The sequence below is a fragment of the Mobula hypostoma genome, chromosome X1 (genome assembly GCF_963921235.1).
Source record: "Mobula hypostoma chromosome X1, sMobHyp1.1, whole genome shotgun sequence".
Classification (NCBI taxonomy): domain Eukaryota; kingdom Metazoa; phylum Chordata; class Chondrichthyes; order Myliobatiformes; family Myliobatidae; genus Mobula; species Mobula hypostoma.
In genome coordinates this window covers 4,441,487-4,513,018 of record NC_086128.1, presented here as the reverse complement: position 1 = coordinate 4,513,018, position 71,532 = coordinate 4,441,487, and the positions used below count along the sequence as shown (strand labels likewise).

Here is a 71,532-nt window from a genome sequence, read left to right as displayed (position 1 = left end):
ACTCTTCTATAAAGCTCTGGTTAGACCACATTTGGAGTATTGTGCTCAGTTTTGTTCACTTCAATATAGGAAGTACATGGCTTTAGAGAGGGTGCAGAGGAGATTTACCATGATGCTGATCAGATTAGAGGGCATATCTCATGAGGATAATTTGGGCTTTTCTCTTTGGAGAGAAGGAGGACGAGAGGTGACTTGATAGAGGTGTACAAGATGATAACAGGCAAAGGTAGAGTGTGCAACAGAGACTTTTTCCCAGGATAAAAATAGCTAATACAAGGGGCATAACTTTGAGGTGTTCGGAGGAATGTATGGGGGGGGGGCAGTGTCAGAGGTAGGTCTTTTACACAGAGAATAGTGGATGCATAGAACGCCCTGCCAGGGTGGTGGTCGACGCAAATACATTTGGGACATTTCAGAGACTGTTAGATAGAGATATGGAAGAAAGAAAAAATGGAGAACTATGAGGGAGGGAAGGGTTAGATTGATATTAGAATAGACATCGTGCATGTACTGTGCTGCATTGTTCTCATGCTCCATTCACCAATAGCTGCTCAGTAGCCTTGGCAATTGAAGCAATCATATACAGTAGATACTCCTTAAATGTTGTGAAAATTTCTGCCCTCAATATCTTTTCAGATGCTGGGTTCCAAATTTCAAGTATACCCTGGAGGAATATTTTCCTAATATCCCATCCAAACCTCTTACTTTTTTGTCTTAAATCAATGTAGACACCTCAGCTGTGGGGAAGAATAATGCAGTACATTCTAATTCCACCACTCATAATTTGATACACCCCTATCCCGCCCCCCCCCCCACACACACACACAAAACCCTCGCCTCCTTGATCCCAATGGGCCAGCTAAGATGAAGAATCACTTAACTAGGTCGGAGGAGACACTTAAAATCAGGTGTTGGATTATTGGGATAGTGCAGTTGATTTCATCACCCATGGTGGACACAGGTTGTGTGATGCTTTGAGGAGATTTTGAGGGGATAAGAAGATTTGCAGCAGATGGTCAGAAGGGATAAATTCAATGGGTAGTTGAGATCATCAGACAGAGTGACCAGAAAGTGCAGGGAGGGGGAGTGACAGTAGCAAGCAGACGGTCACAGAGAGCAGCATGTTTCGTGTTAGAGTATGTGAGATGAGGAGAGGATGTTAGAGACAGAGTGTGGACCGCCAGTGAGTGGAACACAGGAGGAGATCGACAGGGTGTGAAAGCCGCTGTCAGATATATTCCCTTTGAATGTTTTCTTTAGAATCCGAGCCAGAGTGACAGAAAAAGCCAATGACATGGAGAAAAAGCATTGACATTCTGTAATAGTTTGTTCACCTGTTAAATTTCAGGTCAGGTTCTTAGCATTGCACAAATGCCTCGAATAAATTACGTTAAAGTAAAATCCAGAGTTTACTCACATGAACCTCCGCCGAAAGTTTCACCAGGTCCAGGGGCTTGGTTTTCAACGACAGCCTCTCAGTCGCACACTGTCGGGGGAGGCGGCCACCCTGAGACAGAAGATATCAACGTTACTGATAATCCCACCACACAGAAACACCGGGAGAACAGACTATTTGTAATCACCTGATTGTTAACAATGAACACCCGGGACTGTCAGGACCCGTCTCTGGGAGTGGGTTCAACTCACCATTTCATTCAGTTTGCCCAGAGTCTCTGTGTTGAGAACTTGCAGTAACCGCAGCCTCTCACAGCCCAGGGTCAGGGTCACGGTCAAAAACAGCCACACACTGCAAACTCTCCAAACTCGGCCCAATGCCATCTTCACCCGACACAGAATAAAGCACCGATATGAGACTAGAATCAGCTCCGAAAACCGGTCTTGTTCGCCGACTGGAACTCGGGATATAGAAACGCCGCGGCTTGTGATCCGGGAGCGGACGCCGGTGCTGCCGAGTCCTGTGTCTGGGGATCGTGCTCTGAGCTCTCTCTGCCATACTGCCGGATTTTATATGTTAAAATCCGAAAATGGGTGACATTCGAAAAGTGAAATGACTGCGGGATATTTGGGAATGCGTCGGGAGAGAGCGACCTTCGCTCTGAAGTAAGGAATCTGAAAGCGGGAGAGTCCCGCAGCAACGACGGGAAAATCCGCCACCGGAGAGAACAAGCAGCGCCCAGGCTGTGGATTTTTTGCGTCGTTCAGATCGGGGGGTCAAAAGGGTTGTGGAGGGTGGGTCAGCTTTAGCAGGGAACGAGGGTGGGTTTGCGGACGTGACTGTGTTCGTGCCTCGATGGGGGCTGCATTTTTATCAGGGTTACAGTTACACTGCGCGTTTCAGAGCTGATCTTCGGAGCCACAAACAGATTCTGTTAAATTCGCACCTAGCACTCACCCAGTTCCAATGAAACCACATCGCAGGGTGGTCAGCGCAGAAAGCCAAGGCCACTGCGACTCTCACTGCGCGAGTACTCCAGTCCGTGACCGTGCTCTCTAAGCACAGAGTGTGTTTGTAGTCTGTATTTAAATAAGACATTTCGGTTTCTCGTTTAAATCGAACCACTTGGACACTGAGTCGGATGGCGATCCAGACCCCGATCGCTTTTCTTTCTTGCCGCTGCTCCCAGGAAAGACTCCGTCTCCGTTTGCAACTGGAAGAAAAGCGAAAGTAACCCGAGGCAAGAAAAGGGGGTTTCGTCACTTCCGAAATTGAACGTGTTTGTAAATGATCAAATAAAACTACAGATTGAAGGGTTTGAAACCGCTGTAATTCTCAACCCCACTCTCATTCGTGCTACGGGGACCTCCTCCACTGCCAGAGTGAGGTACAACGTAAACTGGGAAAAGAAAACCTTACCTTCCCTCTCGTTACTATTGCAAGAGGCACCTGCTGTTCAACCGACTCATACAAAATGCTGGAGTAACTCAACAGGACAGGCAGCATCCATGGAAAAGAGTAAACAGCCAGGACTGAAGAAGGGTCTCGGCCCGAAATGCCGACTCTTTTCTATAGATGCTGCCTGGCCTACTGAGTTCCTTCAACATTTTGTATGTTTTGCTTGGATTTCCAGCATCTGTAGATTTTCTCATCTTTGAGGCATCTGCTGTGTACATCTTGGTCCTTGTGGCATTTTCACTTCGGATTCAACCATTTCTCGTTTCAAAATAAATATAAAAAACTAAAACCAAGAGATTAAATCCGTGTAACAACATTGAAATATAAAACTGAGACAACTCACAACAGAATGTATGTACTTGCTTATTCTGGCGAGTGTAAAACTACAGCGTAAGGTATAAAGTGGAGTGAAGTGCTTACAACACGGAAAAAGAGGAAAATCTTTAGAATCTATATTCAATAGGGAAGAGGGTTGCATCACTTTCTGAATCGGAGTGGAAGCGTTTAAATAATAAAAAGAACAGAAATGTATTTTAAAAGAACGCAGATATCAGAAGCATTCTGTACTTAGCGACCACAGTCACGGGGAAGTCTACTCCCGCAGAGCGAATCGCCACAGGTTGGCTGTGACGAAGGTTCTCGGCACTGTCCACCTTGTGTTGTGGTGTCACCGGAGTTGGGTGAGTGCGAGGACGGATTTAACAGGAATTCTCTCTGTGGATCCGAATATAAGCGCTGAACGACACAGTGTTACTATAACCATGATAAAATACAGCCTCCACCCATACACCGACACTGTCACTTCCTCATCCCACCCTCGTCCTCTGCCAAGCCTGACCCTCCCTCCAAAACACCTTGAATCCGTCAAGAAGTCCGGAGCCTGGGCGCTGCTTGTTCTCTCCGGTGGCGGATTTTCCCGTCGTTGCTGCGGGACTCTCCCGCTTTCAGATTCCTTACTTCAGAGCGAAGGTCGCTCTCTCCCGACGCATTCCCAAATATTCCGCAGTCATTTCACTTTTCGAATGTCACCCATTTTCGGATTTTAACATATAAAATCCGGCAGTATGGCAGAGAGAGCTCACAACACGATCCCCAGATACAGGACTCGGCAGCACCGGCGTCCGCTCCCGGATCACAAGCCGCGGCGTTTCTATATCCTGAGTTCCAGTCGGCGAACAAGACCGGTTTTCGGAGCTGATTCTAGTCTCATATCGGTGCTTTATTCTGTATCGGGTGAAGATGGCATTGGGCCGTGTTTGGAGAGTTTGCAGTGTGTGGCTGTTTTTGACTGTGACCCTGACCCTGGGCTGTGAGAGGCTGCGGTTACTGCAAGTTCGCAACACAGAGACTCTGGGCAAACTGAATGAAATGGTGAGTTGAACCTGCTCCCAGAGACGGGTCCTGACAGTCCCGGGCTGTTCGTTGTTAACAATCAGGTGATTACAAATAGTCTGTTCTCCCGGTGTTTCTGTGTGGGGGGATTGTCAGTAACGTTGGTATCTTCTGTCTCAGGGTGGCCGCCTCCCCCGACAGTGTGCGACTGGGGAGCTGACCCAGCCCTTGAACCTGGTGAAACTTTCCGCGGAGGTTCATGTGAGTAAACTCTAGATTTTGCTTTAATATTATTTATTCAAAACATTAATGTAAATATTGTGAAGAATCTGATCTGAACTCTAACCGAAGAATGTGGTAACAGCAGAATATCGTTTCTTTTGTTCTGTGCACATCACCTTCTTAAGAATCACTATCACTGACTCCGAAGAACGCATGCATACCGAATAGATTTCACTTTAGTGATCACCCTCCTCCATCTCTCTCTCTGTAACACACTCACTAGTAGCTCACTCTCTTGTATCTAATTCTCTCCAATCATCTCACTTGTTCTACTGTGTTTCCACTTCTAAACATATTACCGTCCTTGACTCACCCCCCCCCGCCATCTTGTTTCACTCTCTCATTATCTCAACCACGCAATGAATTTATATTTTCTATCGATATCCTGGAAATCCTCCCATCTCTTCAATCATGCAACCTGTGTCCACCACAGCTGACTGCTCTTCTTGATACCTATGCTGCCGTGACAGACTGTGAGGTTTCACCTTTCAGAATAGTTAAATAATTCCACATCATTGCTGGTCCATTTGAATCATGAAGAAGGCGGCTGAGGTGTGGAATATAAAACGTGGTTCTGTAAATGTAAATGTAGATAGCTGTAAACCTTTACCCAATGCTTTGTATATAAAGCGAGCGCTCTAGGTAGAAGGCAGGGATTAATAGGATTGGATGGAATCCAAGGAAAAAAATAATTCCCCCAGTTTGTAGTCGGAATTTGAAACACAATGCCTGTTAGAGTGGTAGGGGCAAAAACTCTCAGAATTTTTGAAGAGTTACTTGGTATTATATGACGTGTCGAGGTAAGTTTAAGCTAGTGACTAAGTTACTACTTGATGGTACCATGGACTGAGAATGTTGAAGATCATATTGATGTAAATCTGGCTTTATGACTTGCCTCCATTCAAGTTTTGAGTGATGGCCATTGCGCATTAATTGTCATATAGTGCGCCCTTTGTCAAAGTGCAGCTCTCCCCTTTATATGTCTCCCTTCCCTTAACCTTCTAGCATCTGCATTCTCTGCTGTGTAGCCTTAATCTTCTTTCACTTGTTCTCGCTTTCGCTATGTACCATTGGGACGACTTATTTTGCATACTGTTGTTTATACTACTGTCTGAATACATTACGGTTCAAGCTTTTTACACAACCCATGTTTCATCAACATTATTTTCTTCCTCTTCATTTGATTGCACATCTACTGAACACCCATCCTTCCCTCACCACCTCTTTCTTGAGGGGATCTGACCAAAATTCCCTGCGCTCTGACTGAATGTCCCTGTATCTTTGAGGCTATTCTCGCAGATCAGTTCCACACTCCGTCAAGGACTTTGACATTCTGTCGTGCAACTGAGGTTTTACTAATAGTAAGTTGATCACTCTCCGTTTAACCTGCAAACCGTGGACTGCAATTCCTATAAGACCATAAGACATAGGAGCATATTAGGCCATTCAGCCAGTCGAGTCTGCATCATGGTTGATCCCGAATCCCACTCAACCGCATACACCTGCCTTCTCGCCGTATCCTTTGATGCCCTGACCAATCAGGAAACTACCAATTTCCACTTTAACTATACCCACGGACTTGGTCTCCTCCTCAGTCTGTGGCAGAGCATTCCACAGAATCAATACTCTCCGGCTAAAGAAATTCCTCTTACCTCTGTTCTAAAAGGTCGCCCCTCACTGTTGAGGCTGTGCCCTCTAGTTCTGGACACCCCCGCCACAGGGATACATTCTCTCCACATCCATCTTATCCATCCTTTCAACATTCAGTAGGTTTCGAAGATCCCCACGCATTCTTGTAAATTCCAGTGAGTACAGGCCCAAAGCTGCCAAACGTTCCTCATATGTTAACCCCTTGATTCCCGGAATTATCCTCGTGAACCTCCTCATGTCTCTTTCCTTTCTGAACACATACTTTCTGAGATATAGGGCCTAAAACTGTTGATAATACTCCAACTGCAGCCTGATTCGTGTCTTGTAAAGCCTCAACATTATCTCCTTGATTATATATTCTATTCCCCTTGAAATAAATGTCAACATTGCATTTGCCTTCTTAACCTGTAAATTAACCTTCTGGGAGTCTTACACGAGGACTCCTAAGTCCCTCTGCACCTCTGATGTTTGAATTTTCTCCCCAGTTAGATAATAGTCTGCACTTTCACAAAACTGCATTACAGTACCTTTCCCAACACTGTATTCCATCTGCCACATTTTTGCCCATTCTTCCAATTTGTCTAAGTCCTGCCGCAATCAGCAGTACCTATCCCTCCACTTATCTTCATATCATCCGCAAACCTTGCCACAAGGACATCAACTCTATTATCTAAATCACTGACAAACATTGTGAAAAGCAGCAGTCCCAAAACTGACCCCTGAGGAACAACACTGGAACAACATCCAGAAAATGCCCCCCTTATTCCCACTCTCTGCCTCCTGCTTGTCAGCCATTCTTGTATCCATGCCTGTATCTTCCTGTAACACTATTGTATTTTATCTTGGTAGGCAGACTCATGCGTGGCATTTTATTAAATGCCTTCTGAAGATCCAAGTAAATTGCATCCACGGCCTCTCCTTTGTCCACCCTGCTGGTTACTTCCTCGAAGAACTTTAACAGATTTGTCAGGCAAAATTTCCCTTTTCAGATGGGAGACTTATTTTATCATTAGTTTCCAAGTACCCTGAAGCCTCATCTTTATTAATAGACTCCAACACCTTCCCAACCACTGACGTTAGGCTGACTGGCCTATAATTTCCTTTCTTTTTTCTTCCTCAACATCTCCCTGAGGGTTTATTGTTTGGGGTTGATGTTAGATAAGCATTCTGTTCTAATTCTCAACTTTACTGGAATCAGAGCCCTTCTAATGTCACCATGTGTGTTTTGCACAGCCGCAGGAAAGGATCTGGATTGTCCATCAGACCCTGCATCACCTCCGCAGGATCTACAGTTTGAACCTGAGCTCAGTCACGTGGGTCCAGAGCTCAGTGGAACACCTCAGGCTTCTCTTGGATCGGCAGCTCAAAGAGCTGGATGTCTGTGTCCGGAAGCCAGGCTCAGAGTCCAAACCAAGGAAGAATGCTGCAATTCTTAAATACTTTCATGTACTGAGAGAGTTTCTGAAACAGAAGGTGAGTTGGCTAAGATTATTCTCTATGATTATTTACAGATCCATACAGCTAATTAATATCTGTTTATTATCTAATATATTGACTTTTTGCTTTTCCTCTTTTAGGGATTCAGTGACTGTGCCTGGAAAATAATCCACGATAGGACCAGGAGACATTTACAACAACTCCTTTTAATTATGGGAAAAGTCAATAAAGATCACCGAAGACTTTCCAGAGATAATATCAAAGAAAGCCAAGACTGATGACTACTTAATTCAAATATTTTATGTGTAAAAGGATCTCCAAAATGGACTAATATTACATTTTGGAAGGAAAATAAAACAATTTCCAGAGCTATTTATGAAAATAGAAGATGATGGAATACACAATCTGTGAGGAGAGGAAACCTAGTTAATATATCGGACCAAATAAAATACTGTCCTAAATGCTCATCAATATGAGCATTTCTTTACGCTAAAGATTACCGTTATTTGTCAAACATACATCGAAACGTACGAAAAACGCTGTCTAAAGGCACTGGGGCAGCCCGGAGGTGTCGCCGTACTTTTGGCTCACCACTTACTACTCGTTTGTCTTCGGAAACAGGAGTACTCAGAGAAAACCCACACGATCATGGGGCCAACATACAAACTCCTTAGAGAGAGCGGTGGGAATGGATCCCCAATCGCTGGTGCTAAATGCTAAGCCTATGCAACATGAACTGTTGTTCACGCCCATTCGCCACTACGTGATATGTAAATTACGTTCAGTAATTTTCTATTCTCCTCCCCCCCTTGTGTGTTATGTTGAATGTTAAGGCAATTTTCATCTGGTGAGTGATGGAGAATAGAGAATGTCTGAATCTATCTTGATATTTATGCACTGATATATTTATTGATGTATTTATTTAATCTCCTGTGTTGAGATTTGAATTTGCTGAATGGTCCTGTTTCTGTTCCCCGTTTGACTGATTGACCGTTACTGCAATGCAAAGTTCCATTTCTGGAGAAGGTGCTCTGTGGTTAGCATCTCACTGTCACTGCCTTTCTGCAGCTTGTTTCGTTGCGGTTGGCAGTAATTAGTTCTATTTCAATTATTTTAGAACTAATCTAATATAGTTCTGATATAAAATGAACTGCGCAGCAATTCATTTTCCATCATAATTTTCCTGAGCTTGCTTTTGTGGCGTCACTGAGCCCTGTTAACTTTTTTTTAAAGTAATAGGGTTCAGTAATACCACAAAAATAAATTTTTGTCATGTGTACTAGCAGGCTAATGATGCTCGACCTCTTTCCTGACCATCAGTCATGATTACAGTACTTCGGTAGTTGATCAACAGCTAGCTGATCAATTCATCTCAGCCTGTATTTATATTTGTCGTGTTAATGTGAAGGTACTTAAATGCAGGAACAGAGCCTCAAAAGGTTGTTAATTTATTGTCTATTTATTGAGAGATATATAATGAATACTATTTCTAAAAGGGTAAATATTTATACTAAAGATGTTGATGTAAATAAAAGTATTATTTTGAACACGTTTGTCGTGTGATACATCATTATGCCTGCTATTCCTCCTTACCTAGCATCATTTCAAAATTCAAAGTTCAAAGTAAATTTATGATCAAAGTACATATACAACCTTGAGATTCATTTTCTTGCGGGCATAGACAGTAAATTCAAGAAACATAATAGAACCAATGAAGGACTGCATCTAACACGATGAACAAACAAGCAATGTGCAAAAGACAACAAACTGTGCGAATGTAATAATAATAATAATAAGAAGAAGAAGAAGAAGAAGAAGAATCAATGAGAGGTTTTCAGTCCCCCATCTGGCCCCATGTGGCGGATTCGGGAAAGTTCTGCGGATATGCAAATCAGAAATAAAATACCACCCGCGGACCAAAGCAGAAACTAATCCAAACAACAGGAATTCTGCAGATGCTGGAAATTCAAGCAACATACATCAAAGTTGCTGGTGAACGCAGCAGGCCAAGCAGCATCTATAGGAAGAGGCGCAGTCGACGTTTCAGGCCCGTCTGTACCCAGACTGGGCCGTGCTATGGTCAGCGTCTGTACCCCATGTTAGGGGCGAATGAAGCCATAAGTATAAAATGTAGCCCCCTTTCATTTTTGAAAGTAGAGGCATCTACGAAATAGAGTGATACGGCCACTGACTGGGGATCGTCAGGGCATGCCTGGAGCTAGCGCAGGGCATGACAGTACGCAAACCGCTGATGGTGCATCGCTGAACAGGCGGGCAGGCACCGGGAAACCTGAAAGAAGATACTGGCAGCATTCAAAGTAGCACAACAAAACCCCAGGCTGCGACTGCCGCAAGTGTTTCTCAGGGGAGCAGTCCACTTACAACTAAGACCACTCAAGCAGTTAAGAGAAGAAAGACACGGATGAAATAGTCATTAGAAGTAAACACATTCACAATGCGTGTATATTTACCGAGTAATGGAACTTGAAACTTATATGACAGCATGCAGGAACAAACTTCATCAACAGTTTATAGCGCAATATCCCTTCATGCAGGTAATTGCACAACGAATAGTAGATCAACATAGAGCGATAGTAAAAAATAACTTCATCCCAATAGACAAGTTAAACCAAATAAAACACGAAGTTACTGAAGAGCTAGAAAGAAACCAACTTAAAGTTCTGATGAAGGGTCCTGGCCCGAATAATCGACTGTTTACTCGTTTCCATAGATGATGCTTAGCCTAATGAGTTCCTCCAGTATTTGGTCTGTGTTGCAACCGAAGGACCACAATAATGCTATGCAATAAAATAATGAAAATACAATGCACCTGTAACTCTCGCTTCGGCTAGCGGCTTAATATAGGGGATGATACCCCCCCACCCCGGGCCGGCCAAACTTAAGAAATATCGTTTGGGTGGATGCTGCGCGATGTGTCCCCTTTTACAAATCAGTACCAGGAAATAACAAACAATACACAATATACGATTAAACGATTAAGCTTTATAATTCTTACTTTGACTATATGGTTAGTAAAGACAACAAAAAAAAAGAGAAGAGCCCATTCTCATGAAACAGTCTAATGCGCAAATGTTGGACCTCACTGATATGGCCGTTCGTCCACCATCGACCTCCTCCGATCATCGCTGACCTTCGGACGCTCGCTCCAAGTCCACTCCGTCCGAGGTCTACCAACTGTCTCCATTCGCGTCTTCTCTCCTCATCTCTCCCCGGCAAAAGACCCACAAATTCCCGGCTCCCAGACACACAAGAAAGAACAACATCCCGCTTATTGGTTAGCATGCCCCGTTATCTCTAGTCATACCCCAAACATCACTGCTACAGAGAAACCATTACCTCAGCAGTGGAACATTAGAGAGAAGCCATTACATCATCAGTGAAACCTTACAGCGTGTTACGCACCGAAACACGGATGAAAATACAATTTGTTTGAACTGCTTCACAACCGGATGGTAACAGCAATAACACAGACGTAGAATCTTCTCAGAATGCTGATGAGGAAGCTGAGCTTACAGACAAAATTATCCTAACATTTAACTTCACTCTAAAAGAATATATGAACATTGACACAATAAAAAGTCCCTACACACCAAAACAAAATACGTCATCAAATTTCTAGATACTTCAACAATATTATATCACTATAATATTTAGGAATACTTGAAACATTTGAAGAACTACACACAATAATATCCTATGCAGCATTAATAGCAGTGAAGAGCAATGATCCAAAATAGAGGCACAAATTAATAGAAACCCAAAACTGAGTAATGAAACGAGAATATCAAAATTATAGAAAAGATGAAGAAACAAAATTAAAATCTTAAGAGCAGAAATAGCACGCCTAATGGAGTACAAAATGAATAACCTGAGCAAAAATTTAAAAGAAAAGCTAAGGAAGCACCAAGGAAATATAAAGTCCATACAAGATACAATCAAACTAAAAAAAACTGTAGAATTTATCGATAAACTAAAACAAATACTCGGTGCGCACAAAGCCAGACTAATTAGATACATGAAATGCGCCAGGTGAAGAAAGTAGATTTATCAGTTCACAAACAATGAAAATGGTATATACAGGATACCGAAACTAAATTCGACACACCAAAATGTCACCGACCCAAGCACGGAATGACCAACAACCACAGAGATAATGAACTTTTGATCTAATATCTGGCCAAACCTATGACGCACGATCAAGAAGCAAGCTGGGTTAGGAAGAGAAATGAACGTACACACACAATTGAAGAAAGGCAAATACTTGAAGTTACAGTGGATATGCTAAAAGTGGTTATTAAAAAATACCCCAAACTGGAAAAGAAATGGCATAATCATTGGTATAAAAAATTACTTACCTTCGTCCATACCCATTAATACATATCAACAATTTTCTTTAAAATCTTGAAAAAGTGCCAGAAGTTTCAATAGAAGGTAAAACATATTTCCTACGCAAAGGAGAAATTACTAATCATCCGTCAAAATTATCGTCCTATTACTTGTTTACAAACTATATATAAAATTGGAACATCATGCATCCCGCAACTACTCACTTAGATAAGTACAATATACTTACAGAAGAGCAGAAAGGATGCCGTAAGGGGATGACAGGATGTAAAGTATAACTGATAATAGATTCTGTAATTCTAAATTAAAACCGACAGAAAAGCAGAAATCTTTCATGTTGTTATATTGACCATCAAAAACATTTGATTCTGTCCCACGCACATGGTTAATGCAAATTCTTAATATATATGAACCTCACCCAATATTGTGAAATTCCTTCAATATCTGATGAATGATTCGCGTAATATAATCACCCGATCTATTGACAACGAAAAAGAACAGCCACTATTATCAAAATAAACAGAGACATTCTCCAGGGCGACTCTCTAAGCCCACTATGGTTTTGTTTAGCTTTAAACCCGCTTTTTAATTTACTGAATCGGACGTATGTTGGGTATCAAATCAGAAACAACGGAAGGTATAAACATGAACTTTGGACTAGATAAGTACAGAAAATTAAACATAAAGAAAGGTGCAACAGAGCTAATAGAATACAAAACAGAGCAGCAAACTGCAATACAACCAATGAATGAATATGAAACAATTAAGTACCTCGGATATCAACAAGCAAAGAAAATAGATCATAAAGGGAAAATCTTCGACAGAGTTTACTCCAAGCCTTAAGAAAATCTGCCAAACAGAGCTCAATAGTAAAAATATAACAAAGGCAATAAACACTTTTGCTATACCCATAATAACATATTCTTTTGTCATAATAGCTTGGTCCAAAACCAATCTGCAAAATTTACAAAGAAAAATAAGAACTGAAATGCTAAATTTCAGAAAACTCTGTATTCTGAAATGTTCTGAAATTCTGAAACACTCAAATGTGCTTAGATTAACCGAATGAGGAAGAGGAGTTACAAACATTTAAAAATTACACAACAATCAGATAAAATTTCTAAGGATATATTTTCATCAACGAAAACAGAATTCAACACTCCGGGCGAGCAAATGCAATTCTGATAAGAAGTACACACCACTAAACTTAAACGAAAGCACAGCCCAGAAAAATGAAGAAACTATCACTATTAAAGAAAATGTTAACAAAAGGACGGGTATGATCCGGATGGAGAACACCTCCTCGATCTGAGTATACAGGATGTTGACAAGGAAGCGCCGTATGATACCTCTTCCCAGAAACAGAAGGGAACCATGTGACAAAACAGAACCAGGTGGTTAGCACTAAAAATGATCGAAAATACATAATAAAAGTACAATAAAAGACCCAACAACTCAAGACGACAACTCAGAAAATGCCAATAGAAACCAGAAATAATCCAAGACATTACAAGATCTTACAGCAGTTTAACTCAATCTGATGATTTATACAGGCACAATCAAGTGGTAAACATAATTCATCAAAATGTTGCTTTAAGATACAAACTTATGAGAGAAACCATGCCTTACTACAAATACACGCCTGATCCAGTTTTAGAGTCAGAGCCTCATAAATTATATTACACTGATCAGAACAATCCATAATAACCGTCCAGATACTGTATAATAATAAAGGATAAACACGCAAGAACAACTTACTTAATAGATATAGTCATTCTAAGCACACATAACATACAAAGATCAATAAGTGAAAATCTCCAGAAATACGTTGAATTAAAAGAGGAAATTGGGAGACTTTGGAACATGAACAGAGAGGACATTGTCTCTATAGTAATATCTACAAATAGTTCCATCCCAAAATCACTACACGATAGCATTAAATAATTAGGCCTTCACAGCAATATTTATGTAAGTCTCCAAAAGCCACAATGCTAAGCACCACTAGAACAGTTGGAAAGTTCCTAGCAGTTGAGAAATGAGTGTGTTTACCTATGCCCATAGCTTGGGTTTTACCAGCCTAAGCTGAGAAGAAAAGTTTAAAAATTAATAATAATAATAACTTGACCCGAATAACCTCTGCAAAGAGTGCCCATGGATTGGGAGCATAGGTCTGAAGTGCACCAGAACTTGAGGCTTTTGAAATACTCATGCGGTGGCGGGGCCGGGGTTACAATTTTTTACATTCGAATTATACAAAGACCACTGACTCCCCCAGGCCACAGAAACGTCAGACAACACAGGGGTCAATTAGGCAGTTTGAAAGAAGCAGAAAAGACCATTGATGTGTGCCTGGACAACAGATGAGGACAAAAACCGTCTTGATATGGTGTGGAACTGTTATGCTTACAGTACGGCGTGAAGTAAAGGTTTAGCGGGATATTGCCTTTATTGGAGGACACTTGCTGAAACGTGAGGTTGGACAAACTTGCATTGTTATCTCCGACACGGCGGAGGATGAGGGGAAACGAGATAGACGTTTGTAAGATATTGAGAGGCATAAATAACTGAGACAGCTGGTATCTTTCTTCCAGGGTCGAAATCTGCACTACCAGTTGGCATGCTTTTTAAGAGGGAGTGTGTTGAAAGGAGATATATGGGAACAATAAAACCCCAGAATTTCCTACTTTCCCTTACCCAGCCTCAGAAATGACCCAGACCCGCCCCAGTTTATTTAATGCCTCAACGGGTCTACATCAGGTGTGATTTCTCTGGCTGTTCACTCTACTGTGGACCATCGGGACAACATGACACATACCTCCGGCTGCGGTTTATCAATTAAAACTCGGATTTCAACGCAATCATCCCATCGAAAACCCGCCATGGCATGGGCGGTGCCAAGCCCAACTGCAAAAGGATGGGTTTGGGGCATGAGGTGGCAACCCTATCCTTCAAAAACACAGTGCTACAGAAACGCCAACAGGATCTCTAAAGACCCCATCTGTGGGAGAGGAAGGAAAAAATGGGCTACACCTGGAGACGACGTGAATGGTCGGTGGCCTATTCCCCGGTAGGAATGATGGGGTTAAATATCATCTATATCGTCCCATCGAAACTCATCATCAGACTTGAGGACATGGGCCTTCCTCATCTGTACCTTCCTCTGTAATTAGATACTCCCCTTCTTCATTGTAAACTTCAATCAGTGAGGATTAGCAACAGTATCTCTCTTCGCCGATCATCAACGAAGTTACAGTCGGAGGCTGCGTGCTTAGCCTCTGCTCAATTGTCTATACACATTCATTGTGTGGCTAAGCATAGCTTCAATACTAACTTCAAATGCATGGCCAACATCTCTGTTGCTGGATGAATAACAGGTAGTGATGAGTCAATCTACTGGAGAAAGTTCATCGCCCGTTTGAGTGGTGTCTCAAGATCAACCACTCGCTCAACGTCAGCAAAAATAAAGAGCTGATTATTGACCAGGAAGGTTGAGGAGGGCAAACCTATACCACTGTACATTGGGGGGTCAACAGTGAAATTTCGTAGGCATTAACATGTCGGATAACTTGCCATAGCCATACGAAACTGTTTTTTACCGGGCGTCTGTAGAGACGCGGCTTGTTAGCCCCTCGTGAACAGCCTCTGGACGCAGCGGCGAGAAAACCACCTTTCTCAAACGCCATATGTCTAGGGTCAATATGACTTGGGTCCCAGCAAAATTGGGAAGTTGCGAGATATGTCAACCATCCGAACCCCGATCTGTGCGAATATTGTGTAAATACTGCTCCTATGCAATTTACCGTCGGCAAGAAACAACAGATGGGACACTGCATATAATTATAAAGAAAGTATATTTACAAATTTCAGCTTATTCGAGCAGTTAGTAGGAAAAAAAGAAAAGAAAAAAAAATAAAAAGGCCCCATTGCAGTTAACCCTTTCCAAATGTGCACAGAAGTTGGAGCTCATCTTGAAGTTGTCTTTAACTCACACGCTGGAATCAGGGTCTGCATGAAAGCACAACCACCTTCCGAATGTGGCTCGAATTCCATCTCGAACAAACGGGCAAACACCAGGAAATCTGCAAATGTTGCAAATTCAAGCAACACACATAAAAATTGCTTGTGAACGCAGCAGGCCAGGCAGCATCTATAAGAAGAGGTACAGTCCACGTTTCGGGCCAAGACCCTTCGTTCGTCAGGACTAACTGAAAGAAGAGCTAGAAAGAGATTTGAAAGTGGGAGGGGGAGATCCGAAATGATAGGAGAAGACAGGAGGGGGAGGGATGGAGCCAAGAGCTGGACAGGTCATTGGCAAAAGGGATTCGGGGCTGGAGAAGGGAGAGGATCATGGGACGGGAGGCCTAGGGAGAAAGAAAGGAAGAGGAGAGCCCAGAGGATGGGCGAGGAGTTATAGTGAGAGGGACACAGGGAGAAAAAAGAGAGAAAAAAATAATAAATAAATAAATAAATAAATAAATAAACAGACAAATAAATAGACAAATAAATAAGGGATGGGGTACGAAGGGGAGGTGGGTCATTAGCGGAAGTTAGAGAAGTCGATGTTCATGCCATCAGGTTGGAGGCTACCCAGACGGAATATAAGGTGTTGTTCCTCCAACTTGAGTGTGGCTTCATCTTTACAGTAGAGGAGGCCGTGGATAGACATGTCAGAATGGGAATGGGGACGGAATATAAGGTGTTGTTCCTCCAACCTGAGTGTGGCTTCATCTTCTTCCAGCCTAAGTGTGGCCCATCCCTTATTTATTTATTTTCTCTCTTGTACTGTTAAAAGCATTCTTCTTCTTGCACCATAATGTGGATCGGCAGAATTCGGATGTGCAGGAATGTAAGAAGCTGTAGGGAGCAGTGGACCAATGCACCACGGGCACCTTCCTCCACCACCATCATCGAAAATATCTACCTGAGGTATTGGTTCAAGAAGGCAGCATGAATCGTACAAGGTTCCCACCATCTAGACCATGACATCTTTCTACACCTACTATCCAGGAAGAGGTACGTAAGCTTGAAGTCCCACGCGACTAGGTTCAAGAACAGTTACATCCCTTCAACTATTTCCTTCTTGAATCAGCCTGCACAACCATAATCATTCCAGATTATTAACACTATAACATTAATCATGTTGCAATAAAATGAACATTTTTTCCTAATTTTATTCGTCCTTGTAAAAACTCTGTATAATTTATGTTTGGTTAAGTTATTATTTTGTGAATACAGCTAATATGGCGTTGTGCGCCTACGATGCAGCGGTAAATATGCTTTTCATTGCGCCGCCGCATACACATACTTAGCATATGACAATAACGAGACTTTGGCCGTGACCCAAGTTGTTTACAAACGCGCCCACTTTCGGAAGTGACGAACAGTCACGTCCCCGGATGCTTTCGGTTTTGGTGAAGATACCGGCGGAGCGGCAGGAAAGCAAAGAGATCGGGATAGGGTTCGTCTTCCGATCCAGAGTGGAAGAGGCTTAATTTCAAATAAAGAAAACAGAGATATTGTCTGCGAAAAGAAACACGTACAATAGAAACTTTCTCTGCTTAGAGAACACAGTCACTGACACGTGTATCCGCGCAGAGAGTCGCCACCGATCGCTGTGACCCGGGCTCTCGGCACTGACCACCCTGCAATGGGGCTTCGCCGGAGTTGGGGGTGAGTGCAAAAGGAGATTTTAACAAAAGCTGTCTTTGGATCCGAAGATCAGCTCTGAAAGGCGCAGGGTTATTATCACCGTGATAAAATGCAGCCCCCACCAACGCACGGCCACTGTCACGTCCGCAAAACCATTCTCGACCCCTGATAAACCTGACCCTCCCTTCACACTCCCTTTGACCCCCCGATCTGAAATCATGAACAGCCTGGACGCTGCTTGTTCTCTCCGGTGGCGGATTTTCCCGTCGTTGCTGCGGGACTCTCCCGCTTTCAGATTCCTTACTTCAGAGCGGAGGTCGCTCTCTCCCGACGCGTTCCCAAATATCCCGCACTCATTTCACTTTTCGAATGTCACCCATTTTCGGATTTTAACATATAAAATCCGGCAGTATGGCAGAGAGAGCTCAGAGCACGATCCCCAGACACAGGACTCGGCAGCACCGGCGTCCGCTCCCGGATCACAAGCCGCGGCGTTTCTATATCCCGAGTTCCAGTCGGCGAACAAGACCGGTTTTCGGAGCTGATTCTAGTCTCAGATCGGTACTTTATTCTGTGTCGGGTGAAGATGGCATTGGGCCGTGTTTGGAGAGTTTGCAGTGTGTGGCTGTTTTTGACCGTGACCCTGACCCTGGGCTGTGAGAGGCTGCGGTTACTACAATTTCTCAACACAGACACTCTGGGCAAACTGGATGAAATGGTGAGTTGAACCTGCTCCCAGAGACGGGTCCTGACAGTCCCGGGTGTTCATTGTTAACAATCAGGTGATTACAAATAGTCTGTTCTCCCGGTGTTTCTGTGTGGGGGGATTGTCAGTAACGTTGATATCTTCTGTCTCAGGGTGGCCGCCTCCCCCAACAGTGTGCGACTGAGAGGCTGTCGTTGAAAACCAAGCCCCTGGACCTGGTGAAACTTTCGGAGCAGGTTCATGTGAGTAAACTCTGGATTTTACTTCTATGTTAATCATTCGAGATATTCTTGCAGAGTAATGTTGAGAATCGTATCTGAACTTTATGCAGAGAACAAAGCTAAGACATAATGTCGATATTTTCTCACCAAGTCGCTCTCTTCGTTTGTCGTTGTTGCTGATTCTAAGGAAACTATTCACAATTAATATATCTCACTTCAGTTATCACACTTCAGTCATGTATTGGGACCTCTGCGGTGAGCCGTAAAGTGTTGGGTTTCTTGCTTTTTCGAGCACCGGTATTTACTCATTGTAGTCTTAACCAGGGTCGTTAAACCCTTGTGCTTTCTGTTTAATCTTGTCAAATTAATTGTGACTGTCACTAGTTTCCATCATTCTATGATATCTTAAAGCGGACATTTAGCACTGATTGTAGGGTTCTATTGGTACTCCTATGTATCGCCTCTTGTTTCGTCTCCACATGGCAGTCTGCCATTCTTCTGCACCTGGGCTCAGTCGTTGCCATCGCTCACCATGACAACTTCATTCCCTTTTCCTCTGGTCCATTCACTGGTAGTTCACTCTCTGTACCTAACACCCACCGATCATCTCACTTGCTCTATTCCCACTGAACTTGTCAACATGTATGAACTTCTATTTTCTACTCTCGCTCCCCATCTCACTCCCTATCTCACGCTCTCTCGTTACCTCAACTCACCATTGAATTTATCTCTTCTGTTAATCTGGAAATCCTTTCATCCGTATATCATTACACAAAATGTGTTCACTGTAGGTGATTGCACCATCTACTCTGCTCTAACGATTTGACACCCGATTGTAACATTTCCCCTGCAATCTAGTTACATTACTCGTTATGTTAACATTCGATTGGGATCAAGGACAAAAAGGCTCGGGGGAATCTGAAAAAGGTATACTAAATTATGAGTGACTTTGCTGGTACAGAGGGCAATAAAATGTCCCTACAAGAAATGTCTCTATAAAGAGATGACATAAATTTAAGGGGGGGGGGGGTGGAAGTATGAAGGTTGGCCTGGATATAAGGAAAATAAAACTATTTAAGCTATCTCCCGTCCATTTTGCAGTTTAAATGTCTGAGTGTGGGGTGGAGGGCGAATGTCTTACAGTATTTAATAAGTGTCTATGTGCGCTCTTCAATTGCCTAGACTACTCAGTCGATATTGATAAATGGAATTTCCTTAGTGTGTGTAATTTGATGAGTGAAATGGGCTGAGAATACGGTAAGGATTGGTTTTGTGACTCTGTGACTCTGTGACTTGCCTCTAGTCAAGTTCTGAAGTGTAGAAGATGCCTATGCTCAATTCACTTTTTAGAGCATGCGATGGCCTTCACGCCAGATACCACAAGATACCTGACACACGGAACCTCTGCCAATGTTACAAGTCTCAACTTTTTAGTTCGCAATTCCCCAAACTATTTCACCTATGTTCCTTTTCCATAGGCCTACATAATTATCATACAAACATTCAAGCTGTTGTCTCTATAAGATACTGTTGAATCTTTTAAACGAACTATTCAGAAGACTCTTACCACTTATCTTCCATGAAAATACATCCATGAGATTGCAGATATCTATAAACTTTCCCCCTCACCGCCTCTGGCTAAGGAGAGCAGCCGAAACTCCTGTAGTTTCCCAAAGTAACTGACATACTGAACATTTATAATAACCATTCTTGATAATCAGCCCCACATTCTGTCCTTCACCCGAGGACTGACTAGCCTGACTTGTAGTTAACTGTTCATCCACTATTTAAACTTTGAATACCAATTGCAGCTCACGTCTCAGAGTGACTTTAGGTTCATAGAAATCAGTAGTCGTCCAGCTGGGTGCAGATTGATTTATGCCGCTTATTGTTTGTACTTTGCCCTATTCTATTCAGACGCATGGCATTCTACTCTAATTCTAAACGTTCGTGAGACCAGGCCCCTTCTAATGTCACCATGTGTGTTTTACACAGGCGCAGGAAAGGATCTGGATTGTCCATCAGACCCTGCATCACCTCCGCAGGATCTACAGTTTGAACCTGAGCTCAGTCACGTGGGTCCAGAGCTCAGTGGAACACTTCAGGCTTCTCTTGGATCGGCAGCTCAAAGAGCTGGATGTCTGTGTCCGGAAACCAGGCTCAGAGTCCAAACCAAGGAAGAATGCCGCAATTCTTAAGTACTTTCGGAAATTGAGAAAGTTTCTGAAAAAGAAGGTGAGTTGATATGAAAACGTGTGATTGCCAACACATTTCTTCAGTTCCTCTATATGTCTTCAATATCTAATGCATTGATCTGTCATTTTCACTTCTTCAGGGATTCAGTGAATGTGCCTGGGAGATAACCCGCGCTGAGACCAGGCCTCATTTGCAACAACTCTTTCTCATTATGACAAAAATTAACAAAAATATGTGAAGATTCTGCAGAGACAACCACATAGGCGACTGAGATTAATGGCTATTAACTTAAAGTGCGCTTTATTTATGGAAAAAGAAAAAAAAGACGAATGCCGGAAATTTGAGCGTAAACAGAAGTTGACGGAAATATTACGCGTGGAGAAGAAAACTGGGTTAATAATTTCGGTCAGCAAAAAAGTTACATCATGAATCCCCATCAACAGCAGAACATTTTCAGTTTTTTCTGACTTTACAATATATTGTGTTGTTACATTGCTGCGATTTTCACTTGGCAAGTAAGGGAGAACAGAAGATGCCTAGATCTTTATTCATATACCAGTGTTGACTTAATTTATTGATATTGATCTTTGTATGACTATCCTGGATTGAGATGTCAATTTGGTGAATGATCCTGAATCCGTTCCCGTTTTAAAGACAGGCAGATCCTTCAGTGTAAAATGTAATTACTGGAGAAGATGGGTGGTGCTTAGCTCCTCACTCTCACCGTCTCTTATCGTTGGCATTATGTTAGCTACAACACTAAAGTGAGATGGATAATCATTCATTTTCCACAATGTCATGTCGAAGACATGATGCGATTTTTGCCCAGCTTCCTTTAGTGTTAGCAATTTCAGTTAGCGAGTTGTAGGGCGCTCCTCCTATCCGAGGCTAAACTGTTTATTGCCATTCGATTTTCTGCAAATTCTCCCTGCATTTGTTGCTCTTGCAATAGGTGTACGATCATTAATTTCTAAGCCTGCATGACGCTCTGGTGGGTGATGGACTTCTAGGACCATTGATCTTGAATTTATCCCGAACGGACAGTAATCAACATGTACTTGTTATCTCAGTACAGGGTAGTCTTAAGATAATTTTATATTAATTTATTTATATTTATTTTGGATTTTAATGTGCAATTGTGGCTCATTAACTTTGTTAATTTATTGCTATTCCGAGATAAGCAATGCAAATATTTTTTCTAAATTAAAAACTTTTTGTAAAGATGTGGATGTTAAGTATTTTCAATATTATACAATGCTGGAGGTATACTATATGTATGATCTTCCTCAAGGAATATAACATTTGAAGTTTCTTGGCCTTCCTTTTTACAATGCCACTCTCGGTAGACAGAGTATATGCATGCCTTTTGAAATGAATTTCCTCATTTTTTAATTCCATGGAATATGCATGGATTTAATCTTTATTTCATCCTCACATTCTCCAATTGAATAAGGAAGTGTTGAAACTGCAGGCCGGATGCAGTGAGACTTGACAATTTAAAAGCAGAAGCCACTTGCAATAGTACCGAGAGGGAAGACAAGGTGCTATTCTAGTTGACATTAGACCTCACTATGGCAGTGGTGGTGGTCGTTAGCACGACCGGGAATGGAGTTGAGAATTTTAGCTGTTTAAGACTCCAGTATCTGCAGTTTTATTTGCTAATTTGCCATCACGGCTACTTTCGGGAGTGACGAATGCGTCACTTGCCCCGTTCACTCTCTCTTCGGGTGAAGTTGCCACGTGGCCGCTTTCCAGAGGAAAACGGAGCTGGTTTCATTCTCGGAGCAATGGTAAGAAAGGAAAGGGATCTAGTTCGGGGTCGGGATTGCTTTCCGACTCGGAGTCGAAGCGGTTTAAATGCAAAGAAAAACAAGGGGATGAGTATCCGCAGAAAGAGAGTCGCCACGGGCCGCTGTGATTCAGGCACTGACCACCCTGTGTTGCGGCTTCAGCTCAGGTGAGCGCGAAGGGCGGATTCAACAACATCGATCTGCGCATGCGAAGGTCGGCGCTGCAAGGCGCAACGCAGATAAAAATCCTTCCCCCACCAGTGAATGGACACAGTTACTTCCCCCCCCCACCCACCTTTTCTCCTGCCAAAACTTGACTCTCCATCCACGATCCCTTGGACCCCCGTTCTGAACCGGAGACGGAGTGTTGATTGCTCTCTCCGGTGGCGGATTTTCCCGTCGCTGCTGCGGGACTCTCCCGCTTTCAGATTCCTTACTTCAGAGTTCTCTCCCGAAACGCTCCCAAATATCCCGTGGTCGTTTAACTTTCCGAATGTCACCAATTTTCGGATTTTAACATATAAAATCCGGCAGCATGGCAGAGGGAGCTCACAACACGATCCCCAGCCACAGGTCTCGGCAGCACCGGCGTCCGCTCCCGGATCACAAGCCGCGGCATTTCCTTGTCCTGAGTACCAGACGACAATCAGGACCCGTTTTCGGAGTTGATTCTGGTCTCAGGTCCTTTAGTACATCATACTTAAAGATATAGGAGCAGAATTAAGCCGATCGGCTATCGAGTTTAGTCCGCCATCCGATCATGGCTGATATTTGATTTTCCCTCTCAAGCACATTCTCATGTCTTCTGCCCACTAACTTTGACGCCCTTGCTAATTAAGCATCTATCAACATACACTTTAAATATAACCCATCATTTGGCCTCTATAGAAGTCTATGGGAATGAATCTCAAAGATTTACACCTACTGGCTTAAGAAATTCTACATAAACCCTGCTCTAAAGGGACGTCCTTCTATTCTGTAGGTGTGCCTTCAGTTCCCTAGACACCCCTACGATAGGATATATTCTGTCCACATCCACTCTACCTAGGCCTTTCAATATTGAGGAGGTTTCAATTAAAATACTCCCGCTTTTTCCTAAACTCCAGCGAGTACAGACCCAGAGCCATCAAACACCCCTCATACGTTAGTCCTTTCGTTCCCGGATCATCCTCGCAAGCCTTCTCTGAACGCACCCCTACACCAGCGCATCCTTTCTTAGATATGGGACCGGAAAATGTTCACAATACTCAACTATAGTGTGACCAATGCCTTATAAATCCTCAGCGTCACGTGTTTGCTTTATACTCTTGAACCCTCGAAATGTACTTGCTTTCCTTACGACAAACTCAACCTGCAAGTTAACCTTTAGGGAACCTTATACTGGGCATCCCAAGACTCCTTTCAATTCTGATTTCAGAATTTGCCCCCTTTAGAAAATAGCCTTTATTCCTTCTACCAAGGTGTACTACCATACACTACCCTTCACTGCGTTCCATCTACCACGTCTTTGCCTATTCGGCTATGTCTAAGTCCTTCTGCAGCCTCGCTTCTTCCTCAGCATTACCTGCCCCTCCACTCATCTTTGTGTCACCCACAAACATGTCCTCAAAGTCATCGATTCTATCATCCAGATCATTAACGTATAATGTGAAAATTAGCAGACCCGTTAGCAACCTTGCGGACCATCACTCGTCACCGGCAGTCAACCAATAGACAATAGACAATAGTTGCAGGAGTAGGCTATTCGGCCCTTCGAGCCAGCACCGCCATTCACTGTGATCATGGCTGATCATCCACAATCAGTATCCAGTTCCTGCCTTATCCCCATAACCTTTGATTCCGCTATCTTTAAGAGCTCTATCCATCTCTTTCTTGAAAGCATCCAGAGACTTGGCCTCCACAGCCTTCTGGGGCAGAGCATTCCATATATCCACCACTCTCTGGGTGAAGAAGTTTTTCCTCAACTCCGTTCTAAATGGCCCACCCCTTATTCTTAAACTGTGGTCTCTGGTTCTGGACTCACCCATCAGCGGGAACATGCTTCCTGCCTCCAGCGCGTCCAATCCCTTAATAATCTTATATGTTTCGATAAGATCCCCTCTCAGCCTTCTAAATGCCAGAGTATACAAGCCCATTCGCTCCAAGCTTTCGACATATGACAGTCCCGCCATCCCGGGAATTAACCTTGTGAACCTACGCTGCACTCCCTCAATAACAAGAATGTCCTTCCTCAAATCTGGAGACCAAAACTGCACACAGTACTCCAGGTGTGGTCTCACCAGGGCCCTGTACAGCTGCAGAAAGACCTCTTTGCTCTTGTACGCAATTCCCCTTGTTATGAAGGCCTGCTTGCCATTAGCTTTCTTCACTGCCTGCTGTACTTGCATGCTTGCTTTCAGTGACTGATGTACAAGAACACCTAGATCTCGTTGTGCTTCCCCTTTTCCTAACTTGAATCCATTTAGATAATAATCTGCCTTCCCGTTCTTACCACCAAAGTGGATAACCTCACATTTATCCACATTAAACTGCATCTGCCATGCATCTGCCCACTCACCCAGCCTGTCCAAGTCATCCTGCATTCTCATAACATCCTGCTCACATTTCACACTGCCACCCAGCTTTGTGTCATCGGTAAATTTGCTAATGTTACTTTTAATTCCCTCATCTAAATCATTAATATATATTGTAAACAGCTGCAGTCCCAGCATTGAACCCTGCAGCATCCCACTGGTCACCGCCTGCCATTCCAAAAGGGACCTGTTAATCACTACTGTTTGTTTTCTGTCAGCCAGCCAATTTTCAATCCATGTCAGTACTCTGCCCCCAATACTATCTGCCCTAACTTTGCCCACTAATCTCCTATATGGGATTTTATCAAAGGCTTTCTGAAAGTCCAGGTACACTACATCCACTGGCTCTCCCTTGTCCATTTTCATAGTTACATCCTCAAAAAATTCCAGAAGATTAGTCAAGCACGATTTCTCCTTCGTAAATCCATGCTGACTCGGACCAGTCCTGTTACTACTATTCAGATGTGTCATAATTTCATCTTTTATAATTGACTCCAGCATCTTTCCCACCACCGACGTCAGGCTAACCGGTCTATAATTCCCTGTTTTCTCTCTTCCTCCCTTCTTGAAGAGAGGGAAAACATTAGCCACCCTCCAATCCACAGGAACTGATCCTGAATCTATAGAACATTTGAAAATGATTACCAATGCGTCCACGATTTCTAAAGCCACCTCCTTAAGTACCCTGGGATGCAGACCATCAGGTCTCGGGGACTTATCAGCTTTCAGACCCAACAGCCTATCCAACACCACTTCCTGCCTAATACAAATTTCCTTCAATTCATCCATTACCCTAGGTCCTTTGGCCACTATTACATCTGGGAGATTGTTTGCGTCTGCTCTATGAAGACAGATCCAAAGTACCTATTCAACTCGTCTGCCATTTTCTTGTTCGCCATAATAAATTCACCCGCTTCTGCCTTCAAGGGCTCAATTTTGGTCTTAACTGTTTTTTTCCTTTTCACATACCTAAAGAACCAGTAAAGGCTTCCTTTAATCCAACTATTTGCCTTCTGCCAGTCAGCCAATCTTAGAACATAGAACATAGAATAGTCAGCACAGCAACAGGCCATTCAGCCCACAATATTATTCTGAAGCAGCTAGAAAGCAAATGAAAAACACCTAAACACTAATCCTTCCTACCTGCACAGTGGCGATATCCCTTCATCACCCTGACATCCATGTTCTTATCCAACCATCTGTTAAAAGCTTCTCATGCATTTTCCTCTACCACCACACAGAGAGCATATTTCAGGCATCCATAACTTTCCGAGTTAAAAAACCTACCCCTCATATCCTCCTTGAGCCTACTCCCTCTCACTTTCATGCCATAAGGAAACCATGCTGCCTTTGGCTTATTATATTGTGTGGTCCAAGTACATCTTAACCTTATCGTTAATAATAGAGACTAACATTTTGCCTACCACTGAAGTCAGGCTATTTGGCCTATAATTTCCTGTCTTTTGCCTTCCTCCCTTCTTAAAGATGGAGTGATATTTGCAATTTTCCAGTCCTCTGAAAGCATTCCTGACTCCAGTAATTCTTGAAAGATCACTTCTAGTGTCCCACAATCTCTTCAACTACTCAAATAATGTCACAACCGGTGTCCACCACATATGATTGAATGATATAATCTACACTAAGGAACTGACGGCAGGTTACAAGGATTCCGTCTCCAAAGGGCTCATGGGGGATCTTGACAGAGGTGTACCAAATTCTGGGTGGCACAATTAGCATGGATAGCAATAAAATTTTTCCCAAAGCAAATTACACAGATTTATGTCAAAAAGTAAAAGGTGTGGATGGGATATAAGGAAAATGAAACTATGTTCTGCAAGTGTATAGTTGGAATTTTGAACACACTGAGAGGGTGACGGAGGAAGAATCGCTCAGAACATTTAAGAAGTATCTATACGAGCTCTTCAGTTGCCACGGCGGCTGACCAGCTATCAGTAAGTGGGGTTTCTTTCGGTGGCATCTTGTTGGGTAGGATGAACCAAGAAGACTTCAGGGCCTGTTTCTGTGATGTAGTGGCCCCATGGCCCAACGATTCTGTGACTTGCATTTTCTCAAGTTCCGAAGTGTAGAAGATGTCACTGTTCTATTGCTTTTTTAAAAAAAATATGCGATGGCCATTGTACATTGGATACCACAAATTACTGACATAGGGAGTCTGGGCTCACTTTGCAAGGCTCTGCTTTTCAGTTCCTATTCCCTGAATCACCTGTCCCCCATTTCACTAACCACCTCACCTAAGAGTTGTAAAAAAGCACCTGAAGGCTTTGTGTGTCAATGCAAGGAGCATTCGTAACAAGGTGGATGAATTGAAAGTGCAGATTGTTATTAATGATTATGACATAGTTGGGTTCACAGAGACATGGCTCCAGGGTGACCAAGGATGGGAGCTCAACGTTCAGGGATATTCAATATTCAGGAGGGATAGACATGAAAGAAAATGAGGTGGGGTGGCGTTGCTGGTTAAAGATGAGATTAACGCAATAGAAAGGAAGGACATAAGCCGGGAAGATGTGGAATCGATATGGGTAGAGCTGCATAACACTAAGGGGCAGAAAACGCTGGTGGGAGTTGTGTACAGGCCACCTAACAGTAGTAGTGATGTCGGAGATGGTATTAAACAGGAAATTAGAAATGTGTGCAATAAAGGAACAGCAGTTATAATGGGTGACTTCAATCTACATGTAGATTGGGTGAACCAAATTAGTAAAGGTGCTGAGGAAGAGGATTTCTTGGAATGTATGCGGGATGGTTTTTTGAACCAACATGTCGAGGAACCAACTAGAGAGTAGGCTATTCTAGACTGGGTTTTGAGCAATGAGGAAGGGTTAATTAGCAATCTTGTCGTGAGAGGCCCCTTGGGTAAGAGTGACCATAATATGGTGGAATTCTTCATTAAGATGGAGAGTGACATAGTTAATTCAGAAACAAAGGTTCTGAATTTAAAAAGGGGTAACTTTGAAGGTATGAGACGTGAATTTGCTAAGATAGACTGGCAAATGACACTTCAAGGATTGACGGTGGATATGCAATGGCAAGCATTTAAAGATTGCATGGATGAACTACAACAATTGTTCATCCCAGTTTGGCAAAAGAATAAATCAAGGAAGGTAGTGCACCTGTGGCTGACAAGAGAAATTAGGGATAGTATCAATTCCAAAGAAGAAGCATACAAATTTGCCAGAAAAAGTGGCTCACCTGAGGACTGGGAGAAATTCAGAGTTCAGCAGAGAAGGACAAAGGGCTTAATTAGGAAGGGGAAAAAAGATTATGAGAGAAAACTGGCAGGGAACATAAAAACTGACTGTACAAGCTTTTATAGATATGTAAAAAAGAAAAGACTGGTAAAGACAAATGTAGGTCCCCTACAGACAGAAACAGGTGAATTGATTATGGGGAGCAAGGACATGGCAGACCAATTGAATAATTACTTTGGTTCTGTCTTCACTAAGGAGGACATAAATAATCTTCCCGAAATAGTAGGGGACAGAGGGTCCAGTGAGATGGAGGAACTGAGCGAAATACATGTTAGTAGGGAAGTGGTGTTAGGTAAATTGAAGGGATTAAAGGCGGATAAATCCCCAGGGCCAGATGGTCTGCATCCCAGAGTGCTTAAGGAAGTAACCCAAGAAATAGTGGATGCATTAGTGATAATTTTTCAAAACTCGTTAGATTCTGGACTAGTTCCTGAGGATTGGAGGGTGGCTAATGTAACCCCACTTTTTAAAAAAGGAGGAAGAGAGAAACCAGGGAATTATAGACCGGTTAGCCTAACGTCGGTGGTGGGGAAACTGCTGGAGTCAGTTATCAAAGATGTGATAACAGCACATTTGGAAAGCGGTGAAATCATCGGACAAAGTCAGCATGGATTTGTGAAAGGAAAATCATGTCTGACGAATCTCATAGAAGTTTTTGAGGATGTAACTAGTAGAGTGGATAGGGGAGAACCAGTGGATGTGGTATATTTGGATTTTCAAAAGGCTTTTGACAAGGTCCCACACAGGAGATTAGTGTGCAAACTTAAAGCACACGGTATTGGGGGTAAGGTATTGATGTGGATAGAGAATTGGTTAGCAGACAGGAAGCAAAGAGTGGGAATAAACGGGACCTTTTCAGAATGGCAGGCAGTGACTAGTGGGGTACCGCAAGGCTCAGTGCTGGGACCCCAGTTGTTTACAATATATATTAATGACTTGGATGAGGGAATTAAATGCAGCATCTCCAAGTTTGCAGATGACAGGAAGCTGGGTGGCAGTGTTAGCTGTGAGGAGGATGCTAAGAGGATGCAGGGTGACTTGGATAGGTTGGGTGAGTGGGCAAATTCATGGCAGATGCAATTTAATGTGGATAAATGTGAAGTTATCCACTTTGGTGGCAAAAATAGGAAAACAGATTATTATCTGAATGGTGGTCGATTAGGAAAAGTGGAGGTGCAACGAGACCTGGGTGTCATTATACACCAGTCATTGAAAGTGGGCATGCAGGTACAGCAGGCGGTGAAAAAGGCGAATGGTATGCTGGCATTCATAGCAAGAGGATTCGAGTACAGGAGCAGGGAGGTACTACTGCAGTTGTACAAGGCCTTGGTGAGACCACACCTGGAGTATTGTGTGCAGTTTTGGTCCCCTAATCTGAGGAAAGACATCCTTGCCATAGAGGGAGTACAAAGAAGGTTCACCAGATTGATTCCTGGGATGGCAGGACTTTCATATGAAGCAAGACTGGATGAACTAGGCTTGTACTCGTTGGAATTTAGAAGATTGAGGGGGGATCTGATTGAAACGTATAAAATCCTAAAGGGATTGGACAGGCTAGATGCAGGAAGATTGTTCCCGATGTTGGGGAAGTCCAAAACGAGGGGTCACAGTTTGAGGATAAAGGGGAAGCCTTTTAGGACCGAGATTAGGAAAAACTTCTTCACACAGAGAGTGGTGAATCTGTGGAATTCTCTGCCACAGGAAACAGTTGAGGCCAGTTCATTGGCTATATTTAAGAGGGAGTTAGATATGGCCCTTGTGGCTACGGGGATCAGTGGGTATGGAGGGAAGGCTGGTTCAGGGTTCTAAATTGGATGATCAGCCATGATCATAATAAGTGGCGGTGCAGGCTCGAAGGGCCAAATACCCTACTCCTGCACCTATTTTCTATGTTTCTATGTTTCTAAACTCTATTTCCTTGTGCCAACATAGTTGATAAATAATTGTTTATGCTGCTCTCTTTGTAAGTTACCGCTGATTCTTTTAAACATTCCGTTCAGATCAGACATTTTTTTCCACCTACCTGCTTGATTTCCCCTTCATGAGATGACATATGTCTATAAAATCTCCCCCTCGCCACCCCTAGCTAAAGCAGAACAGCCCTCGTTCCCCGAATCTCTCCATGTAACTGATGTCCTGCAGCATTGATGCTACTCTTCATAATAGGTCCCACATTCTGTCGAGTCCTGTCATTCTGTCCTTCACCTGATGCCTTACTCACGGCTATTTGTTCACACCCTGTTCATAGCTTGAGTACCAATTGCAGATCACATAGCTCTAAACTTCTTTCAGATCACAGAAGTTAGCAGTCTTTCTTCTGGGTGCTGATTGCTTGATACGGATGTTTAATACGCTATTCTATTCAGCTACATAGCATTCTAATTTAGTTCTAAAGCTTATTAGCATCAGAACCTATCTAATATCACCATGTGTGTTTTGCACAGGCGCAGGAAAGGATCTGGATTGTCCATCAGACCCTGTATCACCTCCGCAGGATCTACAGTTTGAACCTGAGCTCAGTCACGTGGGTCCAGAGCTCAGTGGAACACTTCAGGCTTCTCTTGGATCGGCAGCTCAAAGAGCTGGATGTCTGTGTCCGGAAACCAGGCTCAGAGTCCAAACCAAGGAAGAATGCCGCAATTCTTAAATACTCTCATGTACTGAGGGAGTTTCTGAAACAGAAGGTGAATTAACGTGATCACCAGCACATTATTTCAAACAATTGATATTGGTTTATTATATAACGTATTTCATTTTCTCTCTTTCAGAGATTCACTGCCTGTGCCTGGGAAATAACCCACGCTGAGACCAGAGCACATCTACAACAGCACCTTCTCATTATGGCAAAAATCAGCAGAGATCCGTGAAGATTTTGCAGAGACAACTACATCAGGGACTAAGATTGATGGTTATTGTTATTTATGTCAAAGGATTACAGAGAAAAATATTTCAAATGCTGAAAATTTGGTGCAGAATTTGTGTGGCAATGCGCGTGGAGAGGAAAACTGGGTTGATATCTACGGTCTAAAAATTAACATACGAATCCTCATCAAGCTGAAGTTCTGTTGTATTGTTGCGATTTTCACTTGGCCATGTAACAGGAACATAGAAAGTATGGATCTTTATCCTTCTTTCAGTGATTCGGTTTCTGTCCTCTCTTTTATGACAGCACTGCAATGCAATCTTCCATTTCCAGTGAAGGCTCCTTACTCTCACCACCTCTCGGCATTTTTTTTTTGTTATCCTTGCTCTATGTCAGTTCCAGCTGAATGGTGATCTGGGTAACAATTTATTTCCTACAATTTTGTTGAATATATGGTATGTTGCGCTTTTTATCCAGGGCAGCACACACAAAATTTAGGGCACGACCTCAGGATTGAAGGACGTCCCTTTAGAACAGAGATGAGGAGAAATTACTTTAGTCAGAGGGTGGTAAATCTGTGGAATTTGTTGCCATGAGCGGCTGTGGAGGCCAAGTCAATGGGTGTATTTAAGGCAGAGATAGGTTCTTGATTGGTCAGGGCATCAAAGTGTATGGGGAGAAGGCAGGGGAGTGGGGATGACTGGAAGAATTGGATCAGCCCATGATTGAATGGCGGAGCCGAATGACCTACTTCTGCTCCTATATCTTATGGTCTAAAATGCTGGAGGAATGCAGCAGGTCAGGCAGCATCTATGGAAATCAATAAGCAATCAATGTTCCGGGCTGTGATCCTTCATGGAATGGAAGGGGGGAAGATGCCAGAATAAGAATGTCGGGGGAGAATCTCTCGTGTATTCAATTTTTGTCCAACTTGCTTTAGTGTGAACATTTTGAGCTAGGGTGTTGTCGGGTTTATTCCCCTTGAAAAAAAGGCCATCTGTTTAAGTGTCATTCATTTCCTGCAAATTCTTCCTCCATTGTCACTGCTACAATTGGGAATGTCCGAAACTACACTGAGCTTTCTCAGGTACTGGGTTTGCAGAGCTCGTTTTATCGAGTTCATCCCGAACCCACAGTAATGAATATATCCTTGTTCTCCCAGCTAAATTCCCTTTATTTAATTATATTTATAGTGATTTTTAACCTGTGCGTGTAGTTCAAACGTTGCTTATTTATTGCTATTGAGAGTTAAGCAATGAACAATATTTTTTAAATCAAACAATGAGTATAGATGTATATATTAAGCGCTTTAATATGGCATATTCTGGGAGTAATATATATTCTGATCTTCCTCACTAAATATAATATTTCAAACTTCTTCATCTTCCCTGTTATTATTGGTCGCTCAAAGTGAATACACTTTGAAATTAAATGTCTCAATTTTCTATTTCCTGCACCATACACGGACACAATCTCTTCCTTTTCATCTTCATATTCCCCAGTTGAATAAAGAAGGGATGAACCTGAAGTAAAGAAGCAACGAGATTCAGAAGTTCAATAATCGAAGCAACATGTAATAGTACCAAGACGGAAGACAGGTGTTGATCTTTTAGTTTATATTGGGCCACAGTATGGCAGTGGAGAAGGTCACTGTTATCATGAACAGGTTGAGAATTAGACATTTCATATTCTAGCAACTAGAGTTTTATTTACTAATGTACAATCACCGCCACTTTCGGTAGTGACGAACCCGTCACTTGCCCCGTGACGGTTTCGCTTCTGCCTGGCAAGCGGGGCCAGAGCTTTTCCCGGAACAGCAGCAAGAAAGAAAATGGATCACGCTCGGGATCGCTATCAGGATTCAAAGGTGAAGGTAACTTTATTATCAAAGTACATATATGTCACCACATATAACCCTGAGATTCATTATCTTGCGGGCATTCACAGTAACTGCAAAGAAATACAATAGAATCAATGAAAAACCGCACATAGCAAAGACGATCAAACAACCAACGTGCAAAATACAACAAGCTATGCAAATGCAAAATAATAATAACAATTAAATAAGTAAAAAGTATCAAGAACATGAGACAAAAAGGATTTTGTAGATGCTGGAAATCCAGAGTAACACACACACACACACACACACACACACACACACAAGGAATAAACAGTCGATGTTTCAGGCCGAGAACCTTCGTTAGCACTCATGGACTCATTCAGACCTGATGAAGGGCCTCGGCCCGAAACATCAACTCTTTATAAATGCTGCATAACCTGCTGAATTCCTCCAGTATTTTGTGTGTATTGATTTGGAGTTCCAGCATCTGCAGAATTTTTGGTGTTTATGATTTGTAGTTTTACTTGCTCATTTACAAACACGTCTAATTGTGGAAGTAACGAAACCCTTTCTTGTCCCGAAAGTTGCGAACGGACCCGAAGACGTTCCCGGGAGTAGCGGCAAGTAAGAAAAGAGATCAGGCTCGGGATCGCCTCTGGCCTCGGTGTCCAAACGATTGAATTTAAAAGATAAACAGAAATATCTTCTGTAAAGAATACAGTCAACAAAAATATCATTGTTTTTAATCAAAACTATAGAAGTTTTCGGCTGTGACCTAGCCTTTCTGCACTGACCACCATGCGACGTGGTTTTAATGAAGCTTGGTGTCTTAACAGAATCTAAACACAAGAGATTCTACTGATGCTGAACGGGTCTCGACCCGAAATGTCGACTGTTCATTTATTTCAATAGATGCTGCTTCATCTGCTGAGTTCCTCAAGCTTTTTTGTTTGTGTTTAACAAAATCTCTCTGTGTGGATTCGAAGATCAGCGCTGAAAGGTGCGGTATTGCTGTAACCCGGATTTGTAGCCCCACAGTTGTGCGGACACAGTCACGTTCGCAAACCTACCCTCGTCCCCTGCTAAAGCTGACCCTCCTTCCACAACCCCTTGGACCCCCGAACTGAACGAACGCATGAAGTCCGGAGCCTGGACACTGCTTGTTCTCTCCGGTGGCGGATTTTCCCGTCGTTGCTGCGGGACTCTCCCGCTTTCAGATTCCTTCCTTCGGAGCGGAGGTCGCTCTCTCCCGACGCGTTCCCAAATATCCCGCACTCATTTCACTTTTCGAATGTCACCCATTTTCGGATTTTAACATATAAAATCCGGCAGTATGGCAGAGAGAGCTCAGAGCACGATCCCCAGACACAGGACTCGGCAGCACCGGCGTCCGCTCCCGGATCACAAGCCGCGGCGTTTCTATATCCTGAGTTCCAGTCGGCGAACAAGACCGGTTTTCGGAGCTGATTCTAGTCTCATATCGGTGCTTTATTCTGTGTCGGGTGAAGATGGCATTGGGCCGAGTTTGGAGAGTTTGCAGTGTGTGGCTGTTTTTGACCGTGACCCTGACCCTGGGCTGTGAGAGGCTGCGGTTACTGCAAGTTCTCAACACAGAGACTCTGGGCAAACTGAATGAAATGGTGAGTTGAACCCACTCCCAGAGACGGGTCCTGACAGTCCCTGGCTGTTCGTTGTTAACAAATAGTCTGTTCTCCCGGTGTTTCTGTGTGGTGGGATTATCAGTAACGTTGGTATCTTCTGTCTCAGGGTGGCCGCCTCCCCCGACAGTGTGCGACTGAGAGGCTGTCGTTGAAAACCAAGCCTCTGGACCTGGTGAAACTTTCGGAGCAGGTTCATGTGAGTAAACTCTGGATTTTACTTTAATGTAATTCATTGGAGATATTATGCTAAGTAATGTGAAGGATCGGATCCGAACTTTACCCAGATAATTTGACTATATCAGAATATGAATTCTTTCTCTCCATGTCACACTCATTTTCTGACTCTATCACTCGGACTTTCAGGACCCCATTCACACGGAATAGATCTCATTTCAGTTATCACACTGCTGCCCCCTTTCTCTCTATCCCACTCACGGTTAGCTCCCTCTCTGTATATAACTCCCTCCCATCATCTAATCTAATCATTTCACATGCTCTGTCACCAATAAACATGTCACCCTGTATCACTTTCTGCTAGTTTTTCCTCTCCCTCTCTCTGTGTTCCTCTCTCTAAATATCTCTCCCGCACCCTACAGTGACATTACGAGTTCTGTTGATCTCAGGAAATGCTTGCATCCTCTCAGATCATCACACTACCTACGTGCTTCATTGGTGATGGAACCACCTACTTCACTTTAAATGCACTGAAAAATCGTGAGGTTTCTCGTTAAATTATTTTACATTATAGCTGACCCTTTGGTATCGAGGAGATAAAAGCTGAGGGGAGACCTGACACTGGTGTGCCATATCATGCGTGGTTCTATGATTGTAGGCATCTATAAACTTTCCAAATCGAAGAAATGTATATGACCAATGTTACAGATTTAATGCAAAACTTTGGAGTACAGGATGCGATAGCAGGAAAAAAATCCACAATGCATGGATGGAATTTGGAACAAACATCTTAAGACAGAAACTCTCACGATATCTGTTCAAAGTTCAAGTGAATTTATTATCAAAATTGATATATTTCACGATATACAACCCTGAGATTTGTTTACTTGATGGCATACTCAGAAAATACTCATTAGAAAGAGGTGGCCTAGGGTCAGAAGGTGTTGAACCACTGTGGATAGAGTGTGGAACTGCAAGGGTAAAAAGTCCCTGATGGAACTTCTGTACAGATGCCCAAACAGTAGTTAGGATGTTGCCTCCAAGTTACAATGGAAGATAGAAAATGAAAGCCAAAAGGGCAATGTTACAGCAGTCTTGGGGGGACTTCAATATACAGGTAGTTTGGGAAAATCAGGTTGGTGTCAGGTTACAGGAGGTAGGATTTCTAGAGTGCCTACGAGATGGTTTTTCAGAGCAGCTCGTGGTTGGGCAGACTAGAGTATCAGTTATTCTGGATAGGGTGTTTTGCAAAGAACCAGAATTGATTAGAGAGCTCAAGGTAAGAGAGCCTATCAGGGAAAGTGATCATAATATGATAAAATTCACTATCCAGATCTTTCAATGTTCAGTAGGTTTCAATGAGACTCCCCACCCACCCATCTTTTTAAATCCCAGCAAGTACAGGCCCAGAGCCATCAAATACACCTCATATATTAACCTTTTCATTTCCGGGGTCATTTTCATGAACATCCTTTGAACCCTCTCCAATGTCAGCACATCCTTTCTTAAATAAGGGGCCCAAAACTGCTTATAATATTCCAAGTGAGGCTTCACCAGCACCTTATAAAGCCTCAGCATTACATCTTTGTTTGATATTCTAGTCCTCTCGAAATGAATACTAACATTGCATTTGCCTTCCTCACCACGACTCAACCTGCAAGCTAACCTTTAGGGAATGCTGCACAAAGACTCCCTCGTCCCTTTACACCTCTGATATCGGCATTACAGTGGAGTATAGGGAATTACAGAGGCATGAGGGAGGAGTTGGCCAAAATTGATTGGAAAAGAACACTGGCAGGGATGACAGCAGAGCAGCAATGGTTGGAATTTCTGGAAGCAATTTGGAAGGCCGAGGATATATACATCTCAAAAAGGAAGTAGTATTCTAAAGGAAAGATGACACAACTGTGGCAAAAGAAGTGAACTCAAAGCCAACATAAAAGCCAAAGAGAGGGCATATAATTGAGTAAAGATTGGTGGGAAGTTAGGGGATTGGGAACCTTTAAAAAACTAACAGAAGGGAACTATAAAGTCATTAAGAAGGTAACGATGGAATAAAAAAGTAAGCTGGCCAATAATATTAAAGAGGATATCAAAAGTTTCTTCAGATATATAAAGTGTAAAAGACAGACAGGAGAGATATCGGACCACTGGAAAACGATGCTGGAGGGATAGTAATGGGGAACAAGGAAATGGCAGATGAACTGAATAAGTATTTTGCATCAGTCTTTACTAAGGAAAACAGCAGCAGTATGGTGGAAGTTGCAGGTAGCTGGAGGCATTAATTGTGTGAAGTTACCATAACTAGAGAGAAGGTTCTTGGGAAACTGAAAGGTCTAAAGGTAGATACGTCACCTGGGCCAGATGGTATACACCCCAGAGTTCTGAAAGAGGTGGCTGAAGAGATAATGGAGGCATTATAATGATCTTTCAAGAATCACTAGATTCTCAAATGGTTCTGGAAAACTAGAAAATTGCAAATGCCACTCCACTCTTCAAGAAGGGTGAGAGGCAGAAGAAAGGAAACTACAGGTCAGTTAGTCTGACCTCAGTGCCTGGGAGGATGTTGGAGTTGATTATAAAAGATGAGGTCTCAGGGTACTTGCTATAATCAGCATGATTTTCTCAAGGGAAAATCTTGCCTGATAAACCTGTTATAATTTTTTGAATTAAAAAGCAGGATGGACAAAGGTGAATTGGTTGATGTGGTGTACTTGGATTTTCAAAAGGCCTTTAACAAGGTGCCACACATGAGGCTGGCTTAACAAGCTGTGGGCCCATGGTATAGCAGGAAAGATTCTGGCATGGATAACACAGTGACTGATTGGCAGGAGGCAAAGACTGGGAATAAAGGGAGCCTTTTCTGGTTGGCTGCCGGTGACTAGTGGTGTTCCACAGGGGTCTGTGTTGGGACCGATTCTTTTTACATTATATATCAATAATTTAGATGATGGAATTGATGGCCTTATTGCAAAGTTTGCAGGCAATATGAAGGTGGAGGGGCAGGAAGTTTTGAGGAAATAGGGAGGCTGCAGAGGGACTTTGACAGATTAGGAGAGTGGGCAAAGAAATGGCAGATGGAATACAGTGTCAGAAAGTGTAGTTCATGCACTTTGGTAGAAGAAATGAAAGGGTTGACTCTTTGCTAAATGGGGAGAAAATACAAAAAACTGAGAAGTAAAGAGACTTGGGAGTCCTTGTGCAGGATTCCCTAAAGTTTAATTTGCGGGCTCAGGCAAATATAATGTCAGCATTCATTTCAAGTGGACTTGAATATAAAAGCAAGGATGTAATGCTGAAACATTATAAAGCACTGGTAAGGCCTCATTCGGAATATTGTGAGCAGTTTTGGGCCCCTTTTCTGAGAAAGGATGTGCTGGAACTGGAGAGGGTTCAAAGGAGGTTCAGAAAAATTGGAGGTTGGGGGAAGCTAAAGGAACTGCTTCTGTAACACTTTCATTTGTCTCCACCCAAAGTCTGAAGGTTGTAATAGCTGATGCACTCTACTTCTTTTAAAAATATGCAATGGTCAGTGTACATCAGGCTCTTGACATGGCAAACCTTTTGTCATATAGCTAAACTCCCCTTCTTATTTCCTCCTTTCCTGTTCTTCCTTCACCTGTTTTTCATTCCTCTAAGAATTTCAATCTCTTCATGAGATTGGACATGTCTCGAAAATCTCTCCCTCACTGTCTGTGTCTTGAGGAGATCAGCCCAAATTTCTCTGGACTCACTCTGTAACTGAAAGTCCCTGCAGCATTAATGTATTCGTGCAAATCAGTTTTGCAACCTGTCAAGGACTCGAGCAGTCTCTCCTGCACCTGAGGCCTTACTAATAGGAAATTCTCCTTTCGCTGTTTAAACTATTAACTGTAGGCTGCAGTTGACATGGCTCTGCACTTTGATAAATTCACTGAAGTTAGCAGTCCCTTAGTTAAGGTCTGTTTGTTTGAAGTTAATGACTGATTTTGTCTTGTCCTATTCTACTGAGAGTTATAAGCATTCTGTTCTAAATCTCAACTTTACTAGAACCATGGCCCTACTAATATCACCACGTGTGTTTTGCACAGGCACAGGAAAGGATCTGGATTGTCCATCAGACCCTGCATCACCTCCGCAGGATCTACAGTTTGAACCTGAGCTCAGTCACGTGGGTCCAGAGCTCAGTGGAACACTTCAGGCTTCTCTTGGATCGGCAGCTCAAAGAGCTGGAAGATTGTGTCCGGAAACCAGGCTCAGAGTCCAAACCAAGGAAGAATGCCGCAATTCTTAAATACTTTCATGTACTGAGAGAGTTTCTGAAACAGAAGGTGAATTAACACTTGATCACCAGCACATTATTTCAAACACTTGATATTGGTTTATTATATAACGTATTTCATTTTCTCTCTTTCAGAGATTCACTGCCTGTGCCTGGGAAATAACCCGCGCTGAGACCAGAGCACATCTACAACAGCACCTTCTCATTATGGCAAAAATCAGCAGAGGTCACTGAAGAATTACCAGAGACAATTTTTATAAGGGACTAAAATTGGTGACTATTTATTTAACAATAACCTTCATTGATCAAAAAGAATATGTAAATTGATTCATATTACATTTCAAAACAAAAGCAATTGCTGAAAATTTGAATGAAAACCTCATCGGGTGGAAATACTTCATACATGTTGAGAGGAAAACTTGGGCCCAAAAAAGACTTCCAACATTATGAATGATTATCAGGCTGAGGCATTAACTATATTTCTCCTCGTCCCATCTGCCTCACTGTTGTCTAAACAATGGAACATTTTCAGTATTTTCTGTCTTTATGATGCATTATGTTACATTGCAGAGATTTTCAGTTGACAAATAATGGAGAACAGAGAGTGCCTGGAACTTTATTTTTTAGTGTTAACTTAATTTATTGGTATTTATTTTTGTATTGCTACTATGTGATGAAATGTGAATTTGGTGATTGTTCCTGTCTCCGTCCCTCACTTAAAAGACTGGAAACTAGTGCAATGCAAAGTTGCATTTCTGGAGAAGGTGCTCTGTCGCCAGCTTTTCATTCTCACTGTCTTTGGCAGCTTGTCTCTGTTTTGTGGATGTTATTTTAGTTCCAATTGTAAATGGAGCTGGGTAACAAATCATTTTCCTCAATTTCATATAAAAGATATGGATTTGCAGAGCCATTCCTTATGACTTCATCCCTGACCACAGTAATCATAATGTGCTTGTTCTTCCAGTGGTCAGAAGCTAAATTTGCCTTTATTTATATTTATTGTGATATGTTTAAAACATGTGTATGTGTGGCTAAAAAAGCCTTTAATTTATTGTTATTGAGAGATATCTAATGGATAATATTTTTCTAAGTAAAACATTTCATTAAAGATGTATCTGTATTATTTATTCTCCATATTACACAATGTTTTAATAATAACTTTTGTGTTTGCTGATTTTCTCAGGAATATAAGATTTTGCCTTCACTTTCCCTGTCATAGGCTTTCCCCTCCATTCTATACCTCCCCCTCAGCAGACGAAGCATACACATACATCTTGAAATTAATTGTCTTAATTTTCTGTTTTCTGGATGATACATGGATTTAAACTAATAGTTTCCTTCTTCATATTCTCCTGTTGAATGAGAAACCTTTGAGCCTGAAATGAAGATACAACACTGGCTTCACAGCAGAAACCGTATGCAGTAGTACCCTGAGGGAGGATAACCTGTTGTTTTTCCTGCTTATATTGAGCTCACTGTGGCAGTGGAGGAGGCTGCAATTTTGTCAGAATGGAATTAGGATTGAGAACTAAAGTGGTTTCAGATTCCAGCATCACAAATTTAAATTCAAGTTTATAATAATAATAATAATAAATACTTTATTGATCCCGAGTGGGAAATTCTTTCATTACAGCAGCAATATTTAAAAACACACTTAACAGTGTGCAGACTTAACTAATAATAATGTATGAAATAATAAAACAGAGACTAATGAATTATGATGTGTATTATCGTTTGAGGCATTAGTACCCAGGGTATAAATGCTACGAACATTTTAGCAGCAGCTCAGTACATTAGAAATCTGATAAACATAAATTAAATTAACTTAAATTGATTTAATTATATTACAAATTAAACATCAAAGAGTGAAAGTTGAGAGAGAAAGAAGAAATATAATCCAATGTTGAGTTAAGATATTCAGTTCAAGAACATAATTTAAGTGAGGGAGAATTTAATATCGAAGTTCGAAATGTGAGTCTTCAGGCTCCCCTAACTGCTTGCAGCATCAAAGCAAGGGCATATCCTGGATCATGAGGGTCCTTAATGATGGATATTGCTTTCCTGAGACATCGCTTATGTAGATGTCATTGATGGTGGGGAAAGCTGGACTTGTCTGCTTTCATAAACACAAAATAATCTGCAAATGCTGGGGTAAAAGCAACACTCACAACACGCTGGAGGAACTCAGCAGGTCGGGCAGCATCCGTGGAAAAGATCGGTCGACGTTTCGGGCCGGAACCCTTCGTCAGGACTGAAGAGGGAAGGGGCAGAGGCCTTATAAAGAAGATGGGGGGAGGGTGGGAAGGAGAAGGCTGGTAGGTGCCAGGTGAAAAACCAGTAAGGGGAAAGATAAAGGGGTGAGGGAGGGGAAGCAGGGAGGTGATATGCAGGAAAGGTGAAGAAGGAATAGAGGAAAACACAATGGGTAGTAGAAGGAGGCGGAACCATGAGGGAGGTGATAGGCAGCTGGGGGAGGGGGCAGAGTGACATAGGGATAGGGGAGGGGAGAGGGAGGTAATTACCGGAAGTTGGAGAATTCTACATTCATACCAAGGGGCTGGAGACGACCTAGATGGTATATGAGGTGTTGCTCCTCCAACCTGAGTTTAGCCTCATCATGGCAGTAGAGCAGGCCATGTATGGACATATCTGAATGGGAGTGGGAAGCAGAGTTGAAGTGGGTGACTACTGGGAGATCCTGTCTATTGTGCCTTTGAAGTGTGATGGGAAAGCAGATCACCTGAGAGAAACCACTGAGTATACTGAGAGAAGATGCCAACCCTCCATAAACAGTATCCAAGGTCAGGATTGAACTCAGATCCCTGGAACCATGAGAATCATTGGGTCATACAGTTCTGAAAAAGACTCCGGCTTTACATTGAGCATCAAGCATCCATTTACAATAATCCTGCACTAAGTTTATTTCCCCTCATTCCAGTCAACTCTCCTACCCATGTTCAAACACACTAGAGTTAAATTTCAATGGCCAGTTAACCCAGCAATCTGCAAATCTTTGGAAACTGAAGAACTAGAGGCGATATACAACTCAACTCATGTCATTGCATTGCTGTGGAAAGAAGACGATTCAACAGCAAATGGGAAGAAATTCAGGAAGAGTATGTTCAGTAAAGACAGATCCAGTATCAATTCTGCATGAGCTCTATCAAGACTGACTTTAGCCAAGTGGATGTGAACATTTCGCAACATCTAGCAAGTAAATAATTTTGCCCAACACACCTGTTTCATTTAGAGCCTTCCAAGCTGTGCAGATGGAGTCTGCTTACTAGATGAAAAATAGGGCTTCAAAGAACTGCTTGAATGTAACAAGGACCAACCCAATTAGTCTAATACACATTCTGCAGCTATTTTGAATAGCTGTAAACACAAAATACTCTGCAGATGCTGGGGTCAAAGCAACACTCACAACACACTGGAGGAACTCAGCAGGTCGGGCTGCATCCGTGGAAACGATTAGTCGATGTTTCGGGCCGGAACCCTTCGCCAGGACTGAAGAGGGAAGGGGCAGAGGCCCTATAAAGAAGGTGGGGGGAGGGTGGGAAGGAGAAGACTGGTAGGTTCCAGGTGAAAAACCAGTAAGGGGAAAGATAAAGGGGTGGGGGAGGGGAAACAGGGAGGTGATAGGCAGGAAAGGTGAAGAAGGAATAGAGGAAAACACAATGGGTAGTAGAAGGAGGCGGAACCATGAGGGAGGTGATAGGCAGCTGGGGGAGGGAGCAGAGTGATGTAGGGATAGAGGAAGGGAGGGGGAGGGAATTACCAGAAGTTGGAGAATTCTATGTTCATACCAAGGGGCTGGAGACTACCTAGACAGTATATAGGTGTTCCTCCTCCAACCTGAGTTTAGCCGCCTCATGACTTCACCAACCTCAGTAGAAAAAGCCTGCTTGCATTTGCCCTATCTCTACCCCTCAAAATGTTGTTTACCTTTATCAAATCTCCTCTGAATCTTCTACATTCTAAGGAATAAAGTCTTAACCTATTCAGTTTCTCCCTATTACTCTGGTCCTCCAGAACCAGCAACATCCAAAATGAATTTTCTCTGTACTCTTTCAATGATATTTACATCTTTCCTGTAGTAGGTGACCAAAACGCACATGATTTCTGGAGATCAGCCCCCTTCTAATGTCACCATGTGTGTTTTACACAAGCCCAGGAAAGGTAAGGTGAGTAACAAAGGAGGGACAAGGAAGAAAATATAAATGCACACTTATAGACAGAATCAGAATCAGGTTTTTATCATTGGCAAGCCTCATGAAATTTGTTAACATAGCAGCAGTAGTATAATGCAATACATAACAATATAGAAAGGAAAAAATAAATAAGTAAATCAATCACAGTAAGTATATAAATATATACTAAATAGTTAGATTAAAATAGTGCAAAACAGAAATAATTTTTTTTTACCCCAAACAATTCCCCACTGATCTCCCTCCTGGCACTTATCCTTGCAGGCAGAACAAGTGCCACACCTGTCCCTACACCTCCTCCATCACTACCATCCAGGGCCCTAAACAGTCCTTCCAGGTGAGGCGACACTTCATCTGTGAGTCTGTTGTGGTCATATACTGTGTTTGGTGCTCCCACTGTGGCCTCCTGTATATCGATGAGACCTGACGTAGATTGGGAGACTTCTTCTCTAAGCTTCTACGCTCTGTCTGCCAGAACAAGCGGGACCTCCCAGTGGCCACCCAATTCAATTCCACTTTCTATTCTCATTCCAAAATGTTCATTGATGGTCTCCTGCAATGTCAGGATGAGGCCACACTTAGGTTGGAGGAACAACACCTTATATTCTGTTTGGGTAGCCTCCAACCTGACGGCATGAATATTAATTTCTCAAACTTCCGGTAATGCTCCACAACCCTCCCCCCTTCTTCTCCATTTCCCATCCCCTATTTCTCTCTCTCACCTCATCTCACCAATCAGCGTCCCAGCTCTTTATTTCATTCCTCCCCCTCCAGGTTTCACCTATCATCTTGTGTTTCTCTCTCCCTCCCCTCCCCCACCTTTTAAATCTACTCAGCCTTTTTTCTCCAGTTCGGTCTGAAACGTTGACTGTACTTTTTTCCATAGATGCTGCCTGGCCTGCTGAGTTTCTCCAGCATTTTGTGTGTGTTGCTATAATATTTTTTTTTAAAAAGTGAGGTCGTGTTTATGGGTTTAGTTCCTCATTCAGAAATCGGATGGCAGAGGGGAAGAAGCTGTTCCTGAACCGCTGTATGTGAGTCTTCAGTGCTGCAGCTCATGGTCATATACTGTTCAGAAACATGAGGAAATGGGCCAGTGAAGGAGGGAACAAAGTCTAATCTTTCATTTCAGGTTGGAGACAGTTTGATGTCAAAGGACTGAAGGTTGTGGGAAATAAACATTATAAAGCAGAGATTGGAAGTCCAGGTAACAGACTCCAAGCAGAGGCTCCAAAATATACAGAGATGTGAATATTAAAAAAATGACAACTATAAATGAAAAATAAACACCAGTTTGTTAAAACATAATTTTCCAAAACATTTATTTACAGTAAAATGTTCTCATTCAATATAAGACATTACAGTGTAAACAAGAACTTAATTTGTTAATAAATACTACACTGCAAAAATGATTTACGCATTTAGTTTGAGTGGTACAAAACAACAACAATTCACTAGACAGAATAGTCATAACTTAGAAATAAAAAATACACAATAAATGGATAAATAGGTAAAATTTAAATAAATAAATAAATAAATACATAAATTGTAGTGGTCTTGTGGGGATCTGAAGCAGATGTCACTGTGAAAGTAGAATGATGAAAGTCAGGGTAGATCCTGGTTAACTGGCCAGTAAATCCAACCCAAAGAGTTGGGAAAGATTCCCATATCCCAGATGAAAAGTGGACTCCTAAATTCTCATCACGATAAAAATCAGAAGCTAGAATATGCAGCCTTGCAAAACTAAGAGAACAATAGAGCCAAAATTTGAAATCTGGCTTGAACCCATAATTCATTGCAGGAAGCAACTCACTAGGTCCATTGATGCTACCTGAAGTGTCATATTCTGTAAAACCAGTTCCTTCCATAAAATGCCATTTTATGCAATTATACACGCAGTGGCCATTTTATTAGGTACCTCCTGATAAAAGTACGAGTGTATGTGGTCTTCCGCTGCTGTGGAGGTTCGATGTGTTGTGTTTTCAGAGATGCTCTTCTGCACACAGCTGTTGTAACGCATTGTTGTTTCAGTACTGTCACCTTCCTGTCAGCTTGAACCAGGCTGACAATTCTCCTCTGACTACACTCACTTACAAGATGTTTCTGCCCACAGAACTGGTGCTCACTGGATGCTTTTTGTTGTTCGCACCATTATCTGTAAACTCTAGAGACTGTTGTGCATGAAAATCCCAGGAGATCAGCTGTTTTTGAGATACTCAAACGACCCCATCTGGAACTAACAATCATTCCATGGTCAAAGTCACTTAGATCATATTTCTTCCCCATTGTGATGTTTGGTCTGAACAATAACTGAACCTCTTGACTCTGACTGCATGCTTTTATGCATTGAGTTGCTGCCACATGATTGGCTGAATAGACATTTGCATTAAAGAGCAGCGGTACATGTGAACATAATAAAGTGGCTACTGAGTGTATATTTATGGTCATTAAATAGGTAGTAAATGTGGAAGTATATAAAGACACATCCTCTACTCAAGTCACTTCCAGCTGAAGATGTTATATATAAAATGCTTCTCTTTGAAAGGAACGTCCATTCTTCTTTTCCAGTGCTGGCCGCACCTTTAAAATTATTCAGTATTTTCTGCTAGTTTTTGCTGCGATGAGGAGGATCTGCTGTAAACAGGCTCTCGTTTCAGTACGGATAATTTCCCAGGCACATTCGGCAAACTTCTGGAAAAAGAAAATATTCAGGAGAGCAAATTATGGGTTGCGCATACAGAAACTGGGTGAAATGCAATATCGCTAATTAATGACAGAGTATAACAGCTACCAGCTCACCTTATGTTTAAGAAAGCTTCGCAATTTTCGAAAGTATTTTTCAATTATGATGGTTCCCTTTGGCCGAGACTCTGTGGCTGGATTCCACACGCATTCCTCCAGCACTCTGACTTGCCGATGCAGGAGAACCCTGAAGCCTTCCACCTTTTTGAGGGGCCATGTGGCTGAACCTAAACTCATGCCGTAGATCTCGTTGGTTTGCCGCAGTGTTTGACAAACAATATGGATCTTCTCTTGGGTCTGTGCAAAGAACACAAGGTGTCATTACAGCAGTCTTGCTAGCAATCTGGTTCAGCAGCATTCTCCAATCCAGACATCTCAGTGAACTTCTCCAAATCCTCCCTTAAGTCTTTGCGTCCTTCCTATAGTCATAGCAGGAAAGCTTCTTTACCACTTATGTCAACACTTTCAGTGAGCTGTGGATTTGCACCCTAAGATCGCTTTGTACATGAATGCCCCTAAGGTCCATCTTTCCTCGTGTACCACATCATGGTTAACTGGATTAAACTTTACATGCCATATTTCTGCCCAAATTTCCAATTGATTTACATCTTGTTGCATTCTTTGACAGCTTTCCTCACTATCCATAACTCCACTACCAATAATTGCGTTATATGCAAACATACTAATCAGACCACTCACGTTTTCATTGACATCATTTACTGCGGTCAGATAGAATCATTATGCACACTATGAACACTCTGTACTTCGACACTTTCCAATTTTGAACTATTCAATTTATACTCTAAAAACGCAGATTCACAGCAAACTGCACAATCACAGTTTCCCACATAATTCTCCAACCTACCCGTCCTCACGCTGCCCTTACCCTTTGCGCCTTATTATCAGCAACAAACTTGGACATACAGTATATTGCACTTCTTATTTCCATCTAATTCGTTAATGACCTTTTTAACATGGGTCAGCTACTCTGTTCACAATACGGAACCCCTTATTATTAATAGCCTGACGACATGGATGTTCATTTTTTTTAGTTCTATGTTCTCTGTCTTTTAGCCAGTCCTCGTTCCTTGCTGATATTTTAATCCAATATCGTTTTCTTCACCTTATCGAACAGTTATTTCATCATGCACTTTTGAAATTCTGAACATCATCTACTGCCTGCTCTTTAGACCTCATTTGGACACCTTTTCTTAGACAGGGAGTGATGAAACTGGAAAGGGTTCAAAGGAGGTTGACGAAGATGATTCCAGGATTAAACAGCTTGTCACATGAAAAAAGTTTGAATTTAGAAGAATGAGCAGTGACTTAATTGAATCGTGTGAAACGTCTTGATGGAGAGGACATTTCCTATTTGGGAGACTATCTAAAACTAAACTCGAGGACACAGATTCAGAATAGAGCGGTCTCCTTTTAGAACGAGATGAGGAGGAATTTCTTTAGCCATTGAGTGGTGAGTCTGTGGAGTTCTTTGCCACAAGCAGTTGTGGAGGCCAAATCTTCATGTATATTTAAGGCAGAGTTCGATTGGTTAGGGCATGAAGGGATACAGGGAGAAGGCAGGAGATTGGGGCTGAGAGGAAAAATGGATCGGCCAGGATGAAATGGTGGAGCAGATTCGATGGGTCGAATGGCCAAATTCTGCTCCTATATTTTATGGTTTTCTGGTCTTAAAGGTTCCGCTAGACGAGCCAGTGTCGGTGGGAAGTTGTTTTCTCAGTCACTGACATCCGAGAAAGGAGTACATACTACACTCCTTTTCACATCCACGTTTCGGCAACACGAAGTCACAATGATAGATGATGAAGTACCAAAATAATGCGCTCTGCAACTGAATGAAATAAAGTCCAACCACTCACCGTCAACCCCTTCGAAAGATTCACTAGCTTCAAGGGCTGGGTTTTTAGCGACAGCCTCTCACTTACACACTGCCAGGGAAAGGCAGCGCCCTGGGAGGGAGAAAGTAAACTTTGTTATAGACAATCCAACACCGAAATATCACAGTAACGCGGGGAATCAGGCATGTAGAACGACAAAGCTCTCAAACTATAGCGCCTTTTCTGAGATTTAAATCAAAGAGCCAGGGACTGTCAGGAGCGGTTTCTGGGCGCAGGTTCAACTCACCATTTCATCCAGTTTGCCCAGAGTCTTTGTGTTCAGAATTTGCAGTAACTGTAACTTCTCACTGCCCAGGGTCAGGGTCCCGGTCAAAAACAGCCACACACTGCAAACTCTCCAAACACGGCCCAATGCCATCTTCACCCGACACAGAATAAAGCACCGATATGAGACTAGAATCAGCTCCGAAAACCGGTCTTGTTCGCCGACTGGAACTCGGGATATAGAAACGCCGCGGCTTGTGATCCGGGAGCGGACGCCGGTGCTGCCGAGTCCTGTATCTGGGGATCGTGTTGTGAGCTCTCTCTGCCATACTGCCGAATTTTATGTGTGCTATTACATTCGAAAACTGAAAATGGGCGTCAGGTGTTCTGAAAGGAAAACTGTCAGTGATCGTTTCCTCATTTCCGCTCTGAATGCGAAAACGGGAGATTCCGGAAACAGTAACAGTGAAAATTCCTGATCGGAGTCAAAATCCAGCTCTCCGCGGGAGTACAGTCTAGGTGAACGGTTGCAGAGCAGGGGGCGGTGGGGGAGATGCCTTGTGTCTGCCGATATCAGCTACAGTGTACTATCAGGGTTGTGGTGACAGCGACCGCGTAAGTTCGGCCGCAACCGCTTTTACTGTGACGGAGAGAACCCCTTTGGAAACGACTGCACATTGATCACCACTCCCGCTCTGGGCCAACAGCCGCTCTCCACACCGCAGTGCGGACAGTGCGGAGAGCACCGGGCCCAACCGGCTGGTGATGACTGTCTTTGTTCGACTTTCGCAGACTGCTCTGTCGGCGAATGTTTGTCGTGTCCGAGTTGTTCGTGATGCTCATGTCTGGGTTTTGTTCCCCTGTAATCCAACATCCAGTTCCCGGGACCCGGTCTCTGTGTATAAACGTTGGAGACAAGGTGCAATGCAACAGTTGGGGGGTGGGCGGCGGGGGGGTAAGTTGAATATTCTTTTCCGACCTCCGCCGGATCCACTCTTAACCTAAGATTGGTCCCATTCCTGGCTCAATGAAACTTTCTCAGCTCTGCACTCCAAGTCCCAGGTTTCTCCCCGTTCTCTGGCCGATCTCCGGCGCTCCACGCCCCTTTTGCTCTTCCGCTGCCGCCGACCCAATCGCTGACCCCACACCACATCCCACCCCCAGACTTCGCTTTGCTCTCCCTCCCGCTTTCCTCTCAGCTCCGTTCACCCTACTCAGCTCTCTCAAGCCCTCTCTATACCATTGGCCCCTGCAGACCCCACACCTCACCCAGTTGCAACAACTAGCACACCATCCCTTTCCCCTGTCTGTGCTGTGCCTCACCTTCGTATTCGTGCACACGCACCTCGATAAGTCCTGAAACCTACATAATGTGGAGACCTGCTTCCTTTCCATCCACCTCCACATTTCTTTAGTAAGGAATCATCACTTTAAACCCACCCCTCCATCTCAGTGATGACCCTTTCTCTTGTCTGCAACGGTTCCCCTTCCGCTACCCTTCTACCTCCTTTTGAGTCTATCATTTCTAGTCGCCAAAGTGACATTAATTGCTTTGACTTCTCTATTCCCCCACCCACTCCATCCCCTCTGAAGCTCTGAACCCGAAATGTCGACTATCCCTCTCCCTTCGCAGATGCTGGTCGACTCGCTGAGTTCTTCCAGAAGTTTGTTTTATTTTGCTCCAAATTCAAGCATCTACAGTCTCTTGGGTCTCGAAACATTTCTGATTTAACATTTACAGTGCACATCACAGACTTTGAATAGAGAACTCGGCGTAAAACTGAAATTTAAAGCTATTTTCAATTACTATAGAGGACTGATGCAAACAACATTGAACGAATTAGGCAAAAAGAAGTGTTTCAGGTACTTTAGTGGAAATATTAAAAACGTCACACTCAAAATAAAAGGTCAAGTTGAAAACTAAGGAAGTAACGTAGAAACGAATGTAACTGTTCGAATAGCTGAGTGTTTTAAATAGAGGTGAAATTCCAAACGGGAAATTGAACTGGCCATACTACATGTGCGTAAATCAGGACAGCGATAGATTTGGGCGGGAATTAGCAGGGTGCCTGCGTGCCAATAAACCTGCTACATTTGTTCATCCAGATTCAAAATCCGCAGGTTTGCAAAATTCCTTTTGGAAATTTTGGCGTGATGTTGGATTGCACCGATAGGTTGCGCACTTCTGCCACGGTGCATCCGTGTCGTGGGGAATAAACAGCGTCCTTGGTGGGGGCAAGGTACATAAATATTTAAAAGAAATGTTTGGACTTTATCAGTACTTTCTAATATATATCTTCTTATCTGTGTAGTCAGACTTCATGGGGAGGCAACAATTTCAATATTCCTCTTTTGCCTTCTGCGAAATCTTGCAAATGTGTTGATAAACGGTGATTTAAAAAAAATTATCGCTTAACGTTGTTGAATATCGTCCACATCAAAACCGGCCATCTATCTGTGCATGGGGTCCATTCAATGTAAAATATTGATTTATGTACAGAAGAGTACAGTAATATGGCTGAAAATAGAGTTCAATCAGATAATGAAAACATTTATGGTTAGATTATCCACGAGTAATTAAACCGCAAATGTCTGCAAATATATTTCAATATATACAGTATATAGTTGCATGTTATAGCGGACTACAATCATATGTTTCCTGGAAATTCAGAAACAGCATATTTAAAATGAGCCTGATAGTGATCTTGCATGCCATGTTCACGAATACAGCTTAAAAGAGTTTGTCAGATGAAACTAAATAAGGCTGGTGTGTCAAGTGTGCCTATGAGCAATGCCCATTCTAGACAATTACAACGTTAAAGACTTCTTCAGCTTCTCAAGCGTATGAAATTCTCAAAAGTCATCATTAATCATTGGTTGATTTTCACATACATCGGCGTGGATTGTGATATATTTTTTAACAAGTCCAGAACACAACAAAAATTCAACATGTACTGGACACGAAATGCACTTTATATTCTGAGATTTGCATTGGAGTTGCCAGTTTTAGATATATTGCAAGGGAATAAAACCGCAGAATCCGTCGGAAAGCATTGTGTCTGCTTTGGTTCCTACCAACATATATCATTGGGATTACCTGTGTTAAACTTGCAGTATAAGAGTGGGCCACAGATATTCAAAACAATTGAAGACATTGAATTTATGAGTGATCTGCGGGGTGTGTTTTTAAATCCTTTAATCGTTCACAGGACACCAGTGCCACTGGCAATGCTAGCATTCATCTCCATTAATACATGCCACATAAACTGGCTTTTCAGGTCATTTCCAGGATCGATTAAGAGGCAGCCATATTAACAGCTCCAGTGTCACATGTGAAAGGCTAGCAGATTTCTTTAACCTGAAGTAATTTTTTTTTTACTTTAGTTTCGTGGTCACCTTTACTGACACCAGATTTTCATTCCTGTGTGCATTTCTTGAATTTGAAGTTCCTAGCAGCTGGAGTAGAATTTGAATTCCAATATCTGGATCAATAACCTAGGTTTTTAAATATTAGCCTAAGAATGGAAAAACTATGGTTGTGAACGCCAAAATGGCAGGCCATACAAAGGGAATAAAAATGATGAGCACAGTGAAGTAGCAGGTTCATTCTCAAATGGATACTCCCCTGAATGTTTCCCTACGACTGTGATTTTCCGCACAGCAACAGATAAAGTGACAATCCTAGACAATCAAAAGTCCTCAGGGTTTACAAAACCCATAACGGATGGTTTCAATGGTCTGAATGTCAAACAATAAAAAGAGTTGGAGTTGGAATAGACCACCGCAGATTTGAGCTCTCAACCATCTGAACATATAATCTCAAACTGGACATCTAGTCCTTAATACAACTTTTAGAATACAAAGCAGTACAGCATTAGACAAGCCATTCAGCCCATGATGCTGTATCAATCTTGATGCTAATTTATACTAAATGTTCTCCTCTGTATCATCCATGTACCTCAATTCCATTCATAACCATGTGTTTAAATTGTTATCATTTTCTTCCTTACAAGATAATATCAAATGATCATGGAAAATCGTGTAGAGTATATTTTTATGAACAAAAGGAAAGTCACTGAAGGGCAGTGAGTATTGCAGTTGAATGAGTTGGAATGAAATTGAAAGAACGATAAACACTACTCACCTTGCCAGTGAAAATTTGACCACTGGAGGATGTAAAATTGAACCAACAATATAAATATATGAAAACAAGTATGAAATGATTTGTAAATTACTGCTGCAGCAAGCAAATAAAATACTTACACCTAGAACATACAATGTCGAGCTTAATGAAGAAACAGTTAGCAAGGAAAACAACAAACGGTAATTTTCAACAAATTTGGAAGGCATTCTGGTAACAAAAGATTAAAGTTTCAAAAGAGATAGAGAGTGAAAGCAGCAGAGGGCAGGATGGGAATTCAAAGACATTCATCAGAAGAATGGAAAGTGGCCTGACACAAATGGGTAATAAATATAATTTCAGTGTAATGCTTAAAACAATTTATTAGTACTAAAACATTTTCCTTCAGGATAAAATCTTCCATTTTATAGCAAAATTGTTCTTCAGTTTATAGACATCAGTTACATGTAATTAGCATTTCACATTGCATAAAACTAATAGTTCCCTGGTGAAGTAATCACAATAAATAAATAAATAGATAGATAGATAGATAGATAGATAGATAGATAGAAGCATCCTAAAGTGTTGCCCACTTGAAAAGCCAAAATGTAAAGGTTAATATTTCTCTGGGTTTGTTGTCAATCAAACTCACTTTAAAGGGCTTGAAAACATTATCCAATCTTGAGGCAGTATTCAGCTAACCTCATCATCCTCAAAGCGAATATGGAGCAAAGCTAAATGTGAAACATGTCTTATCTTTAGCTGCTTAACTCCATAGCACTTACTTTCAGAATGACAGCACAGAGTTCAACTCACAAGATGATATCAATACTAAATTTACATTACATCTTCGGTCATTTCATTCAGCTAGAACATGAGAAATGGCAAAGGCAATAATGCAAATAGTGTTCCACAAATTGAAGTTGCTGCTTATAATATAGTATTTCAGTTCATTATGGAAGAAATAATGACAGCTTTTTTCATAGATCTTTCCAGTGAATCCTTAGCATTCCACTGAACACATACTGAAATAATTATTAATGTAATTATAATAAATTGATGGCTATCATTTTTATGTTGAGTAGAAAATGCCTTTGCAAATTATTCAGTTGTTCCTGCTGATTTTTGCTTGTATGAAACGAAGCTGCTGGAAATGGCTTCTGGTCTCAGCTTTGGTTATTTCCTAGGCACAGTTACTAAATTGCTAAAAATGTCAAAACAAAATATAAAAATAAATTAGAGAATGAATAGGATTAGAAAAAGCTGCAGAAGGTTGTAAACTCAGCCAGCTCCATCATGGGCACAAGCCTGTCTGGTATCTAGGACATCTTCCAGACGCGATGCCTCAAAAAGGTGGCATCCATTATTAAGGACCCCCATCACCCAGGACAGGCCCTCTTCTCATTACTACTATCAAGAAGGAAGTTCAGGAGCCAGAAAACACATGCTCGACAATTAAGGAACAGTTTCTTACCCTCTGTCAGCAGATTTGTGAAAGTTCCAGGAACCCATGAACACTATCTCACTATTTTGCTATCTTTTTGCACGACATATATATTTTTAGATCTCTTATTTTAATGTATAGTATTTTTATGTATTGCACTGTACTGCTGCCTCAAAACAGTAATTTTCAAGACATACGTCAGTAACAATAAACCTGATTCGGATTCTACATTGAAATAATACAGTATACCTGCTTTCTTACCTTCCGTTTGAGAAACTTTCTCAGCTTCTTGAAGTATTTCCTAATTTTGTCCTTTCCTTTTGACCTGGATTTTGAGCTTGGTTTTCTTATACATTCTTCCAGCTCTCTGAGTTGCCGATCCGGAAGAAGTCTGAAGTATTCCACTTTGTTCCGAGACCATGTGACTGAATCCAAGTTCATGCTGTACACTTTGGTGATTTGTTGCAATGATTGATAGATAATATTGATTCCCTCTTGGGTCTGTGCAAGATACATGCAGTGATGTTAAAGAGATCTTCCCAGCTATTCGACCTTCAGTATTTATCAACATGAACAAGAAATTAACAAACAGGAAAACATGAAACTGGAAATGGTTTATTTTTAACAAGTAGAATTTGAATCTGATACACCTAGAGAGCTGGTTCAGTGATAACAACTTGATGCTTAATGTCACCAAAACCAAGGAGATGATCGTTGATTTCAGACAATCTCAGCCTGAGCACACACCCCTCAGCATCAGCGGCTCCACAGTGGGGAGAGTGGAAAACATCAAGTTCCTTGGGGTGCAGATCTCGGCCAATCTCACCTGGTCCAGGAACATCACTGGGATTGTGAAACGGGCCCAGCAGAGATTGCACTTTCTGAGAAAGCTTAAACAAGTATCACTCCCCACTAACATCTTAACTACATTCTACAGAGGCGTGGTTGAGTGTGCTGTCACGTAACCTGTGACGGGGATCAAGAACCAGCAGAGATGGAAAACACTTTGGAGTCTCATATTGTTATAAACTACTAATATTTATTAGTAACTACACAGTAATATAAATACAGTAATATAAATGTAGATAAATCAAACACATTAGCAATGATTATATATAAAAGTAAATAAAGCAGTAAGTGTGGGAATGTATGTATGATAACCAAGCTTCTTTAAGTCTCGGGGTAAAAAGATACAGTCTTACGATGTTGAGTAAAGTTCAGTTCAGTTCAGTTCGTGGTAGTTAGTTGAGTAGTGATGGAGAGAGAGAGAGAGAGAGTGAGTTGAGTCTTTAGGTGAGCTGTTGCCATCGATCTTCTTGTCGTTCTCTGAAATCCTTTACAAGTTATCAACTGTGACTTTAACCAGGGGGACCGGTTTTCCTGTGGTGGAGCTATCACCCAGGCGAGGGTGGACACATAGACAACTTCCCACCAGTCAACCCCTTCTCCTACATTGGAATAGCAATTTGGATCGATCCGCCTGATTGATCCTCCAAAACCCACTTTCTCTGCGTGCACAACAATGCTCATTCAGTGTCCAGATCATGTGTCTGAGGTCTGTATCATCTGACCTCCCGTTTATCCCACCAGGCTGAGCATCACCTGTCATTCAAAGAGTCCCTCCTTCCTTTGTCTGTAAAGGAATGCACAAGCAGGCAACAAGTCCTTGGAAGTAACATCAACAACCTGCCGAAAATCATAACATCAAGTGTCCATTAAATAACACCGCCTTCGGTCACCATAGCAACTTGCGAGCTGCTCGGTGCTGTCTCCAACTCCAAACTCAGTAAAAATCCCAAGTTACTTCCAATGCCTTAAAGTGACGGTCCAACCGTTAATTTTCATCTCTCTCTCCTTTCCAAACAAACTATCAATGATGAATGTCCCTCTCTGTCTCTCTTCAAGCAGTTAATAGGGGCACTCCTGGATCCCCTCACAGTGCTGACCTTTTGCATCACAACCTGGTACTCCAGCTGCAGTGCTGTTGACAAAAAAGTCTTGCAGAGGGTGGTTAGGGGAGCAGAGAAGGTTATCGGGGTCTTCCTACCTTCTGTCCAAGACCTCTTTCAGAGTCGATGCCTCCAGAAGACACGGTACATCATTAAAGACCCCTCACACCCTCTCCATGAACTGTCTGTTCTTCTGCCATCAGGCAAATGTTACAGGAGCATCAAAAGTAAAACCACAAGGCTACTAAACAGCTTCCTCTCACAGGCAGTCAGACTGCTAAATAGCTGCTCCACCTGACTCAGCTTTGGACACTTTTAACTTGCACTGGACACTTATAACTGATTTTAACTGACATGTGGCTGTTGTGTTTTTACCATTTATTGTTATGTTTATTATTTAGTGTTGCGTTTGTTATGTTATGATTGCACTGTTCCTGGGAAACGCTGTCTCATTCTGCCCTGGAGAGCTGATGTATGGTTATAATGATAATAAAGATTTTTGAATCTTGAATCTTGAACTGAACGTGGTTTGGGATTGCGAGCTGCTAAATTAACAGCAAATAAAAACAGAGTGCAAAGGGAACTCATCGACAAAGCTTCCTGGGTGCCTAAAGATTAGGATTAAAATGAAACAGAAACAGTAAAGCAGTTTTATGATGCCAAATGAGTGGAGTACAGAGGATGTCTAAACTGGATTGACTGTTCATGAATCACAAAATGTTAGTAAGCAAATGCAGCATGTAGTTAGAAAGGCGCTGCATATTGACCGTTATTCAAATAACTTTGAAGTTTAGAAATACTTTGACACCTATACAGAATATCGGTGACACCATATCTGAATTAATGTGCACAGTTTTGGTCCTCTTATTTAAGGAAGGAAATTCTGATTTAAATTGGCATCAACATGAATGGCGGGGTGGAAATATATCTCTACCAAATGACGTGCAAGGTGCTCCTTCTTTCTGCTAGCCTGCAGGTCACCCTTGGGCAAGGTGCAGCACCTGCTTAGCCCCCCACCCCACCTGATCAGGGTCACGTAAAGCCATGGGAGCAGGTGGTGGATGGTCATACGAGCAGCTGGTGCAGATCATGAGTCCTGGTTATGTGACCACTGACTCCAGACAGACAATCTCTGAAGAGTATTGATAATGGGTGGGGTCACCCCTGTTGTAAAGATGCCGCCCAGAAGAAGGCAATGGCAAACCTCTTCTGTAGAAAAATTTGCCAAGAACAATCATGGTCATGGATAGACCATGATCGCCCATGCAGACAACATGGCACATAATGATGATGATGATGATGGACACAGATATTGTGAACAGAAGTGTTTGTTTTTGTGCTGTAATGTTGTTCCATATGAGCAGCCCAAAATAGATCCATGAGACTAATTCTTGTGATGAGACGCTTAGTCTATCATGAGCAGTTTAATTTGAATCTGTATTTTTGGAGCTTAGAAAAATGAGGTCTTATTTGATTGAAACTTTTAATTTCCACAGGGGGCATGCTAGGGTAGATCTCAAGATGTTTCCACTAGTTGGAAAATTTTGAATATGGGGAGGTAGTTACAAGCGAATGTAATTACAAGGGCAGTGATTTAAAACTGAGAAACTTGGGTATTTCTGCTCATGTAGGGTGGTGAATGTCGGGAATTTTCTAGCTTTGAGAATTACAGATGAGAGGTTATTAAAAGTAGTTAAAGGGAAAGCAGACACATTTTTTGCAAAGTAGGAGAATTTGTAGGATAAGTGGAAGTGGCATTGATGGAGAATTGAGGCTTGGGGCAGATAAGCCATGATGACATTAAAGATTGTGGCAGGCTTGAGCTGCCCAGCACCCGACTCCTGTTCCTATTTTCATGTGTGTTCTTGTGTGATTAACATCAAGTTCATGAATCAAGCTAAATATAAACATATAGTGTTGAACTATTAAAATAAGTAAGGCTAACAGAGTCCATAAGAAAATTAATTGTTGTTTGTTTACAGTCACACCTTTCAATATGGTTTTCCAATATAATATAGTCAGCTTACACTTCATATTTTTGTAGTCACATTGTTTGTATGTATGACCCTGGTTGAGATTTAATTAAATCTCTTTCAATTTTATATAAAATTAGATCATATTATAAGTAATCTTTCATGTTCCTTAATGGGTGACTTCAATCTACATGTAGACTGGGTGAACCAAATTGGTAAAGGTGCTGAGGAAGAGGATTTCTTGGAATGTATGCGGGATGGTTTTTTGAACCAACATGTCGAGGAACCGACTAGAGAGCAGGCTATTCTGGACTGGGTTTTGAGCAATGAGGAAGGGTTAATTAGCGATCTTGTCGTGAGAGGCCCCTTGGGTAAGAGTGACCATAATATGGTGGAATTCTTCATTAACATGGAGAGTGACGTAGTTAATTCAGAAACAAAGGTTCTGAACTTAAAGAGGGGTAACTTTGAAGGTATGAGACATGAATTAGCTAAGATAGACTGGCAAATGACACTTCAAGGATTGACGGTGGATATGCAATGGCAGGCATTTAAAGGTTGCATGGATGAACTACAACAATTGTTCATCCCAGTTTGGCAAAAGAATAAATCAAGGAAGGTAGTGCACCCGTGGCTGACAAGAGAAATTAGGGATAGTATCAATTCCAAAGAAGTAGCATACAAATTAGCCAGAGAAAGTGGCTCACCTGAGGACTGGGAGAAATTCAGAGTTCAGCAGAGGAGGACAAAGGGCTTAATTAGGAAGGGGAAAAAAGATTATGAGAGAAAACTGGCAGAGAACATAAAAACGGACTGTAAAAGCTTTTATAGATATGTAAAAAGGAAAAGACTGATAAAGACAAATGTAGGTCCCCTGCAAACAGAAACAGGTGAATTGATTATGGGGAGCAAGGACATGGCAGACCAATTGAATAATTACTTTGGTTCTGTCTTCACTAAGGAGGACATAAATAATCTTCCAGAAATAGTAAGGGACAGAGGGTCCAGTGAGATGGAGGAACTGAGCGAAATACATGTTAGTAGGGAAGTGGTGTTAGGTAAATTGAAGAGATTGAAGGCAGATAAATCCCCAGGGCCAGATGGTCTGCATCCCAGAGTGCTTAAGGAAGTGGCCCAAGAAATAGTGGATGCATTAGTGATAATTTTTCAAAACTCGTTAGATTCTGGACTAGTTCCTGAGGATTGGAGGGTGGCTAATGTAACCCCACTTTTTAAAAAAGGAGGGAGAGAGAAACCGGGGAATTATAGGCCGGTTAGCCTAACGTCGGTGGTGGGGAAACTGCTGGAGTCAGTTATCAAGGATGTGATAACAGCACATTTGGAAAGCGGTGAAATGATCGGACAAAGTCAGCATGGATTTGTGAAAGGAAAATCATGTCTGACGAATCTCATAGAATTTTTTGAGGATGTAACTAGTAGAGTGGATAGGGGAGAACCAGTGGATGTGGTATATTTGGATTTTCAAAAGGCTTTTGACAAGGTCCCACATAGGAGATTAGTGTGCAAACTTAAAGCACACGGTATTGGGGGTAAGGTATTGGTGTGGGTGGAGAATTGGTTAGCAGACAGGAAGCAAAGAGTGGGAATAAACGGGACCTTTTCAGAATGGCAGGCGGTGACTAGTGGGGTACCGCAAGGCTCAGTGCTGGGACCCCAGTTGTTTACAATATATATTAATGACTTGGATGAGGGAATTAAATGCGGCATCTCCAAGTTTGCGGATGACACGAAGCTGGGTGGCAGTGTTAGCAGTGAGGAGGATGCTAAGAGGATGCAGGGTGACTTGGATAGGTTGGGTGAGTGGGCAAACTCATGGCAGATGCAATTTAATGTGGATAAATGTGAAGTTATCCACTTTGGTGGCAAAAATAGGAAAACAGATTATTATCTGAATGGTGGCCGATTAGGAAAAGGGGAGGTGCAACGAGACCTGGGTGTCATTATACACCAGTCATTGAAAGTGGGCATGCAGGTACAGCAGGCGGTGAAAAAGGCGAACGGTATGCTGGCATTTATAGCGAGAGGATTCGAGTACAGGAGCAGGGAGGTACTACTGCAGTTGTACAAGGCCTTGGTGAGACCACACCTGGAGTATTGTGTGCAGTTTTGGTCCCCTAATCTGAGGAAAGACATCTTTGCCATAGAGGGAGTACAAAGAAGGTTCACCAGATTGATTCCTGGGATGGCAGGTCTTTCATATGAAGAAAGACTGGATGAACTGGGCTTGTACTCGTTGGAATTTAGAAGATTGAGGGGGGATCTGATTGAAACGTATAAGATCCTAAAGGGATTGGACAGGCTAGATGCAGGAAGATTGTTCCCGATGTTGGGGAGGTCTAGAACGAGGGGTCACAGTTTGAGGATAGAGGGGAAGCCTTTTAGGACCGAGGTTAGGAAAAACTTCTTCACACAGAGAGTGGTGAATCTGTGGAATTCTCTGCCACAGCAAACTGTTGAGGCCAGTTCATTAGCTATGTTTAAAAGGAAGTTAGATATGGCCCTTGTGGCTACAGGGGTCAGGGGGTATGGAGGGAAGGCTGGGTTCTGAGTTGGATGATCAGCCATGATCATAATAAATGGTGGTGCAGGCTCGAAGGGCCGAATGGCCTACTCCTGCACCTATTTTCTATGTTTCTATGTTTCTATGTTTCTATCTATACATCGTGAAATAACCTTTTCTCCTTGCATTGTGTTTCATTGTTGGATGGGCTTCCTCAGCCTCAGTGGTGGCATATTCATTCATATTGTCTCTAGTCAGGGGTTCCCAACCTTCTTTATGCCATGGCTAATACCATTAAGCAAGGGATACATGGACCCCTGCATGGTCCACTTCAGGTAATGAACCCTAGTAGATAGGGGGTGATGAGCATTGGTGACTCCCTACTACCAAGAAATTCTATGGTACCGTAGTGGTTAGCACAGTGCTTTACAGTACAGGTGACCTGGATTCACTTTCCACTTTTGCCTGTAAGGAGTTTGTGTATTACTCCCATGACTGGCTGAGTTTCCTCTGAGTGCTCCAGTTTCCTCCCACAGTCCAAAGACATACCGGTTGGTAGGTTAATTGTCCTATGATTAGACTCAGATTAAAGCAGAGGTTGCTGGGCAGTGTGGCTTGATGGCCTGGAAGGGCCTATTCCATATTGTTTCTCAATAAATAAATTTAACAAAGAGTTGAAAATGATTGAAGGGGAATATTTGCTCTATTGCATAAAAGAGGAGCAAAGTAACATTCATTCAAAGGTAATTAAAGTTCACTCCACTGCCTGCATACTGTTTGAGAGATAGAATGGCCTCCTTAACTGTTAAGTTAAATTACCCTTTTATCATCAAAATTTCATCCTGAAAGTGATACTGTCAACACAAACCTGCAAATTGTTGCAGTGAGAATCACTGTGTGAAATTAGGCTAACAGAATGTTGCAGAGAGTGACAGAATGACAGGATGTGTGGTGGTAAATGAGTTGAAATTTCAAGGAGTTTGAAATTAAAAAGGAGTCAAATGTGTAAAGACAGCAAGGCTGAATCAGGTAAGAATACATGAAGTAAGAGCTAGAATAGACCACAATTAGTCTGTCTTGCACCCAATAAGGTGAAGGATGATGTCTAACCTCCAGCTGGTTTCCCAACCCATCCACATAACTTGGGATTCCTTTAGAGCCATGTCAGCATTGAACATTATAACTGACTAATCAAAGCCTTCTGGACATAGAGAAGCGACAGCCTCTTAGTTTGAAATTTCTCCTCATCATGGATGAGCTCTTATCCTGAAAACAATGCTGCCTGTTTGCAGATACAGCAGACAAATGAACCTGCCTTTCTTTATCAAACTTGACAATCTCTTTCAAAATGTCACACCTCAAAGGCATCAAATTTCACTCTTTTAAATTTAGTGAATATTCTCTCGCAAATATTGCATCCAGGAAATAAAGCTGATTAATGAATACGCACCAACTCAAAAGCAAGGTACACCTTGTGCACAGAATTAGGTCAAAACTACAAAGTGTCCGTCAGATGTGAACCGAATAAAATGATGATAATTTGCAACTAAAGATGTTTATACTTGCACTCCAAATTCCTGCTTTCTTGTCATTAGCTCTGCACCTCTGCGACTTGCATAGAGCATTGAGCTTCTCGGGTTTTTGAGCACCTTATTTACTAAGCGTTATCTTTACTTGAGCTCTTAAGTTCCTGAGTCCTTTCTGTCTAACATTGTCATGTTAATTGTGACTGGCACATGTTTCCTGCATTTGATGATTGTTTAAAGAGTACTCTCGTTTGTTGCCTTAGCGGATAAGAATTAGGGGGTTAGGGCAAGACTTGTGTGATGATGGGTGTAAGGGGAGACCTCTTTATAGAATACATAAAACTTAGGTTTATGGCATAAGGGGATCAAACAAGAAGGGAAGGAATTATTTTGATATGACTTAGAATTGGTCATACTATGACTAATTATTCCTTGTATCTTGTTGGAAAACATCAATCAGGTTTGTGTACATTTGTCATCATTATGAAACAGTTGAACGTATACTATTACAGGAGTAAAGATGTTATATCTGTATGCACACAGTATAAGGAATAAGGTAGGTGAACTTGCAGCACATTTGCAGATTAGCAGGTATGATGTTGTAGGCATCATGGAATCATGACTTAAAGATTATAGCTGGGATTTTAATGTCCCAGGATAAACATTATATTAAAAGGATAGGCAGGAAGACAGAGGGAGTGACATTTCTCTGTTGGTAAAAAATGACACCAAACCATTAGAAAGAGGTGACATAGGATCAGAAGGTGTTGAATCATTGTGGATAGAGTGAAGGCACTGCAAGGGTAAAAAGACCCTGAAGGGAATTGCATACAGGACATCAAACAGTAGTAAGGATGTGACCTACAAATTACAACGGGAGATAGGAAATGCATGCCAAAAGCACAATGTTACAATCGTTATGGGGGAGTTCAATATGCAGGTAGACCGGGAAAATCAGGTTAGTGCCAGATTTCAGGAGGGGGTTTTGCTAAAGTGCCTACGAGATGGCTTTTTAGAGAAATCTGTGGTTAACCCCACTAGAGAATCAGAATTCTGGACTGGGTGTTGTGCAATGATCCAGAACTGCTTAGAGAGTTTAAGGTAGAAGAACCCTTAGGGGTAAGTGATCATAATACGATCAAGTTCACCCTGAAATTTGAGAAGGAGTAGCTAAAATCAGATGCATCAGTATTACAGTGGAGTAAAGGGAATTACAGAGAGGAGTTGGCCAGAGAAAGAACACTGGCAGGGATGATGGCAGAGCAGCAATGGCTGTAATTTCTGGAAGCAATTTAGAGGGCTTAGGATATATACATCCCAAAGAGGAATAAGTAATCTAAAGGAAAGATGGCACAACCATGGCTAACAAGACAAGTCAAAGCCAAGATAAAAGCCAAAGAGAGGGCATATAGTTGAGAAAAGATTAATGGGAAGTTAAAGGATTGGGAAGCTTTTAAAAACCACCAGAAGGCAACTAAAAAGTCATTACAAAGGCAAAGATGGAACACGAAAGTGAACTAGCCAATAATATTAAAGAGGATGCCAAAAGTTTCTTCAGATACAAAAAGTGTAAAAGAGAGGCGAGGATGGATATTGGACCACTGAAAAACGATGCTGGAGGGGTAGTAATGGGGGGCAACAAAGTAGCGGATGAACTGAATAAGTATTCTGCATCAGTCTTCACTGTGGAAGACACTAGCAATATGGTGGAAGTTCCAGGTGTCAGGGGTCATGAAGTGTGTGATGTTACCATAACTAGAGAGAAGGTTCATGGGAAACTGAAAGGTCTGAAGTTAAATAAGTCACGTTGACCAGATGGTGTATGCCCCAGCGTTCTGAAAGAGATGGCTGAAGAGATTGTGGAGTCATTAGTAATGATTTTTCAAGAATCACTAGATTCTGAAATGTTTCCGTAAGGCAGGATAATTGCAAATGTCACTACACTCTTCAAGAAGAGAGAGAGGCAGAAGAAAGAAAATTATAGACCAGTTAGTCTGACCTCAGTGGTTGGGAAAATGTTGGAGCCGATTATTAAGGATAAGGTCTCAGGGTACTTGGAGGCACATGATAAAATAGGCCATAGTCAGCATGGTTTTCTCACGATTAAATCTTGCTTGACAAAACTGGTGGAATTCTTTTGAAGAAATAACAAGCAGGACAGACAAAGGAGAATTGGTTGATGCCATGTACTTGGATTTTCTGAAAGCCTTTGACAAGGTGCCACACATTAGGCTGTTGAACAAGCTACGGTATTATAGAAAAGATTCTAGCATGGATAAAGCAGTGGCTGATTGGGAGGAGAATAAAGGGAGCCTTTTCTGACTGGCTGCCAGTGACTAATGGTGTTCCACAGGGATCTGTGTTGATACTGATTCTTTGGAAGATGGAATTAATGGCTTTTTTGCAGCGTTTGTAGATGATATGAACATAGGTGGAGGGGCAGGTAGTTCTGAGGAAGTAGAGAGGTTACAGAAGGACTTAGACAGATTAGGAGAATGGGCAGAGAAATGACAGATGGAATACTGTGTCAGGAAGTGTATGGTTATGCACTTTGGTAGAAGAAATGAAACAGTTGACTATTTTCTAAATGGAGAGAAAATACACAAAAAACTGAAGCACAGTGGGACTTGGGAATCCTTGTGCAAGATTCTGGTGGTTGTTTCTCAGGGTACGAAGAAGGCTAAACATTATGCAGTCATCTGTGGATACGCATATGGTTTCGGAGGCCGAAGGCCAAAGCACACATGCGGTTGCAGGTTGGACATGGAATGGCGGTTGTTAGAACAGGCCATAATTTAATTCACGGTATCTTCTTCCACTACTTGCAATCTATTGGGCTTTTTTTTTTGGGGGGGTGCAATTTAATTTTATTTGAGAGGGAAGTAGTAAAGTGTTTCCCCAATTCTCTGCACCACACTCCAGTTCAGTTGGAGGTGGTAATGCACCTTTAAGTTGGATTGTTGACCATTATTAAAAGTGAGGAGTGCCTTAGCAGAGTCATTGTGATAGAGAACTAATTGTCTCGTGCTGTCACTCCTCCAAGGCTTTGTTGGTATCCCTGTGTCTAAGCTCCTGTTTTTGTCTCTTCATGGAGATTCTGGGTCTTTGGTCGAATCATGAGTCTGCCGTCTGCACCTGGGCCCAGTCCTCTGAGAGCACACCCAACAAAAAAAGCATGGCGAAGATTAATGTTGGATTCTCAGTGCCGATCCCCCGTCCAGCGGCACTTCCATGCGCTTCCCTTGCCTTCCAATTTCCTGAGTGAAGAAGTCCCCACTCAGGTTCCCCTTAAATGAATCACCTTTCACGCTTAACCTATGACATCTAACTCCTTCTTGAATATAATTAATGATTTGGTCTTGACTGTCTTCTGTGGTAGAGAGTTTCAGAATTGGTGATGAAGTTTTGCCTCATTGCAGTCCTATTAGCATACACATAGATTATTAGGCTTTGATTCTCGGATCTATACTTTCACACAAAATCTAGAACAGCGTTCCTACATTTAGACTGCCCAGTCTTGTCAGAACTTTATAAGTTTCAGTAAGGTCCCATCCTAAATCTGGCAAATATTTGTTCAGTCAGCCCATTTTCTTTCATACATCAGTCCTACTATACAATGAATCAGAGGATCAACCTTCATTGTGCTCCTTCTTATAGCATGAACATTCTTTTTCAGGTGTGGACAGAAACTGAATTAATAATCTAGGTGTGGTCTCACTAAGACTTCGTTCAATTTCAGTAAGATATTCTAGCTCCTCCACTCAGTTCCTCTAATTATGAAGGCCTTCTTAACATGCAGCCCACATGTGCCGACTTTCAGCCACTGATGAGGTCTTGTTGCACAGTGAGGTCTTCTGGTACCTGCCAATTTTCCTAGCCTCACACTGTTCTGCCTTCTTGTTTTTGTTACCAAAGTAGATAGCTTGCCATATATCTTCATTACACCTCTTCTGCGATATATTTACCTACTTGCTCAAGCTGTCTAATTCAGTCATTTTTCCATATATTCTTACAACATAGAAGAAGGTTTTTTGATTCATCAGGCCAATAACATCCCACTTAACTATTCTATTCCCCAACCAATTTGCCCTCGAACCCATTTCCTACACATTCTTATCAACTTCCTACCCCTTACCATGTAGCTATACTATAGGGGCAAGTGGTCAATTAATCTACCAGCCTACATGTTTCTGAGATGGTCACTTGGTCACTTGAGGAATGTGCAAACTTTATTACGGCTGTGCTTGAGATCAGGAATGAACTTGGATCACTAGTGCTGCAGTGCTAGTAGATGTGGCATTCTATATCATTCTCATCATCTGCAAACTTGGAGATATACAGTATATTGTGAATAGCTAGGGTCCTAACACTGATCCCTGTGCAAGTTCACTCTGTCATTGTCTACATCTATTCCTAAGTCTAATTATTGTCCACCAAAGAGTTCACCATCCATGGCAGTACATTAACCCAATTAAAATTTTACACTAATATTCCCTGCCAAAGATTGTTGGCCTGAAATATACCATATCCACTCATTCCCCACTCCAATTGACTAGTTATATCTGCAAAAAATTGCAGTAAGTCATTAAACATGGTTTGCCTTTTGTGAATCCAGCCTGACGTTGATAGATCCTGTTACAGCTTTACAAATGCTGTGTTATTGCACCTTAAACAATGGCTCCAGTAACTCCTGAGAAGCAAAGTCAAGCAAGCAGAACGAGAATTTTCAGGTTTTCATCCCTCCATCTTTCAAATATCAGGTTACATTAGTTAATCTCAGATTCATAGGAACTGAAGCAAAGCCAAAGTAATGTTGAACAATCGCCACCATAGCATCCACTTACTTACGTAGCCCGGGATATAGACTATTCTGCCCTGGAGATTTATCTGTCTTTAATCCTAATTTTGCCAACATCATTCCCTACTAATATTATTTTCCTTCAGTTCCTCTCTCTCACTAGACACTGTCCCTGGACATTTCTGAGAGATTATCTGTGCCCTCCTTTCTGAAGGTAGATTCAAAGGGTTTGTTCAATTCTTCTGCCATTTCTTTGTTTTTTTCATTATAAATTCCCTCATTTCTGATGTCATGTGTCTCCACTTATCTTCATCTATCTTTATTTTCATATATCTATAACAACTTTAACAATCAACGTTTATGTTCCCTGCAAGTTACTGTCACACTTTATTCCCCCTCTAATTCTCTGCTGCATTCTAAACTGATTTTAGTCCTGAGGCAATGTATAGGTCCAAATTCCCTTGTAACCAGAGCTGAGTCACAATTGTTGTAGCTTATCCATACACTCCTTCACTGTTTGCCTTTGCTTATCATCCCTGGAACGCTCCCCAGTTTATTGCATCTAACATTTCTCTCATTCTTATCCTAGATTCAGGATTCTAGCTTCTAAATCCATTACACTAGTCTCTTTTTTAAATTCAGAATTTCATCATAAAGATATCACTCCATCCATCGGGCAATGACACAAGATTTCCCATTAACCATTTTCCATTACACAACAGGATGACCTGTTCTCTAGCTGGTTCATGAATGCATTGGTTTACAACTATGCCACTGTTTCCTCCACCACGTTACTGTCACTGATCTGTGTGCAAATCAACATCACTATTCTTCCATTCTAAAGGGAGGATGAGGCAATTGTGGCTGACGAGGGAAGTCAAAGATAGCATAAAAGTGCAAGAGAGTGCATACAATATAGTAACGATTAGTGGGAAGCTAGAGGATTGGGAAGCATTTAAAATACAACCAAAGCCAACTAAAAATAGGGCAATAAGGAGAGAAAAGATGAACTATGAGGGCAGTCTAGCCAATAATGTAAACGAGGATACCAAAAGTGTTTTCTTTTCAGGTATACAAAGAGTAGCTGAGAGGCAAGAGTGGACATTGGACGCTGGCAGGTGAAGAGGACCAACGAAATGGCAGATGAACTGAATAAGTATTTTGCATCAACCTTTACTGTGGAAGACAGTAGCTGTATGCCAGATATTCAAGCGTGCCAGGGGGCAACAGTGAGGGTAGTTGCTATTAGTAAGGAGAAGGTGTTTGGAAAGCTGAAAGGTCTGAAGGTTGGTAAGTCACCTGGGCCAGATTGACTATACCCCAGGGCTCTGAAAGAGGTAGCTCGAGAGATTGTGTAGGCATTAGTACTAAATTTTCAGAAACCACTGGATTCTGAAATAGTTCCAGAGGATTACATTGGAGAAGGTCTAAACGATGATCGCAGGAAAGAATCCAGGAATGAAAGGGTTAACGTACGAGAAACGTTTGATTGCCCTGGGCCTGTACTCGCTGCAGGTTAGAAGAATGGTGGGGGGTGGGGTAGGTGGTCTCATTGAAATCTATGAAATCTTGAAAGGCCGACAAAGAGTAAATGTGGAGAGGATGTTTCCTATAGTGTCGGAGCCTAGGACCAGAGGTCACAGCCTCAGAATATAAGGACGCCCTTTTAGAACAGAGATGAGCAGGAATTCCTTTTGCCTGATGGTGGTAAATCAACTATGATCGAAGTTCAGAGCAGACTCTATGGACCGAACGGCCTATTTCTTTTCCTAAGTCTTATGACCTTTATTGCATGCATCCCGTTTAGTGTCATCCCTGTATAAAACTCCCCTAACTTTTTCTGCTCCTTGTTTTACTCTACCCCTAGAGAATCTCTATCTTCCGAAGTAAATTCCTCTCTTACTTTATCACTTATTCCCAATTCAACCGGCAATGCCACCACCCTCCTTTTCCCATATGCTGTTCCGAGTAAGTACCAAGTACCCCTGCATATTCAGTTCCCATCCTTGCTTCCTCCAGCCCAGGTCTTGTCTCCTTAATCCCAATAATATTGTACACTATTTGCATTATTAATTTATTACATTTATTGCAAATGCTCTGTAGACTTAGACTCAAAATCTCATTCTTCCAGATCAAAGTCTTTCGCAAAGCCCTTTCAAATTCTTTCTTTCCCCTTAAAACCGATCCACCCTCACCGCTCCCTCCGCACCAATCCACTGTGCCCCTGACTTCGCTTTCTCTCTATGTCCTATTTTCCTTGACGCTAGGGTGAATATCATCTTTTCGGGCCTGGTATAATTTTGCTAATAGCAATATTAAGAAGAGACAAGAACAGCACGAGAAACGAATACAGTATTCGGTTACAAATTATTATAAACATTTGTACAATATTACAGAGAGTCCAGCGCAATTTTCCCTACGATGCTAGAACTTCAAAATGTTTCTGCTGATCTGACATTTTACGGGAGCTGGGAATGTCTGCGACACATCACTCGTTCCGGGTTCAACTCACCATTTCATCCAGTTTGCCCAGAGTCTCTGTGTTGAGAACTTACAGTAACCGCAGCCTCTCACAGCCCAGGGTCAGGGTCACAGTCAAAAACAGCCACACACTGCAAACTCTCCAAGCACGGCCCAATGCCATCTTCACCCGACATAGAATAAAGCACCGATCAGAGACCAGAATCAGCTCCGAAAACCGGTCTTGTTCGCCGACTGGAACTCGGGATATAGAAACGCCACGGCTTGTGATCCTGGAATGGCCGTTTGTACTGCCAAGCCCTGTGGCTGTGGATTGTGTTGTCTCTCTCTCCCATGCTGCCTGCTTTAATATAGGACATTATATTGGAACAGAGCGGAAAGATTTTTGGGAGCCGCAGCATAGCGCTCCTCTGTGAATTCCCTTTCTGAAGTAAGGAATCCGAAAGCGGGAGATGCCCAAAGCAGCAATTGTGAAAGTCCCCGAGAAAAGATTGCAAACAATCCTTGGGAATCGCACAGAAACGTAGAAAATACGAGCCGGAGTAAGGGTCGGGTCCTTCTGGCTTGTTCTATCTTTCAACAGGACGTGAGTCCACTCGAAATGTGTTCAGGAGGAATTCAGCGGGCCAGGAATGATCAACGGAGGAAATGGAATGTGACTTTTCCAGTCCAGGCCCTTCACCTTTCCTAAAAGGAGTGAAGGGGTGGAGTAAGTCTGGGGTGAGGTGGTGACAGGTGGATCCAGGTAGATGGGGTGGGGGGTGGATTGGATATGCCTTTCATCCCTCCACACCTGGATCCACTATTAACCTGCTAACTCTTGCTTCATCCATTCCCTCCAGCACTTTGTACTGGCTATCTCCTGTCAATCTTTTAGTCCAGATGAAGGGTCTCCACCCAAAATATCCACTCTCCATTTCTTTCCATAGATGCTGCAATACCCAAAGTTCGTCTAGTCCTTTTCTGTGTTGCTTCAGATTCCAGCATCTGCAGTGCATTGACTATCCACTCCAGGATTAGGTTGTTGCCTTCTCCCCATATCCATTGATCTCTCCACTCTGGATATAGCTACTGCTTTCATTAGTACATTTCGTGACTCAGTTCTCATATCCTTTTGTGGTAGAGAGCTCCACAGATTTATCACCCACTGGGTGAAGAAGTGTCTTCTGATCTCGGTTCTACATGCCACACCCTGCACTCTGAGTTAGAATCTTGGATAAGGATTGTTTACTTCCACTCCAGTCTTGTCAGACCTGCGCTGGTAATGCAGCACAGTCGTGGGTCAGCAGAGTGAACAGCAGTGGACTGAGCACACAGCCCTGGGGGGCCCCCGTGCTCAGTGTGATGGTGTTGGAGATGCTGCTTCCGATCCGGACTGACTGAGGTCTCCCAGTCAGGAAATCTAGGATCCAGTTGCAGAGGGAGGTGTTCAGGCCCAGTAGGCTCAGCTTTCCAATCAGTTTCTGAGGAATGATTGTGTTGAATGCTGAACTGAAGTCTATGAACATCAAGGGGTCCATGTCTATAGGACATTCAAAGCTGCTGCGCATGTTGACTGTGTGGTTAAGAAGGCATTGAGAGTATTGGCCTTCATCAACCGTGGGATTGAGTTCAAGGGCCGAGAGGTAATGTTACAGCTGTATTGGACCCTGGTCAGACCCCATTTGGAGTACTGTGCTCAGTTCTGGTCAGCTCACTACAGGAAGGATGTGGAATCAATAGAAAGGATGCAGAGGAGATTTACAAGGATGTTGTCTGGATTGGGGAGCATGCCTTATGAGAATAAGTTGAGTGAACTTGGCCTTTTCTCCTTGGAGCGACGGAAGATGAGAGGTGACCTGATAGAGGTGTATAAGATGAAGAGAGGCATTGATCATGTGGATAGTCAGATGCTTTTTCCCAGGACTGAAATGGTTAACATGGGAGGGTTCAGTTTTAAGGTTCTTGGAAGTAGGTACAGAAGGGATGTCGGGGGTAAGTTTTTTTTTAACACAGAGAGTGGTGAGTGCATGGAATTGGCTATCGGTGACTGTGGTGGAGGCAGAAACAATAGGGTCTTTTAAGAGACTCCTGAATAGGTACATGGAGCTTAGAAAAATAGAGGCCCTAGGTACTTTCTAAAGTACATGTTTGACACAGCATCGTGGGCCGAAGGGCCTGTATTATGTTGTAGATTTTCTATGTTTCTATGTTTCTATATCATTGTTCCTCACCAACCACGAAAGATGTTCCCAAAGGATCCCCAGCCCTGAGGAGGGTTATAGTTTTGGAATTCTTCTCCGATCTTACGCATCTGTTTTACACTTTTCTGGATATGGTCGGCTTAGTGGGTTATGGTTTCAGTTTTATCGGGATTTTGGGTGCAACGTTCTTGGCACACTCTTCCCCTTTCTCAGCTAAAATAAAATCCAAGGCCATCCTGTTTTACAAGGCCAGGGTTCAAATGGCTATTATGTTTGCCGTTAAGCCTTTAATCTGCCTTTGTGTATCCGCTAAGGCTGAGGCAGTGTCATTACCTATTTTT

The 71,532-nt window shown here is 42.3% G+C and overlaps 5 protein-coding genes across 6 annotated transcripts in view; 3 read left to right on the top strand and 2 right to left on the bottom strand.

Moving 5' to 3' along the window:
• Positions 1-2,620, bottom strand: part of ifnphi2 (interferon phi 2) — a 5,554-nt gene extending 2,934 nt beyond the window's left edge. Inside the window, exons 1-2 of one of the 2 annotated variants that reach the window (XM_063037688.1) lie at positions 2,354-2,620; positions 1,418-1,507 (exon numbers count right to left, since the gene is read on the bottom strand). In XM_063037688.1, coding sequence (XP_062893758.1) covers positions 1,418-1,507; positions 2,354-2,494 — 231 coding nt within the window. In that variant the 5' untranslated portion in view covers positions 2,495-2,620. Of the gene's footprint in view, positions 1-1,417; positions 1,508-1,647; positions 1,780-2,353 lie in introns of those variants that run through there. The other variant, XM_063037689.1, reaches the window with a different exon arrangement.
• Positions 2,621-4,093: 1,473 nt separating this feature from the next.
• On the top strand, positions 4,094-7,833 carry LOC134340534 (interferon a3-like). The gene is made up of 4 exons (XM_063037878.1): positions 4,094-4,225; positions 4,367-4,447; positions 7,352-7,591; positions 7,696-7,833. Exons 1-4 carry the CDS (start codon positions 4,094-4,096, stop codon positions 7,831-7,833), a joined length of 591 nt encoding a protein of 196 aa, XP_062893948.1.
• Positions 7,834-18,155: 10,322 nt separating this feature from the next.
• LOC134340482 (interferon alpha-21-like) lies at positions 18,156-21,750 on the top strand. Its single transcript, XM_063037792.1, has 4 exons — positions 18,156-18,287; positions 18,428-18,517; positions 20,492-20,731; positions 20,832-21,750. The coding sequence occupies exons 1-4, from the start codon at positions 18,156-18,158 to the stop codon at positions 20,928-20,930; spliced, it is 561 nt and encodes a 186-aa protein (XP_062893862.1). The 3' UTR covers positions 20,931-21,750.
• A 12,788-nt stretch (positions 21,751-34,538) lies between these two features.
• Positions 34,539-39,360, top strand: LOC134340435 (interferon alpha-21-like). Its single transcript, XM_063037664.1, has 4 exons — positions 34,539-34,670; positions 34,798-34,887; positions 38,936-39,175; positions 39,262-39,360. Exons 1-4 carry the CDS (start codon positions 34,539-34,541, stop codon positions 39,358-39,360), a joined length of 561 nt encoding a protein of 186 aa, XP_062893734.1.
• A 6,566-nt stretch (positions 39,361-45,926) lies between these two features.
• On the bottom strand, positions 45,927-48,350 carry LOC134340481 (interferon omega-1-like). Its single transcript, XM_063037791.1, has 3 exons — positions 48,219-48,350; positions 46,134-46,373; positions 45,927-46,025 (listed from the first exon to the last, which is right to left on the bottom strand). Exons 1-3 carry the CDS (start codon positions 48,348-48,350, stop codon positions 45,927-45,929), a joined length of 471 nt encoding a protein of 156 aa, XP_062893861.1.
• Positions 48,351-71,532: the final 23,182 nt, after the last annotated feature.

Excerpts from the sequence above, each read along its gene's own strand:
- LOC134340534 (XM_063037878.1), top strand. The coding sequence starts at position 4,094 with ATGGCATTGGGCCGTGTTTGGAGAGTTTGCAGTGTGTGGCTGTTTTTG. Across the intron at positions 4,226-4,366 it reads TGGGCAAACTGAATGAAATG|GGTGGCCGCCTCCCCCGACA; the intron begins GTGAGTTGAACC and ends CTTCTGTCTCAG. Across the intron at positions 7,592-7,695 it reads GAGAGTTTCTGAAACAGAAG|GGATTCAGTGACTGTGCCTG; the intron begins GTGAGTTGGCTA and ends TTCCTCTTTTAG.
- LOC134340482 (XM_063037792.1), top strand. The coding sequence starts at position 18,156 with ATGGCATTGGGCCGTGTTTGGAGAGTTTGCAGTGTGTGGCTGTTTTTG. Across the intron at positions 18,288-18,427 it reads TGGGCAAACTGGATGAAATG|GGTGGCCGCCTCCCCCAACA; the intron begins GTGAGTTGAACC and ends CTTCTGTCTCAG. Across the intron at positions 18,518-20,491 it reads AACTTTCGGAGCAGGTTCAT|GCGCAGGAAAGGATCTGGAT; the intron begins GTGAGTAAACTC and ends TGTTTTACACAG.
- LOC134340435 (XM_063037664.1), top strand. The coding sequence starts at position 34,539 with ATGGCATTGGGCCGAGTTTGGAGAGTTTGCAGTGTGTGGCTGTTTTTG. Across the intron at positions 34,671-34,797 it reads TGGGCAAACTGAATGAAATG|GGTGGCCGCCTCCCCCGACA; the intron begins GTGAGTTGAACC and ends CTTCTGTCTCAG. Across the intron at positions 34,888-38,935 it reads AACTTTCGGAGCAGGTTCAT|GCACAGGAAAGGATCTGGAT; the intron begins GTGAGTAAACTC and ends TGTTTTGCACAG.
- LOC134340481 (XM_063037791.1), bottom strand. The coding sequence starts at position 48,350 with ATGGCATTGGGCCGTGTTTGGAGAGTTTGCAGTGTGTGGCTGTTTTTG. Across the intron at positions 46,374-48,218 it reads TGGGCAAACTGGATGAAATG|ACCCAAGAGAAGATCCATAT; the intron begins GTGAGTTGAACC and ends TTCTTTGCACAG. Across the intron at positions 46,026-46,133 it reads GAAGCTTTCTTAAACATAAG|AAGTTTGCCGAATGTGCCTG; the intron begins GTGAGCTGGTAG and ends TTCTTTTTCCAG.